The 59,689-nt window shown below is 43.2% G+C and overlaps 16 protein-coding genes across 16 annotated transcripts; 8 read left to right on the top strand and 8 right to left on the bottom strand.

The window, feature by feature from the left end:
* Positions 1-9,248: 9,248 nt before the first annotated feature.
* On the top strand, positions 9,249-10,878 carry F4822DRAFT_437534 (uncharacterized protein; the record flags this gene model as incomplete). The annotated part of the gene is made up of 2 exons (XM_051462423.1): positions 9,249-9,630; positions 9,689-10,878. 2 exons carry the CDS (start codon positions 9,249-9,251, stop codon positions 10,876-10,878), a joined length of 1,572 nt encoding a protein of 523 aa, XP_051314989.1.
* Positions 10,879-12,289: 1,411 nt separating this feature from the next.
* On the bottom strand, positions 12,290-14,904 carry F4822DRAFT_405352 (putative MFS transporter). The gene is made up of 6 exons (XM_051458286.1): positions 14,382-14,904; positions 14,063-14,316; positions 13,689-13,866; positions 13,100-13,631; positions 12,894-13,006; positions 12,290-12,788 (listed from the first exon to the last, which is right to left on the bottom strand). Exons 1-6 carry the CDS (start codon positions 14,636-14,638, stop codon positions 12,575-12,577), a joined length of 1,548 nt encoding a protein of 515 aa, XP_051314988.1. The 5' UTR covers positions 14,639-14,904; the 3' UTR covers positions 12,290-12,574.
* A 5,966-nt stretch (positions 14,905-20,870) lies between these two features.
* F4822DRAFT_429825 (uncharacterized protein) lies at positions 20,871-21,272 on the top strand (the record flags this gene model as incomplete). The annotated part of the gene is made up of 1 exon (XM_051461167.1): positions 20,871-21,272. One exon carries the CDS (start codon positions 20,871-20,873, stop codon positions 21,270-21,272), a length of 402 nt encoding a protein of 133 aa, XP_051314987.1.
* Positions 21,273-21,612: 340 nt separating this feature from the next.
* F4822DRAFT_405347 (PNK3P-domain-containing protein) lies at positions 21,613-23,911 on the top strand. Its single transcript, XM_051458285.1, has 6 exons — positions 21,613-21,804; positions 21,893-22,071; positions 22,148-22,260; positions 22,367-23,052; positions 23,159-23,301; positions 23,417-23,911. Exons 1-6 carry the CDS (start codon positions 21,627-21,629, stop codon positions 23,582-23,584), a joined length of 1,467 nt encoding a protein of 488 aa, XP_051314986.1. The 5' UTR covers positions 21,613-21,626; the 3' UTR covers positions 23,585-23,911.
* On the bottom strand, positions 23,832-25,548 carry F4822DRAFT_272887 (uncharacterized protein). The gene is made up of 2 exons (XM_051454742.1): positions 24,898-25,548; positions 23,832-24,783 (listed from the first exon to the last, which is right to left on the bottom strand). Exons 1-2 carry the CDS (start codon positions 24,983-24,985, stop codon positions 24,467-24,469), a joined length of 405 nt encoding a protein of 134 aa, XP_051314985.1. The 5' UTR covers positions 24,986-25,548; the 3' UTR covers positions 23,832-24,466.
* Positions 25,549-26,972: 1,424 nt separating this feature from the next.
* On the bottom strand, positions 26,973-29,912 carry F4822DRAFT_405345 (glycoside hydrolase family 55 protein). Its single transcript, XM_051458284.1, has one exon. It carries the CDS (start codon positions 29,768-29,770, stop codon positions 27,092-27,094), a length of 2,679 nt encoding a protein of 892 aa, XP_051314984.1. The 5' UTR covers positions 29,771-29,912; the 3' UTR covers positions 26,973-27,091.
* Positions 29,913-30,117: 205 nt separating this feature from the next.
* On the top strand, positions 30,118-31,335 carry F4822DRAFT_429821 (S-adenosyl-L-methionine-dependent methyltransferase; the record flags this gene model as incomplete). Its single annotated transcript, XM_051461166.1, has 1 exon — positions 30,118-31,335. The coding sequence occupies one exon, from the start codon at positions 30,118-30,120 to the stop codon at positions 31,333-31,335; it is 1,218 nt and encodes a 405-aa protein (XP_051314983.1).
* On the bottom strand, positions 31,282-32,346 carry F4822DRAFT_405343 (uncharacterized protein). Its single transcript, XM_051458283.1, has 2 exons — positions 32,033-32,346; positions 31,282-31,972 (listed from the first exon to the last, which is right to left on the bottom strand). The coding sequence occupies exons 1-2, from the start codon at positions 32,154-32,156 to the stop codon at positions 31,488-31,490; spliced, it is 609 nt and encodes a 202-aa protein (XP_051314982.1). The 5' UTR covers positions 32,157-32,346; the 3' UTR covers positions 31,282-31,487.
* A 200-nt stretch (positions 32,347-32,546) lies between these two features.
* Positions 32,547-34,185, top strand: F4822DRAFT_272794 (uncharacterized protein). The gene has a single exon (XM_051454739.1). The coding sequence runs from the start codon at positions 32,724-32,726 to the stop codon at positions 33,891-33,893; it is 1,170 nt and encodes a 389-aa protein (XP_051314981.1). The 5' UTR covers positions 32,547-32,723; the 3' UTR covers positions 33,894-34,185.
* Positions 34,094-35,656, bottom strand: F4822DRAFT_272833 (uncharacterized protein). Its single transcript, XM_051454740.1, has 3 exons — positions 35,147-35,656; positions 34,508-35,071; positions 34,094-34,447 (listed from the first exon to the last, which is right to left on the bottom strand). Exons 1-3 carry the CDS (start codon positions 35,264-35,266, stop codon positions 34,295-34,297), a joined length of 837 nt encoding a protein of 278 aa, XP_051314980.1. The 5' UTR covers positions 35,267-35,656; the 3' UTR covers positions 34,094-34,294.
* Positions 35,657-36,113: 457 nt separating this feature from the next.
* Positions 36,114-37,636, top strand: F4822DRAFT_443895 (uncharacterized protein; the record flags this gene model as incomplete). The annotated part of the gene is made up of 2 exons (XM_051463150.1): positions 36,114-36,277; positions 36,328-37,636. The coding sequence occupies 2 exons, from the start codon at positions 36,114-36,116 to the stop codon at positions 37,130-37,132; spliced, it is 969 nt and encodes a 322-aa protein (XP_051314979.1). The 3' UTR covers positions 37,133-37,636.
* On the bottom strand, positions 37,291-39,514 carry F4822DRAFT_405338 (autophagy-related protein 27). Its single transcript, XM_051458282.1, has 3 exons — positions 38,764-39,514; positions 38,074-38,683; positions 37,291-38,010 (listed from the first exon to the last, which is right to left on the bottom strand). Exons 1-3 carry the CDS (start codon positions 39,035-39,037, stop codon positions 37,815-37,817), a joined length of 1,080 nt encoding a protein of 359 aa, XP_051314978.1. The 5' UTR covers positions 39,038-39,514; the 3' UTR covers positions 37,291-37,814.
* Positions 39,515-39,663: 149 nt separating this feature from the next.
* Positions 39,664-43,573, bottom strand: F4822DRAFT_405337 (Spt20 family-domain-containing protein). The gene is made up of 2 exons (XM_051458281.1): positions 42,875-43,573; positions 39,664-42,820 (listed from the first exon to the last, which is right to left on the bottom strand). Exons 1-2 carry the CDS (start codon positions 43,227-43,229, stop codon positions 40,257-40,259), a joined length of 2,919 nt encoding a protein of 972 aa, XP_051314977.1. The 5' UTR covers positions 43,230-43,573; the 3' UTR covers positions 39,664-40,256.
* A 162-nt stretch (positions 43,574-43,735) lies between these two features.
* F4822DRAFT_405336 (uncharacterized protein) lies at positions 43,736-46,044 on the bottom strand. The gene is made up of 3 exons (XM_051458280.1): positions 44,831-46,044; positions 44,573-44,769; positions 43,736-44,516 (listed from the first exon to the last, which is right to left on the bottom strand). Exons 1-3 carry the CDS (start codon positions 45,476-45,478, stop codon positions 44,099-44,101), a joined length of 1,263 nt encoding a protein of 420 aa, XP_051314976.1. The 5' UTR covers positions 45,479-46,044; the 3' UTR covers positions 43,736-44,098.
* Positions 46,045-46,217: 173 nt separating this feature from the next.
* Positions 46,218-48,467, top strand: F4822DRAFT_272692 (uncharacterized protein). Its single transcript, XM_051454737.1, has 3 exons — positions 46,218-46,594; positions 46,760-48,115; positions 48,211-48,467. Exons 1-3 carry the CDS (start codon positions 46,414-46,416, stop codon positions 48,327-48,329), a joined length of 1,656 nt encoding a protein of 551 aa, XP_051314975.1. The 5' UTR covers positions 46,218-46,413; the 3' UTR covers positions 48,330-48,467.
* An 8,199-nt stretch (positions 48,468-56,666) lies between these two features.
* F4822DRAFT_272599 (uncharacterized protein) lies at positions 56,667-58,320 on the top strand. The gene is made up of 2 exons (XM_051454736.1): positions 56,667-57,635; positions 57,689-58,320. Exons 1-2 carry the CDS (start codon positions 56,782-56,784, stop codon positions 57,927-57,929), a joined length of 1,095 nt encoding a protein of 364 aa, XP_051314974.1. The 5' UTR covers positions 56,667-56,781; the 3' UTR covers positions 57,930-58,320.
* The last annotated feature ends 1,369 nt before the right edge of the window (positions 58,321-59,689 follow it).

The raw sequence follows: 59,689 nt of genomic DNA, 5'->3' as shown, positions 1-59,689 counted from the left end.
ACGTTAAGAAACTACCGCCAAACCCATGCGATTAACCTCCTCGAGGCAAGAATGCGTCCCCGGTAGGCAAAGCAATTAGAGACTAAATCATACGCGATAGTAGTTCCCTCGTTCCTATATTGTTCTAGCTTCAGTTCTTCCAACTCATCACACTTAAGCGCCGAGAATTTCTTGTATCTATCGAATCCCGATGGCTGTAATATGCCCTAACATCCCGATAGGTCGTCGAATTCAGAACGCTTACGAAGGGAAAGAGAGAATGTAACGATGACAACACGCAGGACCCCAGAAAAAAAATCAAATCCATATTTGGTTACACGTTATTCCGTACCTGCATATGTATATTGATTAATGACCACCGTACCTAGAAGTAGATAACTAGATCTACCATAGCTCGATCGACACGTAATGGCTGCTGAGTAGGGTCACATTCACCGCCTTAATCAAACAGCGCGATTGTTCTTTTTGCGCCACTTCCCTTACTGGTTGCGCACGCGGAGTTGGAACGGAATAGGAAAACAATCGAAAGAGAAAAAGGCCTCGTTGGGCATTCTCGCTCGCCTAAACACACGAGATTTAAACGCGTGGCATCTTTAGAAGAAGAGGATCTATTAGAGCTTACCGATTCCTTTCATATTGCTCAAAAATAACTCAGTAGTTACCAACCCTCACAGATACAAATTTCATCGGCCTATTATCGTCAGGCAACCTTTAGGGCTTAAGAGGCGTTCAATAGGCGTTACTAATGAACTTGGCACCCGTAGAATGACTATCTCATAGGTATCTAGGTACTTACGGACTACCGCACACGAATTCGATTAAGCCACTGAAGAGGTAGGACTACGTTAGGTACCTAGATAGGTATTGAGAACAGCATCCATAACCACCCCCCCACGCGATCGAATTAGCGAATGGCGTCACCCGTTCGGCCCGCTCGATGTTGATCATCTAAATTCTTACACAGCCCCAATGTGATAGGATACGAAGATATCTTAAGTACCTAGGTACACAGAAGGTAGGAAATTTTTGTTGAAGAATCTAGATTCGGCGAGCAAGATAATGGAAGGGCCGGGACTGTGAAAATCAAGAAGTCTTTCACCACTAGGTACTCAACTTACATACAAGACTAATGCAGATAGTTAAGTCCGTGAGCTGCAATAAACCACCTGACAATTACTTACATATGTACTTGTCGGCGATATGCAACGTGCACTTTCTTATAACACTTCAATTTTAACATATTCAGCGACTAGAAATGCATGTATGCGGCTTTTCTAGATCTTAGGTACCTAGATGTGTAAAAGTTTCCAAAGAAAACTTTTCTTAACCCTTCTAAATAAGGTAAGACTTCGCGGTATCTCTCGTCAGCTGGATGTGATGTGATTTGGCTTTGGTACCTTGCAGCCAGAACCAAATCACTGGAGCGGAGGGGTTTCTTCGCATTCCCGCCCACACCGACCATGATGAATAAATATGAGATTGACCAACGAGAAAATTGATAAGGAAAAAAAGGCAAAAAATAAAATTAAAGTATGTAGTGATAAGTATAGGTCTTACTGGTAATAATTCATAGGATTGTACGTCATACAAAGTATCTACTGTGCTTAAGTGCTTATACAATTTCCTCAGTAACTTATTCATATATCATCCTTCTATTTGAGGCTTAGGTGAGGAATTCCTGATGGATGTAGTCTAAGGATTTAAAATCTGCCGTAGTTTCTAAAGAATAAAGGAAGGAATCAGAAAAAAAGGAAGAGAAGAGCCGAAGAACCAATCAAAAACTGATCGCATAAAGCGAATTGGGAGCTGCCACACCACGCGAGTCCCATGCGTCTTACGTCTAGAATCCTCTTTCATCAACCTTTTTTTTTTTTGTTATTATGGTGACATCGTCCCTTGCATTAGGGTATTTTAATTGTGGATTATGGACTGAAAAGATTTTTTTTTTTTTCTTTTCTTTTTTTTTTTGGTAGCTACTGATTCCTCGGTTCGGGCTAAATTGGGGAAAGCTAAGGAATTGACGGAACATCTGAAGTCGTAGGGTTAGCTTGTGATGATATTAGGAAGTTATCTAGGTACTTTTCCACCTGTAGCGGGCTGTAAATGGGTACATTGGTAGGTAATCTTTCAACGCCGAGATCTATTCACACGTTAGTCTCGACAATGCCTTCTAGGTAAAGTAATGATAAGCAAACAATGATCATCATAAACTTATTCCACAATAAAGTGTAATTCCCCTCTAACCCCTCGTATTGGCACCTGTCAATGCGTTTTCCGTTGGATTGGTACAATGTGGGACAGCAACTCGTGGCACGCCAGCACCCAAGCTAGATATTTCCTAGAACCAACATGTGCATTGCATTGGTCAAAAATCAATCTATGGGCCTACGAAGCCTTCATTTAAGGTATGTGTCTGAAGGATTCTCCTACATACAATATACGCCACATATCTTAGCCACCTCCAAAAAGGACGAATAGAAAAATCTAGATGTGGAGTTGAAATTTGATTGCCTAGCAACCTAGATGTTTCTAAAAAGTTGAAGGTGAACTAACATCTATGTAGGTAGGCTTGGATAATCTTTTCTCGTAGAATTAGGGCCGAGATGAGGAAAAGCTTGTGAAGGTCTATTAAAATTGTAGAATTGTGTTATATGTTATGTAGTATAGAATTTCGACTCGGGAAGGTTCCCGGTTCTCCAAAGACATTACTATATGAATACCTACCTAGGTACGTATATACGTCAAAATGACGGTACCTACGGCGTGATTCGAATAGATTCGGAGAAGTATGAGCATCTACTCCGACTGGATGGTCAGCAATAGACACACGAGATAAACTCAAGAGATAAGGTTCAACGTATGATGATGAGATGAGGATTAAAAAGTTGACCCTAAAAAAGCCGCTGACGTGACTTCAACCGGGAAGAGTAATCTTGCCGGTTTGTTTCCCGTAGCTAACTATTGTACGTAACGACATTGATAACGCCTTACAAAGATAACTATACTTGGTGTTTGTTCTTAGATATTCCCGTCGGGTATGAATTGAATTGCTTGTATATTTGTGACAGCCGATGATAATAATACCTGCCTTGGGTTCCTAGGTAAACATGTCTTGGTGCTGTATACTTAGGTATTTACTGCAGGGCGGGTTTTGGAACACTACGATTAATGAATGGGTTTAGCATGTTTATCCAAGCTACCTAGGTACAGTTACAAAAGTAGTGAGCGCTATATATTTCGGTACGTTAAGCGAAGAGATGGATAGAATAATCATAGTTCAGGATAAAAACGATGCCATATTGAAATGATGTCTTTGTATTTGTATAAGGAATGATGTTGTAGTATTGACGACGTCATGTTGATCCAATACCGGCGCATTGGCTCGGAATTGAAATGATAGAGGATGATCTCTAACCCCTCAAAAAATCCACAGCGTGGATGATGATAGAAGTTCACTTCATGCTACTTTGAAGAGGAACCTTACCCAGCTATCGGGCATTTAAGGCCATGTCATTAATGCGGAGTTTCGCATGTAATTATAAACCGAAAAGCGTGTATCATAGCCTATCTATTCAGCCATCCAGCCAACCCGCTCACCTAGCAGCCAAGGTATTCCTTAAATGTACCTAGGTAGCTACAGTATTACATGCAGAAGAAAAAATTAAATGAAAGAAGCTTCTACATACTAGGCACATCAAACTCAGGGGTCTTGCATGTGTTCGGATGTGTTGTAACTCGGCAATGTTTAGGATACAAAAGAGCAACTTAAGGATCAATCAACGTCACTAAACTTGAAGTACAACTAGGTAATTCCTTTGTAATCGATCTGTAGTTATCTCAACAATTTTATAATCTCATTATTATGACAGTTGTGAGACAACGTCAGCAACTCCAGAAAACTACCTAATGAACCGGTAAGATGTCTTACGAAGTCGCACACGATGAATTCATGCTCTTATTTACTTGGGTACGTAGAAAAGCAAGGTAAGCTCTGGGGTAGACTACATGATTGCCGTATAAGGAAACTAACTCACCTTGTAGCTCGGATGGTCCATGGCTGCGGTAAGATCTACCAGGAATCGAGCTCGGACCAAAATGTTGGAATTGATTGAACAATTTAAGTGGCTGATTGGTTACAACCAACCCCACAGGTCCTAGCAATGGACAAGGGAAATTTTTTTTCTCCCTACGATTTTCTTTGTGCTGAGGGTTTTTCATGTTTTCATATCTAAGTACCTACCCAGGTAGGTACCTAAGGACCTAGCCACAATATGCTGGTATACCATCTAGATCATCTATCCCAACAAATCTCTCGACAAAGCCACCTACGAGAGATTTTAAGGTATAATATCATCTTGAGGATTCAGATTCGTCATGGGATATGAATGTACTAATATCAACATTGATAATGCCGTTGCTTCGTCAAATAAGCACATAATAGGACCCTACATTTGAACAGACTAATGCAAGGTACGAACAACCAACATATTGCAAGGCAGTAGTGTAGACGATCGACATTGTTCCCTGATGCTTGTAGAGAAATTCTTTGGAAGACATTGGTTTCATATCCGGAGATTTTCTCTTGACTTGTTAAAGACCAGCAATGATTCTAAAGACTAATGTTGACTCTGGCATCATTCCGTTGTCGGATAATTCTATCTCGATCCACCCGCATGTTTAGGTGTTTTTCGAGGGTTTAAAAAATGCATCACTACGGGGGATTGTACGAAACTTGTCGTAGTACAGTTATCGGCTTCCCAATTAGCGTATGATTTTTCTAGTTTCTTTTCTCATTAGATACATTTTACTAATTCCGTCATGTAAAACGGGATATGCCGTGGTTTCGTCGGCTAGGGCCATATTGGTCGACATGATTTTCTAGACGGCGTCTTTTTTCTGTGGGCGACATGAGAAGTTTAACAATGACAAGTTAGAGTTGTGTCACCTTTGACAAAACTAAATCCTATTCCTCCAATGAGAACCTGTATTAGAAAAATCAAATAAGTAACTCAGGACGAATACGACATGAGTTTGCGAAACCTACCTGACTTAAAGGCAGGTTTACCCGCAGCCTCTACCTAGGTCATTCTGAAAATAAGCGAGCTAGATTTGGTGTGCATCGTTATACCTTCGTTCATCTAGTTAAGGCGTTGGGGCCAAATAAATTTGAGGACTGCATTCCGTACGCGTTGAAAATCTCCCACGGTAGCTAGGCTGTTGAGTAGGGGATTGCGCGGAACTTGATACTACCTCCGGAAGTCATAGATTTTACATACATAATAGAATGAACATTTAAACCAGCTCCAAATGTGATAGGTGACTTGTCATGCTGTAAAAGATCTAATTGGTAGTACGCGGTTTACATATATGCCTAATCGTTTGAATATGCTCAAGTACTTAGGTACTTATCTTAGGTAGCAACATACCTACGTAGGTCACGTAGCTAGGTTATAAGGGAGGCCGGGAAAGACCGCCATGTACCAGTAGAATCAACATGCGGTGACAGAGCTCACCGCGTCAACTTGCTAATGATAGAGACCTTTTTTCGAATGACAACATACAGGGAGGATATCGACAGTTGACGGAACGGGACGGGATGGTCTAAAAGACATGAGTTTGAAGTACAACATGCAGTCGGTAAAAAAAAGAGTGCTGCAAAACTAACGTATCTGCCCATCTGACCGAGGCAGGGTGCATTGCTTAATGCGGGAAGCCAGTAGAGAAAACTTCTGGAGCGATACAGAACCCACACACGGGTCTATCATTTGAATTGCTAATGATATTCTCTGCACATGTATCTTTAATATGTATAGAAGGTCAGGTGTTGAAATTTGTATGATGCTATTTGAGAACCATTTGACTGTTGACTACAGCTGCACGTCTGGCACTTGTCAAGGCTTTACTTATCCCTACGAAGGCATCTACCTTGGCGCTTAAGTTAGGTACCAGGCGGAGTTTGTGTTGTACATATGATGGAAATGGAATTCATTTACTTATAGGGTTCAGTTACATAATAAACGTACAAATTTACGTTGTATTTTATTCGTCATTATCCTGCCTACTACGTAAATCATGTAGTCACCATATGGATGCATGATAACATCGTCAATTTGATTTTATTTCGCTCAAGCAATTATAGTACAATATTGAGCTTTGATGTTGACTTGTTTTTATCACATCATGTCACGTTTCGTCCAAGAACAAAACAACGCGATATTCATCCCAATTAAGCGCGTTTCTCCTCGGTAGTTGGAGACCTAAGTAGTAGATCCGTTCCTCGATGTCACCTAAGCTGCTAGGATACTTGTTCCAAAAACGAAACAAACTAATGTAAGCTAGATAGATAGTTGTTCACCGAGTCCAGACTTGTCATAATAACCGAGGCGCGATGTTGAAAAATCACTAAAGATGAATCTGAGACTGAAGACTGTTTGAATTTCATGATAAACCCCCTATTACTGTGCACGGATTGCATCTTTTTATAGGTAACACCATACGTAACACTTCTTAATTGTAATGGCTGGTAATATGGTACGAGGAGTGCTTACTTTGAATTTGGGGTGTTGGATATGTACTTGGATACTTTAGGTTAGGTGTGTATCAAAACCACGAGCTTTGACCGATGGCTTACCGACTTGTCGGGAGGGGGCATCTAACGATTCTAGGAAGTACAGAAAGCGGTCTCATGTCTTCGTTCCATTTTGTATCTACAACCAACGTACCTAGGTAGTCGATGGTTCTTTTAAATATTTAATAAATATTGTATTTTTAAGAGTCTGATGGCCTATTTGAGCTCATTGCTAAATTGTGTATATAGGTACCTTAGGTAGGTAGATAGATATTTTTATATACCTAAAGTACCTAGATACATATGATATCTTATTTAAAATATTAGATCGTAAACACAGTATTAATATTACGTAGTACTAGTATGTTTCTACCATTATTAGCATACCACAAATCAATCTTGTTACTAATGAACACGTACGCACTGTGCTTATGCTCTTACTTATTCTCCGTATTTAATCCCCACTGTCAGCATGGCCTACTGCCTTTTTAGTCTAATTCGACGGCTCGTAAGGGTGGTAATCCCGATGGAGGTTAAGTTAGAATCCTTGTTCTACCTAGCTTAGCTAGTACATACCTAGGTACGTAGCCACCAGGAATCAAAGCCGGGACCGTTAGTACCTAAGAAGAAAGTCGGAGAGATGGAATTTTTTTTCTCTTCTCACTCACTACATTCGCTGTAAGTGGATCATAATCATATGTCTTTTACATATATAAGTACTTACCTAGGTAGGTAGGTATAAATTATTTCATAATTGCATTAAGTAGCTTTTATACAAGACTAGTCATCTATCTGAATATTGTAGATAGATGTATAAATATATAATGCTTTAAATATATAATAATGCTAAGCTCGATAAGTTAATTGCATCTTTTCTTAACAGATGAAAAAAGTATGTAGAACAAGAGATTGAATACTTAAGTATATATTTTTTCGGTTGAACATGGCGATTGGATCATAAATCGGCATTTTCATACGTACATGTATACCTACCTAGGTACCCAGGTATGTAGGCAGAGGTCACAACCCCGCCTCCCCCAACCTCTCCCCAAGCTTTGTGCTTCACATTTTATCGTAGGCGCATAGGGTACATAGGTAGGTAGGCTCTATATACGTACCTATGTAAGGTCTTGCTATTGTTTATTTGGTTTCGTTTAAAGCCTCTGCAGTTTTGTAAATATGTACATATATACATAATGAATGTCCATGGTAACTCGCTATCCTCTAACTGGTGGAGAACATAGAAGTAGACTTCCGATGGAGTTGTCGGTTGTCAAGGCTCAAAGAAACCGCTCGACAGGAATCACTTAGTGGTGGATCCCTTATGCATGACTGTGTTCATCCTCTGTTGAAATTTATGGCCGCCGAGAAAGAGGGCCCATCTACTCTTAATCCACAGGCCAATGCCCACCAAAGTGGTCCCAGTAGCTTGCTGGAAGCTCTCCCCGGACCCCTGCCGCTGTTAGCTTAGCCCCCCGTAAGCAGCCCAAGCGGTTCAGGTGTCATCCCAGTTGGTCGGGCTCCTAAGCAAGCTAAGCCTACAAGGATCAGAAAGGGGAAAGTTCACGATTTTGCGGATGTCAAAGAGTTTCCAGGGCGGCAGGTCGGTAGGGCCGTCATCAGTCCTGATTCCTGGAGCCGGTGGAGCCGCCCAGTGCACCAAAATCGAACGGAACAAGGTCTAGCAAAGCCACCCGCTCACATCCCGTCGATTTTTTTTTTCTTTACCAGTCAAGGAGGTATTGTACTCTCCTGTAATTTTTTTTCCCCAACCTCAACCTAGAAAAAAAGAAAAAGGATCTCTTACCTCTTTCTATCTCACATATGTACACTTTTTTTCTCTCCCTCTTTTCTAATCTTACCACCCTCGCACAATACGACCGTGGGCTTCTAAGGGCCCGCCAATAGAATACAAGTAACTTTCGTCAAACCTGAGATTCTGGGGAATAACGGTCGACTCGGACTCGCACACGATAGTATTTGCTTGCAACTCTTGGATTGTCTGGACTCATTGGCATATGTCGTACGGTCTCGCAAATTCTTATCGGTTTTTGTCAAGGTGCAGAGAAGGACGACCTTTTGGGGAGGCCAGGGAGAAAGATTGTTGTGTCAAGATTTACAAGATACTACCTAATTGATTGGTAAAGCGGTATACTTTCGAGAGACGGCACCGCAGCCTGACTACGACCCCACGAAATTTCAACTACCCCAAGCTACAAGTGCCCAGAACACGTGGACCAGTGTGACCACCCGAAGATTGATAGGGCAAAAGAGTCAGTCCACTGGTACACGTATATACCTATGAACCATTGGACATTTTTCGAAAGAGAAAATCGTCACGAGGTTTGACCACCGATATCTTTCAAGGTTATCTTATTAGGAGGTATCTTACTATCTATAAGACGCGAGAATCGGTTTATTAGAGCCGAAAAAAAACGAACTGTTTTGGTTTTTCTTCCTTTTTTCGGACGACAATCTATTTCCCAAGATAGCATTACAGGATCCTGGATGTATTTACCCTGACGTATCATTATTACCTACCTGCCTCACCCCACCAAACACAATACCGCGAATCGACTGATATTACCAACAACGATAACGCGACAGAAACTACCGCAAAGATAGTTTCGACGACATCAGCGATTGTGGATTTCGAAAGAGATACTCAACTATCGACATCATGTCTTTAAAATTACGGCCTCTCAAGTTGCCATTATTGGTGGAAGAGAGAAGAAGGAAAGAGGAGGAAGAAGCAGCGCAACGTGAAATGATGGAAGTTGAGGTGCCGTATAACTTCTACACAACTGACTCTTACTCGTCGGACGCGACGTCACCAGTAACACCAACATTTTCTACGCGTGGTCATCTACGTTACTCTAGTTCCATGTCGTCTTTCGATCTTGCAACAGTAGCGAGCGCTGAAAGTCCTTCGTCTCCGATACAAACAACCCAAAATTCCAATAAACGCGTGCTTCCTGACGTGAAGGAAGAACCTATTGAGTTTGACGATTCGGATTCGGACTCTGAATTTGATGATGCGTCCGAATTATACCAATGTCTATGTAAGTTATGCCTGCTCTTATTTCTAGCTTGTTGATCAATTCTAACAATTCCGTTTAGGTGATGAACCCTGTATACACAAGGACACCGATCTAGTACAAAGCACTTCGAACTTCTACACGCAGAGCCAGAGTACCGACTACGATGTTGGATTCTTTAGCGATGGCGATTTTAGCTTTAGCCTACGATCCTCGTCAAGAAAGCAAAGAGAAAGATCTGAGTCGTCATTTGCTGGGTTTTCATATCGTCTAGGTTCTCGATTCCCGGCCTTTACGAAATGGAAATCCTCGTCGAAGCCTTCTAGCATTATCAGCTCGCCTGTATCCGATTTTGGATTCGAGCGACCGATCTTATCAAGAGCAACTTCGAGTCGTTCTTCGTCAGTTTCAGCGCCCAGTCGGCATCGTCGTGATCGCTCGAACGAACCTCCTGTGCCACCTACGCCTGCCCTATCACGTTTTGGAAGTAGTGATAGTTTCATGCCTTTAGACGGAGCTATCGACGCCCAGAAGACAGGTGACGTTCTATTAGCTATAGAACATGAGCGAAAGCAAGCTGCGACGCCGCTTCTTCCGCCTTTGATGGCTTCAGCTTCCGAGCATATCTTATCGCAATCTTCACCGCTAGAATCACCAAGCGTTGCTGCTTCTGCTTCACCAATTGGAGAAGAATACTATGCGACAGGAATGCTATCTCCACCGCTCAGCGCAAAGGCCTCAAACTCTTCTCTTCGTCTTCTGCCTACACCTGTGGAGCTACCGCAACTTCCTGCACCAGACGCCTGGTCCGACCTTTTGGGGCATGCTAACTATACGATCGTACCGAAACCGTACAAACTGGAAACTGTTGATTTAGAATCTCTACGTCTGTTCCGAGCAGATTGGGAAACCGCACGAGTGAACTATACAAAACATCTCGCACGAACCGGCGAACACTACGGTCAGACCTCCAAGACTTACGCACTTACTGAAGCCAAATGGGCTGAAACGCAACGAAATTGGCGTAGCCTTCATGACGAACTCGCAGCGGCAGTTGTCGCTAGTGGTCAAGTAACAGTGTGCGAGAAGTTTGAGGAGGTTCTAACCACAGTTCCGAGAATGGACGCTGAGGGTAAATTTCCCGAACGTGGTGACGAAGACATTGTCGGACCGATGGTACGCGAAGCCACCATGATGTCTTTGGATAGTGTAGAACGAAAGGGGCCAAGCTTTTGGCGTCATCTTGTCGGCAAAGTTGGTCTAAGAAAATGAACCTCCGCTCCTTACCTCTACCACCTTCCTACCTACATAACACCAATATTGGCCACGGATCTCGAATGATTTTCAATATTACGACTTACCTAATGACGATTTTACGACTATTGAACGTCGCTTACGCTCGTTTCTAACATCTTTTTCTTACATCTTTACGTCTTGCAGCATAGAGAGATACCATTTGTCGTTTTTCATTTTTATTTATTTTGGATACCAATTAGAAGGACGACCGAATCCCGAGTACTACTACCTACTGGTACTATCAACGCCACTACCAACACCATCAAGCTTTCGCAACAGCTGCAGCGGCATTCACATGCATCGCATCGGTGTTGGTGTATCGCAATCGAAAATGTTTATTTGCTTAAACAACTTACACCATAATCTACCTGAGGATGTCTCGGCCCGAGACCGAGAAGCCCCCATGCACATATTTTCCTGCTTGTTGCATTTCTTTAGCGTCTTTCCAACCTACCTACATGTCTTAGCTGGTGTTCTCGCGGAATATCGGCGACCTACGTTATGCATGTGTACGTACGAGGTTAAGATCGACAAAGAGTGCCAATGATCGGGACAGAACATAGTTTTTTTTTTTCTAAATTTTTATTTGTACGCACTGTTCATACGCGGGATTCATACCCAATGTCTTGAAAGCGGAAAGTATACCGGTTGCATATCAGAAAAAGAAAAGTTCGGAATCACAGCATGGGTTTAGGGGAATAAGGAGTGATTTCGGAATTTTTTCGTCTTTTTATTCCAATTGGCAATCTTCAGTGTTTACCGGCATCATATCATATCATCGCATTGGCGCTTGGGTGGAAAAAAAAAAGTTGCAAAAGAAAGGACGGAAGAGGGTTCAACGATTTTTTGGAATGCCTCTTGTGTGCAATACTGTACTGTCTGTACATCATTTTGTCTGATTGTCGAAGGGTGGAGAACAGGGAGGGGTAGGAGTTCGATAATACTCCTATTGAGTACAACAGATTTGTCTGGTGAGCGGATGAGGGGATGATATTAACTTGCTGGGTCACTCTAAATCGATGACCGCAGCCTCCGGCCTCTTGAGAACAACTACAACCCAGACTGATAGTCTTTTAGTTGTTATCAAGGGGTGACGAGGAGACTTGTGTGAAGAGAAAAGAAACATGTACATGACCGGGTTTATTCCCTCCCTAGTTAGAATCAGTTATTAACTTGGGTCAACTAAAATAACATGGACATATATAAACACAGCTTTTCGATTTTCATACAATTGTGCATAACGAGTGATAGCAAGCTGTTTTAAGTCAACTTGATGTTTCTAATTGTATCTACCTGGGTATTTAGATACCTACCTAGGTACCGTGGGATGACGAAGTCCTAAGAATTTTGTTGACGAAGCCCCGTGTTTGTGGCGCTTTATGGAGGGGATTTTCAGCATTTAGCAGCATATATTGAATCTATCAAAGGTGTGAAGTCTGCAATGAGATAATAAATTGTTCCTGATCTTCACGCATAACCCCACGTACGACCGATGGCATAAACCATTGGAGGAAAGGCTGCATCTAAGTAAAGGTAATTGAAGATCCTGCCACACAGTTGATTGTAACATCAAACCCCACTCCTACTTTTTCAAGATTTCCCTCAGTGAACGGGACGGAGATTGATAGGTACACCATCTTCCTAAATCAGGTATAGAAACGATTGGCTCACACTACAGGATATATCTGAAGCCGACCGGAGTGGCTCCCTCCCGGTCTTCGGTTTGTCCCGGATGTTCTGATTCAAATACTTCGCGATTGGCCAATTTTTTATTCTGATGCTGCAACACCAATCTTGCGGTGACGGCAAGTAAAGCGACTAAGACCCCGACGGCTGCTGTAGCGCTCCCGCCTGCAAGGTATCGAGGTCCTTGGACGGATGGATACCTTAATTCGAATGAAATCACATTAGCGTCCAGTCCGATCATTTTTTTTTTCTTTTGCCATTCCACCAATTATGCTTGGGATGATGAAAAGGGTAATGATGCATACATGTAAGTACCATAAATATTGGCTGTGTTACCAACCATGTTACCGAAGGAAATACAAGCACTCCGTTTAACTAACGGTCGAGGAAAACTATTGGCTATCCAAGCCAAAAGGATCTATAATTTAAATATTGTTAGCCGCATCAACTCTTGTCTATGCTTGTAATTGCAGTGTGTAGAGTGTGTTAATCCCTAGGTCAAGAAGCTCACCTGATAGGCGGGAACAGCACCTAATGGTAACAGAAACAAGGCAAAGTAACGACCAGCCGTATTGAGAGTAGCTACTACCACAATATTTCCCACGACGGATACCATTATCAAGCATATGATATGAATACTCCGATCGGTGAATCGCCCCGACGTATACGTTACAAGTAGAGAGATTACCAGGGTAACTACCCAGACGGGGACGGTAAGTAGAAGCGTCTGAATGTTGCTGTACCCTAATGTCTCCACTATAGTAGGGAAGAAGTATTGAAATGTTTGGGAAAGTAACGATGCATGTTGCAATAGCGTGAATAAGTATAACCGTGGATCTCTCAATGCCATCTTCACTCCTTCTTTAATAGAGGAGGCATTGGCTTCATCGGCTTCACCAGCTTCTTTTACAAGACGCCATTGCGCATAAGCACGTTCCTCTGGAGTAAGCCAATTTGTCGTCGCAGGATAATTTGGTAAGATAAATGCAGAACAGATGGCACTAAAGATAGTGATGCTACCTTCAATGATGAAGAGCCAGCGCCTGTTGATTTGATTAGACTTATCTATCCACGCATGAATACCTAGGTAGACATCTTACCACCCAGAGATGCCATGTGCACCACTTAGATTCCCGAGAACTCCTGCACCCAGTAAGCCACCAAATGCATTGGCAACTGAATGACCACAATAGAACCAGGCGATTCTAAGAGCTAGCTCGGACCGTGTATACCAGCTTGACATGAGTAATATAGCACCGGGGAAGAATGGCGCTTCCGCTAGAAGTAGGTATGTTAGCTTTCCAACCTCATTGAATAAGATGGACGCTCGTGCTTTCTTCCGTATGGTATGCCTCCTCTTTAATATATTTATCCCCTTTTCCATTGATTGGATGAAGCGTTGATGGGGCTCTACCAAGAGGTAGGGTGGCTAGAGTGGTTCACTTGAAAGCCGAAAAGGAATACTTATACATACCAAAACCAAGAAAAAATCTACATACCACCAAAGAAGTGAACGTATGTGTAGCTGCTTGTGCTGTAGATATCACTCCCCAGATAGTCATGACCACACCAAGATAGATCGAAGGTTGTACTCGAGTTAATAAAAGATTAGAAGGAAGTTGCATAATGATATATCCAACGAACAATATGCTTGTAGCTAAGTTGAAATCTGTTCCAGTCATATTTAGATCTTCTTCTAATGTCCCAAGTCGAGCTTGGGCGAGGTTGCTAATTCTCTAATTAGACATGCCAAGAATACCTGAGGTTTAGGAGATTCAACGCTTTAGACTTACTTTCGATCCAGAAAGTTGAGCATATACATCAATATCAGCATCGGTAGTAGATGGTAATCGATCTTTTTCAAAAGGGTTGCCGTAATTTGGTTATGCGATTCTATACTAGCTGCGGTGAATTGTCTGAACATCGCGATTTGTTCGTCATCGATTCCACGTGCTTTAGCTATATTAGCAATTGCTTCCTTTTGATTTTCTACCTCCTCGTTGGCCACTTTAACACCATCTCCAGTTTGATCAGCCATTGCGCTTATCATTTCGTATAGATCATCAGAGAGAAGATAGCTTTTCCCCTAGTGACTATTTTTCAAAGGATCACTTTCTAACTTCTTTGACTTCTTTAATACGTTCGCATGAGAATTAATGTCACATTTGATATTATCACTACCTAGGTATCTCATTGAATGCTTTCGGCATTTATTAAAAGTTCGGGGTATCTTTCCTCGGTAATGCAGATTATAATATGCAAATCATTCCGGGTCGAGCCGTGATGAGACTCTGCGAGAGGATCGGAGGCGAAGGCGGGGGAGTTGGAGGTAGAAAGATCTGGATTAAATGTTACCCTCAATCACGGCATTATTTCAAGCATTTTGGTTCAATAAAGTTGTAGCTTTTGTTACACTACATCAGGTGGCTTGGGAATGCCCTTCATATCATTGGTTCGAATAAGGTGGGAACCAGTAAGAGGACTCGATTGTATATCGTGTCTAGGTTCATCAGCTGCATGTCATCAAGATCATCACAGGTAGGGGGTAGCTATCGTACACATCACGGGGGGTTGATAAAATTAGTAGGTACTTGCGAAGCCTAGAACTTTCAAGATTTGGATATAACAAATTTATTTATTGAATGGTCTATTTCCGCGTCACGTTAGCATTGGTTAATATAGATCTCACTTTATCTCTAGGGTGTACGGGCATTTGCGATCGCCAGTATGTTTCGATCTTCGGTAGCGCAAGAGCGAAAGACGATCCCCGTATGAAAATCGAGTTCTACGGTCTAATGAAACTATTCTTTTGACGCACCTTACACCAAGGAACATCAATGGCTACGATGTTAAATAATCCTTGAATTGTTTCTAAGGAATTCCTCACTCTTCTTCCTTTTCTCGAGTAATTCTTACCATTCATACTGATTCGGGATCATCCTTACCGCTTCCAATTTGGGACTCATAATACTTGGGCGGGCACTTACCTAGTTATAGAGTCCCTAATGAACGTGCGATTAAGAAGTTATATGATTTTGGACACAATGCTTCCAACGGTAGTTTAACTATCTCTTGCAAGATACGCTCTTGAAAATGGCGTTTTCGTTCAAACTACACTAAAGCACCACCATGGTGACCCAATTGGAATTTGGCTGACGAGGAACCAAGGAGACGAATTGAGAGCTGATTGAGGAGTGAGATCTCTAGTTTTACCTTGGGGGCCAAATTTATAAGGCGTTCTTTTAGCTACACAGGACTATGTGTTCACGTAGACAGAGGCGTCCAATGTTACCAGCCGCACCCATTCGCAATAATACGGAGGTTGGTCCCGCCGTACTTATTGAATTGACCTACTTTTCCCAGGTTATGGTGTATGCAACAATAAAACCATTTCGCAAAATTATGGAAGCCCATCTCCATGAACTAGGATTTCAATAAGAAGCTTTAATAGAGGTATATGCTTCGCGAGAAACTAGGAAAACGATCACTACTCATTCATAGGTAGGTATCTACCTAGGTATTGGAGGCATTGCACTGTTGAATTAGAGGGGCTGAGGGGTAAACCTTAAAATGGAGGTTACACAGCGAGGATTACCTGGTTAGGTAAGTGGACCTAGAATTTCGCCATATCATTGGCTAGGAAGCTATGAGTTCTCACATGTACTTAGGTACCTCGATAGTAAAGTATATAAGATAGCAGCAATGTAGATAGCACAGCTGTTTAAGGGGGAGAATGATCTTTATTCGCTTTTTATTGCTTATCAATGCCGAAATGGTGATGTAGAATTATATAAATATTGGGTGCTGTTTATATATTTTCTTCTATTTCGTTTCTTTATCATCATCTTCAGGTCAAGGTATGGCACGCACTCTTCAATGGGGTACTAGGGAGACGAGAAAATAAATAGACATAAATTGATATTATCATGGACAGTTAGTGCTGCGATGAGTTTGGGGAAGGGGTGATTCGTGATTAATCTTTTGTGGTTGTCGGATGGAATACATAGATACATACCGAGGTAGGTATGTATCGATATGTTAACAGGAGATTTCGAACAGGCAACTATTGAGATAAAGATACCACTTAGGTATGAGGACAAGCTAGATAAGTGAAAATTAAAACATATCTACTTATGTAGGGTAGGTACTTGCCTATGTTATTGGACGGGTAGCCTAGGTGCCTGGTAGGTAGGGGTGATTTGGACCGCAAATCAAACGTATTTATTTATTATTTTTGGTAGTTGCGAGGGTGTGCCTTCCACTTCTAATACTTTATCCAAAAATTTACTTCCGTTGATTCAGGGCAGTTACCTAGGAAGCTACTAATTGTCCTGGTGGATCTCTGGTATAAATACCTGCCAACCATGCACTAAAATTAAAATTCCTTTCTTCTATATCAACAATCACTACAACCAGCCAAACATGGCGAAAGAAGAGTCCTCCGAGTAAGCTAACCCCTTATCTCCAACCATAAAACGATTACCTCCCGAATCCTTTACATTCACGGATACTAATAATTTGCTAGCGCGGAGTGGCAAGGCTCTGCCGCCAAAGATGAGCTCGACGATGTTGATGAACATGTTATTCGTGGCCCACCCAGATATGAGATGCCCAACGAAGTAAGTTGGTCCAACACTGTCCTTTCTATTTCTCTACCCATTGCCTCGAACTATGAGACGTCCCATAGGTATCGCCTCAATACTAATAGGGCCATCACATTAGGACAATCCTCTCATTCAAAAACTCGGGAAGAAACTGAATGACATCCACGAGGATGTCTCCGATTGTGTAACTTCAAACCATAAGGGTATAGACTAGATTGATGCGGCATTGGATGGGATACATAGCGTCCAAGAGACCCAAAGAAGTACTCTCAGGCATCTCGAAGATATCAAGGCCCTCCATAGGCAGCAACATCGACGCCTCAGACAGCTCGAACGATTTAAAGAGAACGACGAATCCGTACGCGATAAGGATCGAGCTTTATTCGAGAAGAACACAAGCAGCCTAAAGGCGGAAAACAACAGACTTGTGGAGGAATTGAGTCAGACCGAAGAGTACTTAAGCGAGGCAAACATGACCAGTAACCTAGGATGGTCCATTATTGGCTTCTTTTCTTTCTTGTATGTATTGAAGAGAGCTATTTTCGGTGTTTAGATAGATGGTCGCCCAGATCGCGTGTAATTGACTGGAGTTTCCAGTTGCTCATATGGAGGAGAATAGTATGGTCATGAAAGCTAAAATACGAGTTGAAACTTGCTTCCCGTACTCCATATTTTATATTATTGATTCAATGTTGAAGACAACTACGGCAACTGCTTTATGTTTAAATTTATTCTGAATAGAAACCACATAAGGGCTATTTAAAAAGTATAAGAATGAGTAAAAAATAAAAAAAACCTTGTTCGTCGAGGCTTAATGCCCATGTAAAATACATGTAGGACTATGTTTGGGATTGTTATATGTGACTTCCCAAGTACCAATGATCCGCAACTCCTTGTGAGCCCCCTCTTGCTTCTATCTCCCTCTGGTAGGATCGTCCTACACATTTTATTGGTTTGGGAGCTTTCTTTTCCCTCGTCATGAAGCGGAGAGAATTATACGCGTAAGGGAACCTGTCAAATCTACCCCCGTCAGCAAACGTTGCAATTTACTGGTAAGTCATGCTCTCGAAGTCCTATAATGCTAAACCCTCTGCGTCACCCATCCTAGCAATACGGTTCCCCATAAAGCTATGCGGCTCGTGGATCAACATGAGTGCATGTCACCATACACCTGGCCTAATAGGCCACACCAGCTGAAGAATTGACAACCAGGCTAGGGAAGGGCGCTCGGGAGACGCGCACCTATTATACACGATTCGATAATCTATTAACCCTAGCCCAGGCACTCCCCAAGACCCCAAACCACACCAGCCACCCGTGAGAAGAAGTGACTGTTGGGCCGCACCAGGCATAATTACCAAGTGACTTGCCAAGACGATGCCGAGAATCCAACCCAAATTCCGCCCCCGCCACGGAAGTGAGGATTAACCCACTTACTCCCTCTCTGATGCCCTTTCCTAAAGTAGGAACGTTTATTGACCCGTCTTGTCTCTAGCATCAGAGATGCCCCCTTATCGGAGAAGGAGAGTTCCCAGGTAGGTATGTTGTAATGAAAACTCGGTGGTGACAAACAGAGGGTTGGAAAGCAAGAAAGACGAAATCGGGGGGACTTACTGTTGAATATAACGGGCCTCAAAGACCTAGGCCATCTTGTGAGTATATTGCTTCTATAATCGGATTCTGATTCTGGCTAAGCGTAGAAGATCGTATAATGTAAGGTCGAATCGATGTAAGTTGTTGGTTTGAAAAAATCTGCTTAAATCTAACCCCGTCAGCAATCATTGAAATCACTGGTAAGACATGCTCTCGAGATTCTATAATGCTAGATCCCTCCTATGCCACTCATCTTAGCAATACGGTGCCCCGTAAAGTACCTGCATTACCATGGTTCATTCGACGTTCGGCACGGCCGCCCCGACGATGTTTCCACTACCGTTTGACACAGAAGGGATACGATGTCAACTACATTGCAGGAACGGCGTGCGGGAGGGCACGCCGTGATTATCTAGCTTAACCTGCAACATAGGCGCTCCCCAAGACCTGATTTGCACCAGCCATTGTGAGTTGATGACTGTCGGGCCGCACCAGGACTAACCCAGTGACTTGCTGGGATGTTGCCGAGAATCCAACCCAATCTACTCCCTCTCTGACACCCCTGCCCCCAAGTAGGGAGGTTTGTTGACCCATCTTGTCTCTAGCGTCAGAGATGCCCCCCAAAGTTGTCACCCGAAGTAGGAAAAGGAGCTCTCACAGATAAAGATAGGTTTTAATGAAAACTCGGTAGTGGCATAAAAGGGTCATAAAGCAAGAAAAACGAAATCGGGGGACTTACTTGAAGGTTAGATAGGTCTAGGTCATATGGTGCGTGGTTAGAAATCGGATACCTTCGCGCGCCTGTGTGATAAATCATATCAACATGGAGGGGCGCGCGGCTTCGTGTCGGTCGGAAGAGGATGGGAAGGAAGGGGATACGAGGTATAATAAAGTGAAGTATCTAGTAACCTAGGCAGATAGCAAGAAGGTGGGTTGAATGTTGAAAGAGGATTTATTGGTGGGAAAAGGTTGAAGGGTGGAAGGAAATGTAAAGAGGAAAGGGAATTTATTTTTGCTTGTATGTCTTTTATGTTTAGAGGGGGGACGTGGGGCAGAAAAATATAAGTAGTGAGGTAGAAACTTTGGAAAACAAAAAAAGATAATTTAGAAGGAAATATTATCAGGAGGGAATGATGTAGAAGGGAAAAGAAATGATATGGGAAGAAAAAAGAGAAAAGATAAACGAGGACCAAGGGTTAGAAGGGGTTTTTGATTAGAAGGAAAAATAATTTGTGCTGTCTGTGTGGAAGGTGGACAGGAAAGCAGAGTCGGAAGGGGAAATAAAAAGAGAATACCTAGGTACCTAGGTATGGGAAGGAGTCATCAATTTGTGCGTTTTGGCTCGAGAAAAATTTCAAAGGAGGAAAAAACGTGCTTCCAGCTACCACTATTGGGTATTCTGTTCTGTAAGATATCAACAAGGCCGCACACTTGAACGTTGGAAGGTACGTAGGCAAAAGGTTAGGTGCCTTTTTCAGTACCTAGGTAGGTACATGTGTAATAATATAGAAACGTGCCTACTAGTACGCCAATATAGAACCTCCTTTAGGTAGTAATTGCTTTTAGGTACCTAGGGTTGATAGGCAACCAGCAACTACCTAGTATCTAGGTGGTCAGAGCCCTGTATCTCTGGTTACCTACCTAGGTACTCTACAACGACTTATAGCAAACTTGGATCACTACCTTAAGCACTCGTTCCGTTGTTGTTCATTCAAAATTCAGAGCATCAACAGCAACGCTCTAGGACCTCAGAAGCGCACTTGAAGTGTATTGTTTCCTCTCCCTTCTTTGATTCCTATTGCCTCAAGTCACCTTAAGCCATGAGTATCTAGGACTCATCATTCTGGCGTGTATATACGAAATCTTCCCGTAAGTAATGTTCGAATGAAATTACCTCCTCCCTCTATTATTTCCACGATACCCCTATCTAAGGGCCCTTGAGTATTTCGCTTGTAGACTTTTTTTTACTAATCGAATCTTCTTCATCTATAGTGGTGATTCCTACTTAGCGGCGACTAAGGAAGTTGTGTACCATTACGACTATCTCTTTCTACCGGCGTCAAAAGATAGTTCAACCTTAAAGATATGGATATCGTGGAAGAAGCTATGGATTTGCTACGACATCTAGTAGATAAAATCGGGCTTATCGAGGCTAGAATTGGAGCGATCGAAGCCAGATTTGTGGAGATGGAGACCGCGACGAAGCAGACTTGCCGGACTGTGAAACGGCTACAGCGCCTCAGAGAAAAGGAGCATCGTGCTACCATAGAGAATCAGGCCTCCATGGAGAAGAAGCGAACCTCTTTGGAGGACATTTTGGCACCTGCAGACGTTGATATTGGCGACATCGATAAAGCGATACGAAGATTGGAAGCGGAGCTTAGGGCTCAGAATCTGGACTTTGTACTCTGGGTTATCATTTTCGTTGCTCTTGGAGTCTCTGTCGTGTTCTACTTGAGATGGATTACGCTATCAACCCGTAGCTAACTCCTCGACTCTCACCCACCAGATACGTACAAGTTAGTCGGAACTTTGATGCGTTAGAAACGTCTGGATGGCCGTAAAATCATGTTTCTGGTTGGAATCATGCTCTATATTGGTACATCTATGTATCAGGGAGTGGATGTGAAGTAGAAAAAGGGGTATGTACCTAGGTACTTAGATACTTGCTTATGCAGATGTATGCAGAATCGTCCCGTGATCTCGCGCCTCCCTCGTTTAAATCGATCTACCCCGCATATTGAATAGTCGCGTCTTTTTACTTAATCTGATAAGATAACTGATAGATAGTCTAGGTACGTACCCAACTGTCGCGTATAACTTAGGATGTCATTCAATGCGATGCCTCCAAACTTCTTACACATATTTCATTCAAGATCCAAATTGATAACTTTGATACATATTCAACGAATCTCGTACAGAATGGCGTCATCATCTCCGAATACTAGTAAACGGAAAGCATTAGAGAAATCAATCTCACCGCCACCTTTAAAACGCAAAGCTCAAAGTACCATATCAAGTTCGTGTGTAACCTATCCACCATCGAAATAATGTCGCCATAGAATTTAGAGACTAATCAAATTGTCATTGGCGTTATAATTGAGTAGAAGGCGCAGTAGCTAGTTTCTTTACCCCGACATCCCAGAAACCGAAAGAACGTACAATCTGGACCGAGCGTGCTCCCGATGATGATACCCCTCCTACTTTACTTGTCGGACGTTACGAACCCGAAAAGATGGAAGAGTCAGATCGTAGAAAAAGGAGGAAAATAGCTGCGTTCGACCTGGTATGTCTCGTTATCGGTTGATTCGCCGAAAAAAGAACGTCTATAGTACTGGAAATTTATGGTTAATAATTTTCAGGATTCGACTCTTATCACTACAGCTTCAGGAAAGAGGTTTGGAGATGATCCGGGGGATTGGAAATGGTGGGATTCCAGTGTACCATCTCGCCTACGAGAATTATATGCGAAGGAGTAAGCATTGCATGCCGCTTTGATATATCATCCCGCCCTCGTTATTACGTACTCTATCTACACAATCTGTCTACGGTCATATCAATAACGCTTACACGTTCTATAGCTATCGCATAATAATCCTTAGCAACCAAGGGGGATTAACAATACACCCAGATCCGAAATCCAAAGGTCCAAAGACCGTCAATAAGAATAAGGTCAACAACTTCAAACAAAAATGCGGGGCCATACTTGCGCAGCTCAACTTGCCTACTACGATATATGCTGCTACGGGTCGAGATATCTTTCGTAAGCCGCGAACCGGTATGTGGATGGAAGTCTGTCAAGACTATGATATCCCCGAAGATGAGATCGATCTTGCCGATAGTATCTTTGTGGGTGATGCTGGTGGCAGGACAGCACAATTGAAAAACACCCAGACAGGTGCGGCAGCGGTCGCTAAGGATTTTAGTTGTTCAGATCGTAATTTCTCACACAACGTCGGGATCCCATATAAGACACCAGAAGAATTCTTCCTCGGTGAACCTCCTCGCGAGTTTGCGAGGGATTTCGACTTGACTTCTTATCCCCTTTCCGAATCAAATGATAATGGCGAGATTTTACTCGAAAAGACGCATAAACAAGACATTATCCTATTTTGTGGTCCACCAGGTGCCGGCAAAAGTACATTTTACTGGAGACATCTAAAACCATTGAATTATGAGCGTGTGAATCAAGACACACTGAAGAGCAGGGCCAAATGTTTCAAAACGGCAGCAGAGCTTCTTGGCGAAGGCAATTCAATAGTCATTGGTAAGTGGTCTGTTGGATGTAACCGCCTCCTAGCTATTACTTCTCACCCATCTATATTTCTGTGCTACTTAGTAATTTGAGAGTTCTATGCTAATAGATGAATAAGACAACACGAATCCCGATGCGGATGGTAGAAAGGAATGGGTAGATTTTGCAAAGAAACATAATGTACCCATCCGTTGTATCTGGTTTAAAGTACCCAAGGCGTTATGCGAGCATAACGATATTGTACGTGCTCTCAATAAGCCAGTAAGTAATGTTCTATTTGTTTAGCCCCTTGACGTAGCCTCGAGTCTTAAGATAGACCACTCAACCTTGAAACATGTCCAAATATCTGAAGCCATTTGACGACTAACCATTATAGATGAACCCGGAAGCACGCGCCGCACTACCCGGTCTTGCCTTTAACGGTTACTTCTCTCGTTTCAAGGAACCAAAAGTTAAGGAAGGATTCGAAGATATTGTCGAGGTCGAATTCAAGTTTCGCGGAACCAAGGAAGAATATGCTATTTGGGGTCGTTACTGGAGCTAAATTTTTATACCCAATACCCCTTTTCTGCTTTATGTCTCACTTAACCAGGTAGCTTAACTAGAGATCTGCCAATGGCGAAAGCGGCAGATACGCGAGCTGGTTGTAGATCTGTGAGAGTGCTTCTGCATAGTAGCAGTGTGCCTAATACATTATAAATACCATCGAACCACATTCATATATCAGCGCAGATTAAATACCTCAATAAGGGATGAATTTACCATGGAAGTCATTCACGTTCATATCTTAGAAAAAGTCAAGTTTATGGATCGATTTTATTGATATGTGTATGTATATGTAGGTATCTAGTAATAACATCATACAGAGTTGAAGAAAACTAGACAGTCTTCCCCTTATTCGATCAAAGGGACGTCCGATCTATCGTAAATTGTAACCTCTCTTCATAAGCTTCTCTTCATTCCTTTGTCCGAATAATCAAACCAAAAGCGCCGAACTCATGCTGAACCTTTTCTGGTGACCAAGCAAAAAATAAGGTCTTTTGACGCTCCGATGCAGGGAATAAATTGCAGTAGAGCCGCCTTCTCACCTCCACGATGAGCCATATTATGTACTAGATCTGTAGTGTATAGGACCATGTCGAGGTGTTTGATTGGGTCGATGTAGTTGATTCATCGACTTGTTTTACCTCCTCTTTCGCCCATGGGGAATTGACGGATAGACTTTCTTATGTCCGACTCTCTCGTATCTTTGTCCAAGTAGCTCATCAACAACCGCCAATCAACTCAAAATCATTATCAGCAGTAAATCATTCGACCTGCCTATTCTCGTCGTTCTACATCGTTATCGAATCCGCGGCACGTTATACGTCACACGTTCATGACACAGGTACAATCACACTCCGTACCCGATGGCGCAATAACGCGCTCAACCGAATAATGCAGCGCCACCTGTTTCGACAGCTTCGATTTCGGCAGCAGTGAGGGGTATACGACGAAATCGCTCGGGAAGTTGGTTACGGTCGAAGTAAACACCCTTAGGAGGTTCGACGGAACCAAGTTGGGAAGCAGAACGAGATCCGACACCGTTGGTAGCACCGATCGTCTTGCGCAGAGGACCGTGTTGTTGAGCGTGATCGCGGTAAGAAGAGAAGGATGCGTGAGAATTTCCGTTACCTCCGAAGTTAGACGGAAGTGCGCCGCTAGGAGAAGCTGGGTGAGGTTGAGGAGTATGGTCTACATGTTCTACATGTGAAATTCCATTGTTAGTAAAAAAAAAAGATTGACCTTCACATGAGGAGAATATGGGAATACCGAGGTTGTTGTCGGTAACAAAATAGAAAGAAAAAAAAAACGTACCAGGAACAGATCGTTTGCCGATGAATCGGATCAAAGGAGTTCTTTCGGCATGAGCAGCCGCTTGTCGCAAAACTCGAGTCGCATACATTGTAATTGAATATGAGTTGAATACGTAAGGCGCGTATTAATTGTATAAAATGAATATGAAAGAGGAATGTAGAGAATTGTTTTAATTCTCTTCTCGGTTTTATAATTAGGTGGTGGTGGTAGTAGTGGTGGTAAGGTAATAAAGCTCGGACTTTGGTTGGGGCAAACACAATGGTTGGTAGTGATAAGCAAGTACTATAGGTACTTGAGTTTAATAGTGAAGAGGTTGATTTTCTCTCTCTCTCTCCCGCGACTAAGATACGAAAGTTATGTGCCTAATACAAATAGTAACAATATTATTAATCAAACAAGAAGTAGTGGCCTAAATCGCACCAAAGTTTAAAAAGAAAAAAAAGAAAGGAGGAAGGCAGTAAATCTTGATATTTCCGTGTTCCAAGGTCGAACTTAAATTGTGGGATAAAGAAGACCGGCGCGAACTTTACCTTACATTAGCACGAAAGCAACTTGCGCCGATGGTGGAATCCACGCCGCCAAATGCCAAATGGGGGAAAATGGGGGAGAACAAGGTACCTACGTAGTAGATGATCAGTGGTTATTTAGAGCCCTTGTAGGTCTTGTAGGCCTAGATAGGAGCAAGGTTGGTACCTAGAACTTACCTGGATAAGTTCAATATGTGCCTACTATCGTACCACTTTTGAAGCTATCGGTATCCACCGATCTTCCTTTGGCCAAGATAATTACTGCGATTTTCGGACTTTTAGTTTTTTTCTTCTTTCTTTTGGTGCCCAAATCCCAATTACCAATGAATTTTCGACTTTCCTTTTTTGTAGTTTCCGTGATCTCTCGGCGAGATCTTTCCATGCATATTACTACTACTTATGCTGCATATCCCACGCGCTCGTGACAAAGGTTTCTATTACGATATAACTAATTTATTTAACTCATTGTAATTTCGAAATAGGTAATTTTGAAATAGGAATATGAATCCATCATGACCCTGATTGAAGTATTAAATTCAATTTATCTCTCATCTGAATATGTGGTATAGAAACGTCACCTAGGTGAGTCGATTCCTACAAGATCAAGATTGTTTGGACCACTTGGATTTGAACAGTTCGCATGCTTGTCTGGGATGGCACAGATCTCATCTATGTATAACCCCTCTGTATATTTTTATCATTATAGGTATTACCTGTATTACCTAGGTCAGATCTGTGACGTAAATAGTGACACGAACAATGGTCTCGATTCTTGGATAATTTTCACTCGATGCTAGCAAAACAACAAAAACGATACCTAGGTAAAGCCCAGTACGCGATGTAAATCCTAACAACGTCCGAAATCTATACTTCATACTGTATGGTGTTGAGCCTCTACATACCTAGGTACTAGGTAGCGTACCATAATACCACGGTCCATATCCATGCAAAGCACATGCATCATCCCACCAATCTTACATGGTTGAGAGCCTCCTGGGGCTGGACTACTAGGCTACTGAAATTCTGGGTAACTCCGGGGCTGCGGGGTTACGCTTTGATGTCTCGGGGGGTTTTCATGAGGTTGGATCGAATGTCAGCAAATGTATTATTCTTTACACTAAGTTGACCAACGAGAGATGTTGTAGAAGTCGAAAATAATAACCCGAAGTAATCCTATTCAACAATATTACATGTATCTTAGGGTTTCACATACATCATACCATCATACGATCTTATATACCATGTAATTTGATTCGAACGGATTACTCGGGGAAAGATGTTACATATTCTACACCCTTTATGAAGTGGTTGACGAAATAGGTGTATCACATCAAAAACTCTCCGGTATGTCCCTAGAACAGACCATTCATCCCATGCCTTGATGTGATGGAATTAGCTTAAGACCGATACGGTTGCCTACCTAGGAATCTAACAGCTCTAGTTGTCTTCCTAGGTGCCTATAATATCGAATCTTGATTGGTGAACCATGCCTAGGTATACCCACGATCAAATTGTGGCAACTAACTCCTTAACGTAGACACATTTTAATTTGTACAAAACCAAGACAACCAATCAATTTAAATCTATACTAGATATCATCTAAAGAAACCCCTTGGAAACCCCTTGGAAACCCCTCATTTTTTTTTATTATTAAGCCTATTATTTGTCTAGCTATTAATCACGCCTTGTTGCTGCCTCCCAAATTCATTTATTGTCTGACGCATTGCGGACTCGGGGTTATTAGCATAGACACGACCACCGTTTCCGTTAATAATATGAGTGATTTCACTTCCGGGCATACCGGTAAGCCAAACAGTTGTCATGTGGTGTAATTTTACTCCACCGACTTCGGGCACTTCAATAGCATTCTCCAGTTTCGTAGGAGAATCACGAAAGTAGGAATAAATACCCAATCCCCAAGCTTCATGAATTGTTACGTTGTCAGCAACTTTATAAGAGGCGAATCCATTAGCCCTTCCGTTCTTACTCATCCAAGATTCTTGATTAGGTGGATCGTATGGAATTTCGGATTGATAGAAATAAAGTCGACCACCATTTCCATTCCATAACGTTTGGTATTCTTGATGGTGTTCATTGAACAATCCATAAATCGTTACGTTGTCGCCATTAACCACTACACCATTCTTCGTAGGGTTAACAGTCCACGCTGCACCATCGCCATGGTCAGCACGCCATAACCATAGCTGGTCACCAATTACATTATGACTATTGATGGCGATTCCGATATCGTTTCTAGTATGACCAGCAGTTCGTACTGTTAGATCATAAAGAAACGTGGGGTTTGATGCATGATCGATTGAACTATTCGGAGGACCGACTTCAACAAGTGAGGGTGAATTAATCTGACTTGCATCAAGTATAAGTCCCGCGATCGTGACACCATCTACGTCAGCCACAGTCAAAACCGATTGGCCACTGATAGGTACAAGTGAAGGCATCCCTAGACCTAGAATGATCGTATCGGCGCGAGAAATACGTAATGCATTGTCAAGTTGGAAGATGCCTGGTGTGAAAAGGATATGTTTCCCAGAGTCTAATGCCGAGTTTATACTAGTCGCAGTCGCAGTAGATGGTGGAGCTATATAGAACTGATCGATGGGAATGGATTTGCCAGATGTCGCACCATTGGTCCAACTGGGTCCTTGTGCATTCGTCTGCAAAGCAGGTACGAATACTTCATATTGGCCTTGGCTTGTAATGTAAAGGTAAGGTTTCTCTCGAATGACTGGAGTCCTATCCACAGTGGTATAAGCAGATGCTGGGAAATTATCTTGACCGGGGGCATTGAAGTCGCCAACAAATACCATATTCCATACAGCATTGGCCCAACTACCATATTTATTGTTGCGGGATAACCATTGCTGCTGTGAACCAGGAAGTACTTGTTGATCAATAATCGAATCAGCCATGAAACCTCCCGAAGCCCATCCTCCAGCTCCAGTACTTGGATCTACCTGGAATAACCAAAGACCACCCGAACTTCGGATATGCATACGTCGTAATGGTGCAGCTTGTGATACAGCTATCGTAGTTGTATTGTTGGTTTCCGCCGAGGCATTGATGGAGAAGTTCTCAAATGCTCTCCAAAAGTTACAGGTCGCATTTCGATTTGGCATCCAATACGCTGGAACATTAACGCCACCTTCAATTAAGACATCATCCGGGTTCTGACCCAATCCTGCTACATGCGTATAGAAGCCAACATCGAAGAGTACATTGTAGGTACCAGGTTTGAAGAGTAAGGCGTATCGTTCAGTTCCAAATTCATTAGCTTCCATTTGTCTAAAAATGGTTGTTGCTTTAGCTTGGATATCAACCATCGGCATTTGAGGATTGAAGATATAAACATTTGGTCCAAAGATAGTGGCGTTAGCTGTTGAAATGGAGTTATTGTTAGTATTGTTGACCATACTTGGTGTTATTGGCCTTGGAAGCCGAGGGGGTGGTGGTCTTGATCGTTCCAAGTCTGGGGATTGAGGAGGTGGCTTTGGAAGTTGAGGAGGAATTGGTTCATTCCAATATTTCTCCGTCACTAGTCTGAGGTTTTCCGTAGAGAACTCTCGAATTCCTCTATTTTCAACCCTCGCTCGAGTTCTTATCGCTTTTTCTACTTGATTCGTTCGCGGATTTAAACCATCATGTTGATATGATTCCTTCTTCACGAGACAACCTTCAATAGCCCACTTTGGTACTGCTTCTTCGTAGATTACTCCCTTCTCCTGTCGCATCATTTCAATTAATTCCGCATTTGTCTTCCCATGCAATTGATTTTGACTGAATAATGTTCTTGCAAATGCGTTAACACTATTTCTGACTGCATCACCGCGACATCGCCATAAAATGCAATTTAATGCCTCTTCAACAGTTGGAACGGCAAAGAATCGTGCATCGAAATGTGCGGTGTTACGTGGAACATCTTCCCCTATAGGCGCAATCGCCATGTCCTTGCTCAACGCGGCCGTCAGGTGTACATTGAATCGCACACTACAATTACTTGCAGCTAGGGATGCCAATTTTTGCAAACGCTCGTTAAAAAGCTGAACACCATCCGGAAACACCAAAGTAATTTCATCGGATTGTGTATATGCGATAGTAGCGCGAGGGAAGTAATCTAGTAAGTCGGAACATGTTGCTACCATAGCATCATGAATTCGCTGATCGAAAGGCCGTTGAAAATGTGATTGCGCCGTGAAACGAGAAAAGTTATGCCCATCTAAACGTAAGACAACGGGGGATGAAGTGGGCAGCGCGAAATCAAATTGTGCTTCATATTGTTTCATGCGACCGGCAAGAGAAGTTTTCTGAATATCAGTATCAGAGGCCATTTTATTCAGTTTGAGGCTCAGAATTGTAGTTGAAAGATACTGTTAGGTACGATTGAAAGCTTTAGGTATAAATCGGTGATGTCAATTTCGCGGTCAGCTTCGGTTTCGGTTCTCTCCGATGGGTTCCACCAAAGTCCGGATCGGTTTTTATACCATCTATTTCGTTTTCAATCCTACGGGAATGACTGGAGAATGATAGGGAATGGAATTTATCGAGTATTTGATTAGATAATTAATTCTAATTTGGGTTTCTTACTATGATAGTTGAAAGATCCACCGATTATCTGAGCAACTAGCTACTTCAACTTTCACCTTTTCATCACACTTACATCCGAAATCGAGAAATCATGGAATCGGGCAAAGGAAAACCGAACCGTAAAAAGACACCACTTAATAATCCAATCGAAGTTGCGACTACAATATGGTTTCAATCCAACGTATATCCACAGCAGCCACAGTTGCATCTGTATGAACTTACCACCCAGATCCCCAGAAGATGGACTGTATATGAGCCGATGGTATTACTTCCGACGGGCTCTTTCGATGGTATTATATGGAAACAGATTTTTCTAAATTTGTCAGATGATCAAGTGGGCGCACTTTGGACTCAAATCTTGGCGGAAATTTCGAAAAGAACTGGAGGGGTAAAGTTAACTCACCTAGCTGTCAATGAAGGAATTCCTGCGACTCATCACTCCGATTTATCGGACGAGCGTACCCAGGGTGATAGCGATATATCAGAGGAGCGAAAGCCCGAGGAGAATATACTACGCAGCCCAACTGGTCTTCGGATGCTTCAAGGGGACTTTGGCTCTGCTTCTATCGATAATACAGCGCCAGACTTCGAGCAAGCTTTCTGGGTATCTACAAGACAGAATGGTGTCTTTCAAACATGGACGCCACGGTGGACTATGTTTAGTCGAGGGAATATCAAAGAAAAAGCGCGACTACTTGATTTTCACGACAATAGAACGATATCATTGGATGATGCATGGGCGATTGATTTATATGCAGGGATTGGTTACTTCACCTTCTCATATGCAAAGTTAGGCATGCGAGTTTTGTGTTGGGAATTGAACCCTTGGAGTGTTGAAGGTTTGCGCAGAGGTGCCAAACGAAATGGATGGTCGGTAAAGGTTGTGAAGGATGAATACGATCTTGCGCTGCCGATGAAAAAGTTAGTGAGTGGTGGAGAGCAAATCATAGTGTTTCTCGAAGACAACAAACATGCCGTGAGAAGGATTAAGGAACTTGAAGATCTAAATATCCTACATGTTAATTGTGGTCTATTACCTAGTAGTGATGCGTCTTGGAAGGACGTTTGGGATATTGCTGCTTCGAACAAAAGCGAAGAGGCATGGCTTCATCTACATGAAAATGTAGGGGTGGCGGATATTGAAAAACGGAAAGAGGAAATCGAACAGTATTTTGAAGGACTGATGCGCGAGGATGGAGGTCATAAAACAGCCCATGTAGAACATACGGAACTGGTCAAGACCTTTGCACCAGGGGTTCGGCATTGCGTATTCGATCTGCATATTAATAAATCTACTAGTATAACATAATACTATACAACACGTATATTCGATATTCCATTTCATAAGTCGTGTATACCTTCATCTGACACATCAACCAACACACGTTACGCCGCCATGCTCACATGCTACACCAACCAATCCAGAACTGTAGGGGTATCGTTATATCGTCATATCAACTCTTAACCACTTCTTCTAAACTTGCTTGGAATATTATCTTCAACAATAGCCATCTTATTAAGTTTCTCAAGTCTTTCTTCTTCGTCCTCTAGCATTTCGTGTTTCTTGAAATGTTCAATATCCTCAGGGTGGGTTAACTCTTCTAGAGGGGTATTCTCGTCATGATATTTCTCCCAATGGTGGATTTCGTACTCGTATTCATCGTCGCCATGGTGTCCGGGACCTACACCTAGATCTGGTAACGTCTTTCCGGAATCGATAAAAGCAACAAATTCGTCACGTGTTACGAATCCGTCACCGTTGGTGTCGAGTAGTCGTAGTAATTCGTGTTCGATTTCGTCGCGACGAGATTGTGGGACGTTCTTGTTGGATTCATCCATTAATCCATATGTGCGTAGTATCTCTTCGGCTTCCCAATGTCCGTCGGCGTCGTAGTCGTGTAGAACGAAGAAGGATGAGGCGTCGAAGTCGCTAATATGATGTTCCTCTACATATAACATTAGTACTAAGGATAGATAACCTCCTGTGTAAGAAAAGAATATCTTACCTGCCATATGTTTTGTCATCCAGTTGGCATTTTCATCAACCATAGGCTTTTGCGCTCCTCCGTGATCTCCATGGCCTAAGACTCGGCAAATGAGACCGGCCGTAACTAGTATGGTATTGCGCATTTTGGTCTAATCTTTCGGGATTGACGGATGTTGTTACGTGGTAAATTTAAGTAAATGCCGAGTCCGAAGACGAAGGCTATAAAAACCTTGGATGGGACGGAAATCACGGAGCGGAAAGTATAAGTCGTTGTTTCGTTTCGATAAGGACAACAAGACAAGGAAAGGAAAGAAGCTAGGCATATGCAAGCTGGGGAAGCTGCATTCTTAGATCTGGACTTCAAGATAAGCTAAAGCGGATGCAGGTGGATAAGGGAAATAACCAGTGATATCATTAATCCCGGTTAAGATCCTGCAGGGAAATTACAGGGGTTAACTCCACTAAGTTTAGCTTATCCGGGTCCTATTTGGGTCATCTTCAGGGGTTACCTTAGTGATCATCTAAGCTCTAAGCTTCTAAGCTTTGTTCATCATTCCTAAATTTCCATTTCTTGAATCAACAATTACGGCAACTACCGAACGAATCGCATCTCTAATTCGCATCACTTGACGATACTCAAGTAAAGCTACTTCTTACGTATAGCCTCGTCGTGTGGATCTTGTTTTGGTCATTGAGGGGCCTACGCAAACATGAGTCGCACGTTGGAACCTACACTTCTATCTTTGTTACCGACTTATTCTAAAGACCTACCGCAACCTCTACTCGAGCTCGCATCCTCGTTACTTACACAATCTCGACATTCCGCCGGAACACTTAAAGCTGAAGAAGAAGTAGCTCGTGCATATGCGTGTGCTCATATCGCTTGCGAACGTCTAAAGATAACCCTCGATCTTCCACCGATTCAACCAAGACCTCCCGTGCCTCCCCGAATCTACAAGAGACTATACACACATCTTGATCATGTATTACCTGCGAATAGTGTAGGAAGATCAGGAAGAGTACGGACCCCTAGCTCGAAGCTACGCGAATCTGGAATATTTGGTAGTGGTCAACGAATTCCATCTCGAGGAACACCCAACAAGGAAGAATCATTAGCCAAGTTTAAATCTCCTGCGACTAAAAGAGATGAGACACCCATAAAATCTACGGGAAAACCTCCACTTCCAGCAAAGAAAAAAGCAGGAGGTAACACAAGCGCATTACCAGCATGGATTCGTCCTACTATCCAATTCATGTGTAAGGAGTTGGATGATGAACGTATCGGGAGGACTGTCTTAGCTGGTATGCAAACCATCGCGACCCCACACGGGAAGCGAACAAAAGATGAATGGGTAAACCAGAATTTAACACCATTACTCGCGGCCGTATATTTTCTCGTTTCATCACAATTATACGTATTAGAGCAAGGAAAAGAATTAGACGATCCGCAATATATACGAATGCGAAAATCAATTCTCAAGGTATTTGCGCGAGCGCAAGAGAATGTCAACGTGACAGGAATGGATGAAGATGAATTATGGATTGGTTGGGCGGACATAAAATCAAAAGATGTTGATGGTGCAGTCAGCAAAGTCGTCGAGAACGAATGGCAGAAAGAGGAATGGTTTGCTGGTATTAAACATATGGTGAAAACGAATGATACCGAGGTTAATGAAAATGTGGAAATGGAGAATGGTGACGAGAGACCTTTTAGCGAGAAACTTCACTTGCAAAGAGGTGATACCATGCTTCAAAGCAAATGGGATATGACGGACCAAAAGAGAGAAGAATATCAAGCTTGGAAGCATGAGATGCTGAGTCGAATTGAGGAGATTGAACGATCTCGTGGATCCGCGATGGAAATAGATGCTCCAGCATGATCGGTCCGAAATAAATTGTGCAGGATTTGTGATCGAGGTCTTCGGGCTGGGTAGTCTGGATGCATTCACGTAGGGGCATCTGGACCGGAGCGACTAGAGCCTATGCGGCATAATTTTGGCCAAACCTGTAGCAAACATACAGGATTGGTAGTTCTCAATTAGGTGCCTATCCGATATCTCGCGGGTGTATGCCAATGAATGCCGGGAACCTATCCGGGTACTTGCTCGCTAGCATGTATAAATACGTTAATAAATCTTCCCCGCGCTCGATCATCCAGGTATACAATTCTTCGATGGACGAACTCTGCAATCACACGATCGGATGCCATTTCATCGTTGTACTGATATTTATTAATATGGTTACACTGTTTTCATATACGAAGCCTAGCTTGCGATCGAAATCAAGCTCCTTTCCTTGTGGCGTCACCATGTCCGATCGTATCCTGAACCGTCCCACCTACCGACCCTTTATCGGTGAATTGACGTCCTACCAAGCCCTCCTTCGAGAATGGCCCTCCTACTTTATGAGCCGTGCTGCCAATAGCTCCTTCAGACTACATAATTGTTACACGTCAGCAAGATAGTCATGATTCATGAAGGAATATTTTACGTACCGAGAACTCGTGCCCAACTGACCCCTGAGAATCAAACGCCGAAACTCTCGTGGCTGAATTCTCATCCTCGCCGGATCGAGGACCGAGATAGTTCTCAGTTGCAGGGAGTTGATCGAATTTGGAGTTTCGCGCCGTATTTCCTGTAATACCACCACTATTCTTCAGGCCGGAGTCATCACTACTCGCTCGTTGTCCGATACTACCGGGATCTCCTCCTCCAGTACCCCTTTTTAATGCACCAGGAACATCAGGTGCATTGTCAGTGGCAGACTTCATTGCACCAAGAATGCTGCTCTCTTTGTTATCGTGGTTCTTGCGACCTGGCATCATAGATTCAAGAAAACCGCCTGTTTTCATCCCATCACGATGACTTTGTAGGCCCTCTTGAGACTCGTCGTAGTCTCGATGTCCTCTCATCATTGTCTCTTCAACACCTCCATGTCTTCCGTCATGTGTGAAGTCACCCAGGTGACCTGAGCCTTGTTGCTGTCTCTTAGCATCTCCTGGTTTCAGGGCTTCTTTGAGAGAACCAAGAAAAGATTTGTCCTGATTTTGATCGGGAATCTAATATTATGAGAGCTGTCAGCAGTGGCTATTAACTTTAACCATACATATCATATTTCTCAGGAGAAAACGTACGTATCCGGCTGCGGTTCCTTTAGGGTCGGGGTCATCCGATGGATCGATATTGTGTTGCGCACTCTTAGCCCCATAGTTGAGGCCTCGAATTGGGTTTCCGCCCGTACCTCCAGTCGACATGGTTATTGTTTAATATGAACAATTTATTATTGAACATATGGAAAAGAAAAACTCGATGAATTGGATCAAAATGCCATTTCTATCAATCGATATATATGCCTCCTCTCAACTGGAGGCGGAGGTGCTCCTATCACGTCATAGTGATGCGCCCAATACCACTGAGATATCATCATATCACCGTTAACGATCGAAGGCCCTAAAATGATGTAAAACAATTCACAAGGCTCCATATTTGCTCGGCGAGGAGAAAGTATATTTATGAGAATGATCAACGTTTGATCGAGATTCCGTACCCAATAGGATGAGAGTAGCACTCGAACCCCGAAGGAACATTCCGGCCAGCCCTACGCGATTCTCCAACCCCATACTCTAGCTAATAATTCGGAATTAGAGCTTAGGTGTAATCATATACTGACCCCTGAAGATCAACGCGATGTTAAGACGAGATATGATTGGTCCACCATACCTCTAGCATCACCGAATACGATACCACGCATTGGCAAAGATATTCACCACTTCTACCACCCATCATTTATAAGGTTATTGGCTTGTTTGGAAGCACCATTTAATCAGTCAAGATAGACCTCTTCACTATATGATTGGTCTGGCGTGGTCTTCCACCCTGACCTGCAGAGCGTCCACCCTATTCCACCCTATTCACAGCGCTGCCTGGAATATGTACACCTCAAGTATCCTGCCTAAAGTCTGACCCGTTGGCTTCGGGCGAGCCCGTGCTTGGGCACAAGAGGTCGTGAATTCCCATCTCTCGGGTTTAGTATGTCAAACCCAAATCATCCAATTGAAGAACGACGTTTTTATCTTTTCTGAGCTCGAAAACTTTACAACCATGAACGCAAACCAGCAGGTACTTGATAATGACTTGGGCAACAATGCCTCCAAGAACGCCCCAAATGACGGACCCGCTATCGATTGGACCTCTAGCAGCCAGCACCATACCACACATGCGCCAGCAGCTGCATGCCCTTCGCTTCCACAGCTAAGTGGAGGAGGGTAGGTTTTTTTTTTTTTACAAAATTTGCTTACCCGTGAGACGAAATTAGGGTATTGGGCTCTCTTACTGTTTGTGTCCAATGCCATTGCGCATTTCCGAACAACGCGCAGCTGAACAAGCACGCCAAGGACACTTCCCACAAATCATATGAATGTACCTGCGGCGCCAGGTTTGGCCGATCTGATGCCCTTGTCCGACACATCAATGCGAAATCCGGTGGTGCATCTAAGTACACATGCGAGTACTGCGGCCCCCGTAAGGGCTTCTACCGCCCTGACCACCTAAATCAGCATATGAGGCTTTGTCACGCCGCCAACGCCGAAGACCAGCTGCTTGTCCGGAATGCTGGTGCTAATTATTCTGATGCCGGCGATCTCTCTATTGCTACCGGTTCCGTTGCTGTTGCCGGTGTTGGAGACCAGCTACTCGGGCAACTGACTGGAATTGATCAATCTAACGTTATCACTTCTGCTGTCCATGTCGGTGCACTTAATAACGACCGGGACTACGCTCAGTGGAATCAGGTTCCCTCCGTTCCATGGACCGTCCCAGAGACCTTTCAGGGGGAACCCATCGGCTACGTTCCAGAGAACAACTTTCTCGATCCCCAGAATATGATGGTTTTTCCCATGGCCTATGGCTATGATACTAAGCCCCAATTTCCGAACACCATGCCAGTTGGGTATGAAGCCCTTCCGGATGATATGCTTGTCGAATTTGGCCAGATTTCGGACGTTGTGCCTTTGGACGATGGACAGCTTCTTATTGACGTGGAGTTGCTGAACAACGGCCAGTTCGATGGGCATGCTGGTCCTTCCCAAACCCATGGACAGGATGGCTCTGCCCAGTTCTAGATTCGAAGTATTCTGGTACTATGCTGGCGAACAAGCCTTTGATTGTTAGCTGAGACTAGTGGAAGGCGGCTATATGTATGGGTTTATTATGGAGTGGGTTGATTTACTTAGACGATCACGTTCTTTTGGTTACGAGATAGGTTGGAATATGATACCAACGTCCATTCTTTGCTTCTAGAGACCCTAATCTACGTGAACATCAATTATCCAGACCTTCTCCCTTTCCCCTTGACTAGAGGAGCTCCTAATGTTAGGTTATAGTATACTATATCGGTATCTGTCCGCAAGCCTAGATCTCATTTATCAACGTGGAGTTCCGATCAAGTGAATTCCGGCGTCGGCCTGGCTCACCACAAGTGATCATAGAATGAAAAACCATATGCACTGACTTAACGGAATAGCACAGGGCTGAGTCTGCGACTAGTCAGAGCTAGTGACGTCCATGGTCGCACGAATACAGCCTAGTATACTAAAATAGCCTTCGTACGACATGGAATGTAGAAACTGTATTAATCCTCTCCAATCCCCTACCTATGATACAAGGAACCGCAATACACTTTGGTCATAGACCAACCCAAATCACCATCAAACGCCGAGGGGCTAGACTCCTCCACCAAGACATCAAATCGATCTTGTGAAAGCAAGCCAAGCATGACCCTTTTCTGTAATATACTCCCCACGATTAAACAGCACTGTAACCTCCACGACTTCCGCTTCCTTGTACTGTGTTAAGTACTCTCCTAGTCCAATCCTTAAGTAGGTAGGGAATATCGCGAATGGTGTCGCCGTGTGGGATAAGATCCCAACCTCGAGCTCCGTATCGGTTATAGTTGAGCCAAGAACCAAAGATGAGGTATGCCGCGGTGCCAAGGAAGACGCTGCGTATTATGATTAGTATGTGACATGGCTAAGCATTTGATCTCCATAGAACAAGCACTTACAGAATAACGAGCCAAGTGAAAAATCCCCAGTGTGGACTTGGCTTTTCATCGGGGCCGTCATCAGATCCATTATCATCTCTCTTCTCGCAAGCATATTTGGATAACCAGGTTAAACGTAGCACATCTACTTCTGGGTCCTCTTCTGAAGGTGCGTAGCTTCTAAATATCAAGCTAGGATCATTCTTAATACCTAGTTGAACCTCCTTAGGTGTCTCGCCATCGTCGCCGTCATTGCCGTCATTGCCGTCACCTCCATCGTCTCCGTTATCCCCGTCATCATCGGCTCGGAATAGTAAAGGGTTCGTGGCTCGAGCCATAAGGGGATCATCACTGGATTCGTATTTATCATCCGTGGGATCGTACTCGCCTTCGGTTCCATTTCGATCTTTATCGCAGAGGAATTCTATAATAGCTTTCTGGTCTCGTTTATGGCCGCTATCTGTTCGATCGATGCCACCCTTCAATACGACGAGTAATCCTTGTTTACCCGTATCCGAGTTGTCAAGTCGCGTTATTTCGGAATCTAAAGGATGACCTCCGTGATTCTCTAGATCACCGGCGATGGGAATAGCTTTTTCGAAGGTATCACCTAAACGTTTGATGGCGCAAACTGTACACGCGACAGTGATGAGTATGGTTACCTAGTTCAGAAAAGGGGTACTAATTTGCGAGACGAGAATAATGACATACCTCGAGAGCCGTTAGGACACTGTTCATCCTTCTTTACGTCACCTTTCTTCTTAAGAGGGCGACAAATATCGACGGTATAGGTTGTATTGTGTGAAGTTTCGCCTATGATGCGACTTGTTACGACAGAGTGTGGACCACCCAACTTCTCGAGATTAAATGGTTGGCCTTTAGCAACAACATTATTGCACCTGAACATCGCATCTGTAGGTAAGGGAGCGAGGAGAAGAGAAAGTAGTAGTGCAGCATCTGCTGTCGATATTGTTGAGAATTTCATGTTGACGGAGAAGGATTCGATTTGGTTCGCTGACGCGATCGGGTTCGTCGGGAGTAAATGAATATGGAAGTCGGGTGTCGCGGATGAAAATCGCAGGTTTTACTCCAGAAAGTAGGCAGGCAGGTTTTTAGAAAGTGAAATGGAACGACGAGGTATTCGAAGCTTGGTTGAATAGTTGGGTAGTGATTAATGAATGAATGAATGGACTGAATAGAATGGTGTTGAAATCTCGAAGCCTTCAAGAACCTGACAAATAAGAATGCATACGGTTATAACCAAAAGGGAAAAGTGATTGACAACAGGACAAGAATGAAGGGTTAGTTGTCAATCTAACCTAACATCAGATGAAGAAGTCTCGAAAGTAAAAAGAGGCAAGAAGATGAAAAGGTAACTAGGCTTGTGACGATATCACAACTCATGTGCCTCGATGATGATTGATAAACTAAAGATGCAAGTTAGTGTGTACTTGGCTTAAATTGAAGCTTTCACATTCTACCTAGGTACCTAGGTAGGCCGCTAAATCGTCATAGTTTACAGGGATCCAAGTACCGATGATTATGTAATTAAACCTTATGTAATCCTTGTCATACTCTAAACGTTGTACCTCGGTACCTTAAATGTGTTACACGAGTAGACACACACATACTTTGGTACCTTTCTTATACAACATTCACATAGATACCTAGGTAAAAACGACGATAGTAAAATAAACGCATTTCGGTAAATAATTATGTAATATACATAAAGCAGACTGATGATAATATAATTCACATTCGAGTAAACAAGTACTCAAGAATGTGAATAAGGTCAGTCAGCTATATTGAAAGGCAACGCACAATATCTCTCATTCCCCTTTGAAGGATGATTTCCCACTCGTTACGTGTATGCTTTGATACCCTCGACGCCATAATAAATCAGCGAAATGGGTATAATGGAAAAGAAATAAAACTCGAACCACCCAGTTCAATCAAAGGGAACACACCATCATAATGGTATGGATTCAGAGACCTCATACGCCGGATTCCTTAACACCGTCATATCAAGTCCTAACGAGGAACAATAGAATTCTCAACTCTCAGCTCCCGTACCATGATCCCTCCATTGGTCCATTCATGGAAGGGTTCCATTTCTCCTAATTGAAGAAACCCCTATTGCCGAAGACTAGATATGATACGTCTTCAGCACCTCATGAAAAAATTAACTCCCCTGAAAGCTGTTTTTACATGCCCTGTTGCATCATCCCGTTCATCCCGTTCATGCCATTTTGCATCCCTTGTTGCATTCCATTCGGCATACCATTAGGCATACCATTTTGCATACCCCCTTGCATATTTTGCGTCATCTGTCGTCGTTGCAAAATCTCTCGATGTACTGATTCTTGTGCTTTCTTCAAACAGGTCTGTTTAAACTGCTCGTGTGTCTCGTGCGGTATATTTGGTACACCACCATATCGATCGGCAAGTTGAGCAATATGTTGACGGTAAAAATTCGTTTGCCTCTGTCGTACTTGCGCTGCTAACGCGTTAGATGGATTCCCTGGATGTTGACCCTGTTGTTGCTGTTGCATTTGCAGTTGCATCTGTTGTTGCATAGCAGCTATCTGAGCTGGGTTCATACTGTTGTTGGTATTTTGGAAATTTTGATGACCCATTTGTTGCTGCTGATTAGGCATCTGTCCTTGCATCTGCTGCTGCTGTTGCATATTGTTGAGCTGTTGCTGATATCGTTGTGCCATCTGCTGTTGCTGAGCAGGGCTCATCATTCCAGGGTTTTGCATATTCATCATTTGTTGACGCATGAAATGCTGTTGTAGCATCTGGTTTGGCATTTGTCCATTTTGTCCGTTCATCATATTGGCATTCTGTAAAGCAAGCTGCTGTTGCTGTTGGGCAATTCTTTGACGTTGCTGCTGTGCGATCTGCGCAGCCAAGAGCTGGCTTTGCATATTAGGTTGGTTCATAGCCTGATTGCCCATCATCATTGGATGATTCATATGGGAGTTTTGAGCAATCATATTTGGTGGAGGACTGGCTTGACTCATCCTAGGCGTAGCCATAGGACGGTTGATTGGAGTACCGTGTTGCATCTGCGGTGTTGCACTCGGCATACGAGGCGTATTCGACGGATGACTCTGTTGACTACCTCTTGCAGACATACTAACTGTCATGGGTACGGCCATACCATGATTCTGCACTACAGAGCCTGACCTTGGAGGACTTGCTCCCATACCAGAATTTGTCTGTTGCATAGGTGCATTTCCAACCATAGGACTTGACATATTCTGTGGTGTATTTTGTCGAACAACAGGTGATGAAACGGGTGCTTGCGAAACTTGTTGTGGGAATCTGTGAGGAGCTTGAGCAGCCATGGTCATTCCGCTCTGAGCTGGATGACCATGCGAAGATGGTGGCATTTGGTTCATCTGTGCGTTCTGTGGGGATTGAGCAGCTTGCGCTTGGGCCTGTGCCTGTGCCTGTGCCTGTGCCTGTGCCTGAGCTTGAGCCTGTTGTTGTTGAGCTAATGCGCGACGCTGAGCTTCCTGCTGTTGTTGCTGTTGCTGCTGCTGTCGGAGTTGAGCTTGGCGTTGTGCTTCTTCGCGACGAACCTTCTCTTGTTCGGCTTGCTGTCGTGCGGCCTGTTCTTGCTTTTGAGCTTGTAACTTACGCTCGGCTTCAGCTTGTTGAATCTTCTCCCGTTCTTTCTTGGCCGCATGCTCTCTCTTAATATCCGCAAGCACCTTGAACCGTTCGAATCGAGGTTCAAATGCAGTGGTGCCAGATTGTCCATTACCATCGCCGCTATCCGTACTAGCTTGTGCGCCACCAGTATTGGTAGAACGACGCTCGTCGAAAGTAAGCATATATTTCTCTTGCTCCGCGGCCAATGCTTCGTCGGCAGCTCTTTCGGCGACGGTACGTTTTCGGGTTTTCGGTTTCGGTGGTAGTTCGGAATGTGCAGAATCGGACATCTTTTCTAGAAGCGCGATAGCCTCTTCCTTGTTCTTTGCGACCTTCAGATTTAACGGGGCGGCAGTCGCGAGTAGAATCTGTGCCTCCGCGGCATATATGTTGGCTCCATCTAATTCCATTTTCTCTAATTTTTGTTTCTTAGCTGGAGGTGGCATATTGGCCGTTGTCGGAGTAGGAGGTATAGCAGACGCTGGTGTAGGAGGAATGCCATTAGCATCGCCAAACTTTGCATCCCCAGCACCACCCGGTGTAGATGCCTTGATCATTAAATCCGCATGTAAGCTTTGTGGGGTTGGATGAAGAACAACTGTGAAGACCTTGGCTTTCGGAGGTATCTTGCTTTTCTGACCCTCACCTGGAGCAGGTGGTGCAGGCATATTCTCTTTGTCAACAGCATCATTTCCAGTAGGCTTCTCGTCCGTTCCTGATAATCCATTTTCGACGCTTTCCTTAGGAAAAGGTACATATGGGGAGGGAGTAATATAGGGATTATAATTATGAATCGAGGATGGTTTTTCGGAACTAGACTTGGATGTCGGACGCGCAACATCTTTCAATTGCGCAGGTGTCTTATGATCGTGTAATTGTACAATAAGACAACCTTCATAAAAAATTACACCAGCATCGTTCAAATCAGGCAATATATCGTGAGGTATCGTTCGAGTTCTGACATGATCGAGGAATAATTTCATCGGTGATTTATATGGAAAAATACTATCTTGTTGGTCGAATCGGAAGTGGGTGGGATGAAGATGTACGATGAGAGATGGAGGCTGTCCGGCGTATTTCTTTAGAATATAAGAATCCGTAACCACTATTTTCACGTTAGCATATTGCGCAACAGATGACAACAAGTTGGATTGCGCACCATCTGGACGCGGCTCGAATGATTGGTGAATAGTCGTATCAGGTGCTAATGTAGCTGATCGTAGAGAATTATTGTTTCTTTGGTTACGCCCCGGACCAGCATTAGATGTGTCGCGTCGTGATCGGGAAATACTAGGTCGATGTGCATTGCCATTAACACCATTAGTGGTTGAATTCGCCGATTGTTGTTGTTGCTGTTGTTTAGCTACAGCAGGTGGAGGACGTTTAGCCGACATATTTGGAGAAGGAGATGATTGTGATGAAGATACGCCATTTGTTTGAAGATTCGGAGGTGGCGGACGTTTAATCTTAGGAGTAGGAGGAAGAGGGACGGCGGTAGCGACGACGGGAGCCATGGCTTCAAATTCAGGGCTCTGCGCACTAATAAGCGACTAGGCGACGCTCAATAGATTGCGACTAGAGACTGAATATATCGCCAAAGTTCCCGTTTGGTGTGAACATGGATCGCGAATGTCTTGTGCTTTGTTGGAGGTTATAGTATCGGAATTACACCAAGTAATAGGCGCGTATTAATTGAATGGGTAAATTATAAGAAACCCTTTTATATTGTAGTACCGAGACACATTGAGAATGTATCTGGATTGGATACGCGACGATGTAAAGACGATGAAATTGGTGGAAGAGATTGTTGGACGAAGAAATAAAGATGATTAAATGATGAAATGAATGTATGTAGTTGATAATCTTTGTGTGGGGTCAATTAGTTCGACGGAAAGAGTATTAACTTCAAGTTTAGCATAAACTCCGCTAAATTCAAGTTCAGCCTCATCAGCCGCTTAACACATAGTATGCATAATTCCATTTTAGCACATGGCAAACATAAGCTATGTACAAGTTTTATGCTTCATGCCACGATATCTATACATAAATGTCGAGGTACATATGTACTTAGAGATCAATGTACAGAAGAACGACGCTGTCCGTAGAAAAGCAGGAGGTATCTAGAGCATAGTAATGATTTGATAGGTACCCTCGAGACAACGATGATATGATGATATGATAAAGTACTAAACCATCGATATTTCATGTTATATACACTCATCTCTTTATTACCACATTCCAACCCAAGGGTAAATCATATATCTGCCGTTATCAAACAACATAACCTAACATCCAAACTTATTTCAATAAAAGAAACGTGAAAAGACCACCAGTTCATACGTGCTACTCATTTCACCATTCCCAAGGAGGATTCTTCAAGATATCACTCCTTACCTTGAATCCTACGAGCCCAATCATCGCCAACCCTTAAACTATCAACTACCACAACACCTCTTCCGCGTCCAACACGTTCTTCTCGTTGCCACCAAAGATCTTCTTTCTTTTTCTTCTCTGGCTTCTCAGCTTCTGATTCGCTATCGGCAAGTCCACCGTGACCACCATCAGCTCCAACCACAAGAATTACATCGTACTTAAGCCATGTTTGTAGTTGAGTGACAACATTTCCATCATCACCAGCAAGTGATTCTTGAAGATAAATGATCTCAGGTTGCAAATGACGGAGTATATGAACATGACCGTTAGGCGAAGTGAATGGAAGAACCATAGTCTCCTTTTCTACCAAACCTATCGCCTGCGAGTATACAGCGTTGAAAGGTGTATTAGCCGTGTTAGAGTTCAGCCTAGATTCGAGTCAGCATTCTTAATAACGGGCCAGCAACGAAGCGGTTTGACATACAATGGACTCTTAGATTCCTCTCCTGGAGTCTGGGGTTGTTCGTTCCCGATATTTGAAAAAGATGAGCTCAAAGAAGCTGGAGGTAGGTTGTTAGACGATGCTTCAAGAGCAGAATCTTTAAGTCCAGGAGCATAAATCAAAATAAATAATTTGATTTTGGAAAAATCGGTGTTTCGAGGTATATGCGAAAGAACAGACTGCGACCGAGTAAGTCAGTATAATTAGCTACCGGGGTAATTAGATGTTATGGGTTCGTACGGCATGTTCGTGAAACCCTTCCGAATCGAATTCATCCATGTTCGTATCGGCCGAAACAACAATCGCGACAGTCTTTCGTCGTTTATTGGAATCTTTAGGTTGAGAGGACGGGGACTTTTCTTTTCGAGCTTCGGCTTCTTCCGACCATGTTTCATGGTCAGCATAAGCATTCTTATCATCTTCTCGAATAGCAGCTAGCGCACTACCAACGGCTGCACCAACTCCTGCCATGCCTGCTGCCACTGTCTTACTCGCGTTGGAGAGGAACTGTTGCGGACTAGGAGTACGTCGCAAAGCACCAGATACTTGCGATCCCCATCCCGCGGAGACGCCGGTTGCTTCTGGGTGTATATCGCCAACACCATAGCTTACATCCTCGGTTCGATAGGAAGGATTACCGTCAGCTCCCGGCGGCCGCGAATCTCTACCGGTCGCGCCGTAAGGTGGGTTTTCGCCATAATCGGCATTTTCATAATCGAGATGTTCGGTAGGTTCGGGATCGCTTTCTTCTTCGTTCTCGCGACTTCGTTGACTCCAAGCCCAAGCGGCGACACCAACCGTCGCAACTGTAATAGTAACGACGAGGGGAACCCAGTGGCTCCAAACGCCCCTTCGGCGAGATCTCGTAGAATCGTACGACGACGACATTTATTCAAGTAGGATCATCGCAAGTCGCAAGCTGTGCCTAGTAAAGGCGTCGCACGAGGGCGGTGGAGTCGGACAGTGCTATGTTAATGCAAATCACGACTGCAAGCAATCCGGCCGCGATCGAAAGAATTTTGGTAAGGGTTACGTAGGTAGATAACTCGATAGATAGACAGATAGATAGGTACCTAAGGTAGCAAGCGATAGGGAAAATAGGAACGAAAGTTGTTACAATCGTGGAAAATAGCGGGCTGGGAAAGTGGTAGAAAGTGGTAACCGGCTAACCAAATCAGAATGAACGGGGCTGGGCTACGTGTAAAAGCTCCGTACCGAGCAATATAACGTATGTACCTAGCAATAATAATAATAAAAAAGTACCCAGGTAGGTGCGGTCAACAATTCTAAGCCAAAGGTTAAACAAAACTGTCCGATTACGAATGGGAAGTTGTTGTACGGAGCAAAGTAGTGAGGTGGCTGGGTAGCTACTGTGCTACTTTCCAAGGTTCTCCGCCGAGGTGCCGAACCCCTGCAAGAACAATTGGCGGACCTAGGTTAAGGTTAGTTTGATGTTTTTATTGGTTGGAGGGGAAACACCACACCGAGAAATTCTAAAGGGGGTTTCCGTAACTTTTATTTGATGTTCACCGTTAAGACTCCACTCTTTTTATCGATAATCATTTTGTATGTCTTCCCGCTGAAATTCAATATCGCAGCCTCTACTATGACTCAATCTTCTCAATCAACGAAACGATTAATATATATCTCACCAAGTACATCGTCTCTTTAAATCAAATTAAATAACACTGAGTTATTTTTATTATTCTCCGATTGTGGGATTCTACAAATATAAATATTGAATTAAATAACTAACATTCTCACAGAACACATCTCATTAACCCCTCCATCAAAGCTTCGACCTAAGAACGGAACCCTTCAAGATGCCCCACGCGGTATCCTTACCCGCGACAGGCCTGCAAGCCTTGATTTTGTGTGGTCCTGGATCTTCATTTCCGACTTTCACATCAAATCCAGATGAGAATCCTAAGGCTTTATTACCTATTGCGAATAGACCGATGGTTTGGTATCCCATCGATTTTTGTTATCGTACAGGGATCACAAGTAAGTACTTATCGTCCTCTCGTCGTCATCGCCATCGATGACAATATCTCGGTCTCTATGAGTGATCATACAAGCTTCTGTCATGGATCATGATTATCTTGAACCGTCCAGTCACGATCATGACAAGTTGCACACTGCAGATGTACCTATGCTAACCTATCCTAGACATCACTCTCATCTGCCCTCCTTCGGCTGCTGATGCCATCACCACAGCGCTTAACACAAATCCTTTCCTTACTGGTCTACCTCATCCTCGTCCAGATCTTGTAGCGCCACATGGTCTAGACCAGAATACGGGTACCGCAGAGATATTGCGATTACCCGAAATTCGAGAGCTCGTCACATCCGACTTCATAGTTCTACCATGCGATCTAGTCTGTGAATTGGGAGGTGATAAACTCTTACAAGCATGGATAGTTAAGGCCGCCAGTCTACCAGATCTCTTAGGCGATGGCGAACCTCCATATGGCAACGGCGGTCTAGGAGTATGGTACGAGACAAAAACGGAGACTCCTATCAAGGGTGAAGAAACCGATTTCATCATAACTGCGCCAATGTCGAAACCAGCAGTGCCTACATCCAAAGACTCGCTCCTGTCACATCTTTCCTACCTAACTTACTCTATGCCAAAAGATTCGCTTAATGATCTTGTAGATCAAAAGAGCAGTTTCCCCATACGACATGGTTTATTGCGCAGTCATCCCAAGTTAAGAATGTTGACGACACATCGAGATGCGCATATCTACATCTTACCAAAATGGATTCTAGACTTCGTTCAGGAAAACGAGCGTTTAGAAACAATTGGAGAAGACGTTATTGGCTGGTGGGCGAAGGCGAATTGGGAGACGGGTCTTTTCGAGAAGTTAGGTATGAAAAAGGTCATTGAAGGTCGCAAAGAAGAATCAGAAGCAGAAAAGTCGACACGCGGTGGTATCACTCAACCGAATGACAGCCCTCTACAATCACCATTCACCACACGAGAACCTTATGAAACCTCACCTCCTGGGGGATTTCAAAAGAGAAGAGATGACAGACTATTAATCAAACCAAAGGAGACTACCGTACCACCTATTTTAGCATACATTCATCCCAATCGTACGGATGCTCCTTTACTACGTCGTGTAGACACAGCCCAGCTTCTACTTTCTATATCATTACAATTAGCAAAGCTTCCTTCGGTTGAGGAGTCTGGCATCGAGACGGCATCTCCATTTGCTCATTCCAAGAAGGTTGCATATCCCGAAGGTGTTAAGCCACGAACCACTATCACGAGACAAGATTGTTTAATTGCCGATAATGTCATGGTGGAAGAGAAGACCTCAATAAAAGAAAGTGTCATTGGAGCCAACTGCCAGATTAAGGAGGGCGCAAAGTTATTCCAATGTCTCTTGATGGATGGCGTGGTAGTTGGCAAAGGTTGTAAATTGACTCGTTGCATCCTAGGAAAAAGGAGCGAGGTCGGAGAAGGATCGACACTCACGGACTGTGAAGTACAGGAAAACTTGTTGGTAGAACCAAGAAGTAAGTTTAATCCATCTCAACCCAACGACCCTAATTCCCATTCAGCCCCCATGATATCACGAAGCGGTGTGATGTATGTACTAACAACGCCACAGCCGAGGACAAAGACAGCAAACTTATGAGCTCATCCGGACTCGAAGCCAGTGAGCAAGAAATGCAAGACGCATTAGAAGATTTTGATGAGGGTGACGGAGATAATACCATGATAGGTTAAGTTGCCCTTTTGTGGGTAAATTAAGAAACACCCTACTATCCAGGTCGTCGGTATCAGTACAACCAAAATTCCTCTCTAGCAACGATTAGATCTCTAGCTCAGGGTCATCCATTCAAAGCTAAATGCTTTCATAGCCACGATCAGAATAGAGAGAAAATGGAGGGGAATGAACATGTTAGTCTATATCTAGATGTAGCTGCAGGTACCTACATAACGACACATGTACATGTTATGCGAATGAATTGGAACGAGCTATCTCCTGTAAAGTTTTTAATATGGATGTTCACATGTCTATTCAAAATGTGATCTATCACATCCATCACTATTCTTACTTTTTTCCCTTTCTCCCAGAGGATTCCCGTTCTCCAATTCAGAAAATTAATATTGATCCTCGCGATATAGAACTTTTTCTAATGCCTTCTAAGTCCCATAAAAATAAGGCTTCCTTGAATCCCTACATAAATGAACGCGTTTCAATTTTCGAGGCTACATTAACATGCAGTTAGGTATGGTTAAATGCTACCCTCCCCTGAGGCTAGATGGGCTATAAGCGACTATTATGAGGGGTTATTTAATCCACGATGCCTAGGTGCTTTCGGCACAACGCCCATCGAAATGCAAGTTAGTCCGAGAGAATAATACCTCAACGGATCTCAGCCCAATATGTATTCCACATGTATCTTTTAGTCATGCTGTGAAACATTATGTCAGGATACCAGCTACGATACTCATCTTAGTTTTGTTTCCGACTTTTGGGTGGTTCCAATGGTACGTGCGTACTTCTACTTCTAGGCGCTTAAACCCTCTATACATGCGAACAGGGATCCCGTTGCGAAAGTTCATACCAATTGATTGGTGGATGAACAGGATCAAAGCTTAGCCATGAGCTGTGTTGTACAAGTCAAAGGGGATCTGCATTACTACTCCTAAGTAGTCTCGGATTTACACAAGATCTTGCTCTCGTACGACAGGGAACTGCAGGGAACTCCATGTGGTAATGATATGGACCCTGACAACGCCTTTGGAATAACTGTAACGTTTACTTGGGCCTGAAAAGTTCAACTCAGGATTTACGAACCGAGATGCCAGTACGAACAAAGAATGATAGTTGAGGGGAAATCGTGCCTAGGTACGTATCTTTCCTTTTCTAGTATTGGATCATACTCACTTTAGCCACCGCATCCAGTTATCGAGACTACCAAAAAGAAAAATCGGGCTTGCTAACACGATGGAAATAGAAATGACTATCGATCCCGAATAAGCCACCGAACGCCTTTCGGATACGGCCTTTAAATGCTTGAGAGTTATGATAAATCATTCCGGAACAGTGGACTACCGTAGATGTCTGCAGCCACATGGGAAAATAAGTATTTATAGTGCAAGATCTAGCAGGCATACTAGCAATGATCTCCGAGATCCCGCATCAAGAAACCCGAGGCAATCGTCGGCGAAAAACACCAAAAACATCAGTGGCTGCCTGAGGAATAACGCTACGGGTATAGATCTTGTGACGAACCTATGCCACAGAGAGGTATAGTCGTTGCTGGATTGGCTAATCCGGGGTGTCTTGATTTGAAGGTAACAGTATCAATAGTAGGTCAAGTGATCAAATAGGTTCTGTTCGTCAGAGAGGCTTGGAGTCCTCTCACTATACTCGAAAGAATAGTCTTAGATTGATAACTAAAGAGCTATGGAAAGAGCGACTGGATACATAGGGAATCTCTGGTAGTTTATATAGTTTAATATCCTCCTCTTTTATCCCTTTCTGCTCTGACTTGCTCTGTCCTGCTCTGTCCTGCTCTGTTCTGTTCTGTTCTGTTCTGTTACCCTACAAGAGCAGAAATTCCCCACCCGGGGTTTTGCCGTGATTGGCCCTTCTCCGTTCATTGTAATGCAAGGGTTGGTTTGTGACAGATCTTCGTCTGGTTCAATCCTAGCGTATGGCATGAAACTCCGAATTTTCTGTTAAAGAGTCAAAATGCAAGCCAAAATGTATCAAGCCGGAGCGAAGGCGTCTGGGTACTTTCAATGCAATGATTGCTACCAACCTAGGTAGGTACGTGCGAATAAATATTAGCCCACTACATACTCCCCCAAAATACCCAAGTACCCGATGATTTGGATAGAATACTCGACACTCCGAGCTCCTAAACCAGTATTATGAGAGGATTAAAACGTAAATGTAGGCAGAGGTGTGAGTAAACCATTTATCTTCGGTGATATCCTCATATGTCAGAATGGTTGTACTAGGTATATATATTAGGTATATAACCACTCGGCGAGCTCGCGAATCATTTTCGGTGTAGAGGGGCTTGGTTCTCTAGCAGTTGCGTCTACAAACGTAGCATTGCAGAAGTTGATAATTGATTTATCTCAAAAATTGTTACCCGACAGCCTGAATACTTATTGAAATTGATAAATTCGACCTTACAAGAACCTCCACGTTTTCAACAAATAGAGATGCCGTCCAATGAGTTACTCAGGTACAAAGCGCATTGCCGCTATTCGGTGGATCGAGCCGGTCCGTGCTATGCCACCCATCTTCAGCTTTCGAACCTTTCAAATGCAGGTTACCTCATGAAGAATTATGCGGATTGCGTAATACATGCAGTCGATAGTCTCCTCCACGATAAGTAAGCTTAATTCAGACGTAGAATCTGCATGGGACTCGTCACTTGAGTTAATCAAAATTTTAACCAATGATTTCTCTATCAATTGTCTTCTCCTAGGTATTTCTCATCGCTGTGGAACTAATTTTGCACGTTCGCATAGTGGAGAACAGAGCTACCTCGCAGCAACGTAATGTTCACGATAAGGTCTTGTCCATTCAGGAAGTCATGTTCATAAAGAAGGGAATGGGGAAGAATTTGACAAGTATCTATCAATCGAATAGCCCTAGAGAGTCTCATAACTCGACAAGATGGTAATTAACGCCACATAGGGGTAAAAATAACCAGATGTGACCCCTCTGCCTCCCCCTTTTCACGATAAGAATCGACTTGCCCCCTAAACCCCACCAATCTAAATAGTTCCTATGTAGGTACCTCAGGCAGGTAACTAGGTATATTAATATCACTTCATCAAACGAGGGCAGATTACTCACTCACTAAAGGTCGTATCATCTTCTATCTTCTACATTGCATGTAGGACAAATTTCAGCGACGTACGTTTCCTCCGGCAAGTAGCCTCCTTTGTGTGGATCTGGCTCATTCGAATCGGAATGCCCACATGTCTCTATATCTCCCGGTTTACAAACAACCTCCTCTATGGATTTGACGTGATTTTCCGGGCAGCCGTACAGCTTTTTTATTCTTCGACACATTGTAGTTTGATACTAAGGATTTTGTCGGCTTTTTGTTTTGTAGAAGTTATCGGAGGATGAAAGTGATGGAATCTACGGAATAAAACTTAACTTTGAACGACATCTCAACACCTTTTATAATCCTATGAAACGTCGAATACTCTTCTTCTAATACCAAGATGATGAACACATAGTTGCATGTTCATCTTGTAATATCTCACTTTTTGCCAACTAGATGACTGCATCTCATTACATCTCGGGGCTTACAAGTTCTTATTGACCTTGTCTACCTATGAATCGAGATGCATATACACTATTAGAAGCATACGACCGTATCAGGATTGGTAAGTTTATGCACGATACATCTTACAGAAATAAACAGTTCGTACAAACTATGACTATAATTGGTTTGAATAATCTGGGGTCGTTCCCGAGAAATTTGATTATGGAGAGTACTTAACTAAGTAATTTTAATAAAATCTTAGACTTCGTAGTCCTTCTACTTTGCCGGCTAGATATTTAGGTAGGATGGGTGCGGCTACGTTCTTCCACCTCTATTATTCATAAGACCATTACTAACTACCTAGATAGATCGTGTCGCCCTTGATACGAAAGTGCCATTGGACTAAACAGAAGAGTATTACCTAACGACACTACATATTAACCTGCGCGTATAAGAAGCCTTTTTGCGTGCGATCCGTTTATTCTTGTTAAGAGTCCAGACTGCTTACCTCCACATTAGTTAACACGCCTAAGGAAAATAGTATCCGATTCTTGCAGACCTAGTGAGACGAAGTACTGTTCATTCAGGTACACTGAGCATAATGAAACGTTTCGTAAAATTAATCATCTTCGTTGATTCTCGAATATGTATGTCGTCTTTCTGGCAACTCTCTAGAGTATCACTTTAGTGTACCTAGGTAAGGTTGCGCCATCGCTACCATACCCGTTAAGCCTCCATCGCCTTATGTCCTGACCTCCTGAAAACCATGTAGACGACAGTCTCATGGGCTTCTATCATTACCTGCCTATATAGGTATCTATGCTTATGTGATGCTCTTCAGATTATGGTTAAGGTGTATACCTATTTTAATGCTAAGTTAATGCGCACTTTAACATCCCATGGTTATAGAGATAGAGATGAATTTGAACTCATACAAGGCAATCAACCCCCCAATAGGTGACGTGCTAATATCCTATTGCCCTTTAATATGAAATAGCACGTTACGTTGCTATTCAAACATCCACATGGTTCATTGACCTCATTAGAAAATATCTCATGTTAAGTGGCGTTGACAAATACCTAGGGTTAATAATAACCAATGCGGTATAGAATGTTGAAGTTCCTTGTCTTTCTGTCGATCCAACAGTAGTTCTAACTTCTGTACTACATTAAATCCTCGTGTCCTAAGTGCGGAGGCTTCATTGTCATTGAGATTCGGGCCCGGGTGTAATGCTAAATGCGGAAACATGTGGATTAGGCGACGTTATCAATCTCTGGACCGAGGGTATCGGCGATTAAAATGTTAAGGCTATCAACCTATAATTAGCTGTCTATGTGGCAGTAATGTTTGCTTAGTTTAATGCTCGAACGGAGATGTACTTGAAACGGAAATGGAAAACCGGGTTGGTTATACATACGAGTAACAGTTGTCGGATAAAGAAACCAGGTATTCGGTCCCGATAACCAACATTTGGGCATGGATTTGGAGCTTGTTTGGAGATTGATTGTCAAAGAGCCGCGCGGCCGCGCCTACAATAGCGAATGAATTACCATCCTTAATATCCAAATATCCAGATATGTATAGCTAACTTGTAGGAAAAAAACGTATGTTCGTATAAACTCCAAACACACTTGATAGTAGGTGATAATACTCTAGTGACTTATAAGATAAAACAGGGGGTGGTGTTGAATTTGACAACGATCACGATCTAGGGAGAAAAAATAATACTGTATGCTCAATTACAAACGGGAAAATACCTAAAATAGGCTAGGTCTGCTACAACAGACTGATACCACCGAGAAAGTTTGGTGTAAGTGTATGTGTTCGAGAGATAGAAACAAAGAAAATCAAGACGATGTCTAAGCCTCTGCCATCTACAGTTATGAGGGGTCCGGTAGGTAGGTAGTGTCGCAGAAGCCACACGAGTTACTGTTGGACAAGGAATTCCCCAGGGTATGATACTACCAAGGTACCTAGGTATTCGCTGGGGATAGGAATTAGAAATCTGACATGTCGCAGGTTCTACGGTAGCGTACCGTGCCCAGCTACGCCGCCTAGCACGTAACTTATCCTATTTGGGTACCCCTGGAAATCAATTGCTGTAAAGCATCCCAACCTGTCAAAGAAACGTCCAGTCACAAGAATTATTACAAATAATTTTAATTATGCCGAGGTAGAACATAAAATGTGCTTTATGTTGGCGAGCTATTTTATTTTGCTTATGGAAATATGAAAATATTAATGGCTGAACCGTTGGCATTGGCATTTTTATTCTCATCTGTTATTCACAAATTGTACCTAACTTAGTCGTGATGGTAAGCAATTAGGTATTCATAGGGTTACAGCCGATTCTATCAAACCTAGCCGACCCGAACAACTTCTCGGCTCGGTAAGTATGAAAGTATCGATAGGTTTCGGCTTCTCAGTCATGTCGTCAGCATTGGCGTTTCCACGGTTCCTTCTTTTTAAGACACCTATTAGAATGATACATGGCTTACGCCCCATAAGTCACTGTTACAGTGATCACTTTCTGAATAACCTTGTCAGGTAGTTCTGGGATGAACTCTTGAAATGTTCCCAACATCTTCTTTTCTTTCATTCTTTCATTCTATTCCTTCCAATAAATATAATAGATCTAATCAGTTAAGTCATCTAGAATATCGGTAAATTTTATGATCAAGGATCCCTCCTCGGCATCTCGATTTACCTTAGGTAGCGATGTATGTAGATCAGTGGAGATCTTCCGGAGTTACGATCTCTAGGCTTAACTTCAAATCCTACCTATGTTAAGGTACCCACCTAGATAATTGGAGTATAGACTAAAATTGAATACAACACGCGGATATCGGATATTCTACACTGCCTAGTGATATCTACTTTTCTAGTCTCTTGGGCAACATGTAGATCGCATGAAAAAGTCTAAGAATATCAAGGTATCGAATTCGCTCAATAAAGCAAATGATTATTATGTACTCCCTTGATGGTTAAATGAGTTGGATAGACAGGAGTACCCTTAAAATCCCATGAATCAATCCCATTCTGAGCTTCAGATAACCATCCCCTTCTTATGTGGCTGACTACAGGAACGTTAGCGTACCTGATTTACCCTGTGGTTATGTGCATATATGTACCCCATGTCTCGAGGATGTTTGGGAAAATCTGTTCAAGGACGCCTACTATTGTTTGTTGGGTTATCATAGATTTTTTTGCATCCAATGGGAAATGGCATTCTTTGAGACATCCATCGAGGGCGAACCTGTTCCTGTTATGAGCCGAACCACGTTTGCCCCTGCGTTAATACCCCTTGCTCTTCTGCCGAGAAGGGTTCATAGGGCAAAGCTTCAGGGCGGACGCCACAGCTCAATTGGCCATCTGTAGGAACTTCGAATCGGCGAGACTCACCACTTAGAGTTCCAAAGCACACCCACACAGAATGGAAAAGACACGATTTTCAGGGCTGTCAGGAACCAAAGCTAAACGATTAGTTCATTCAGGAACAGGGTGCGCCAAGATCCCTTCGTTGACCTAAGCAGAAGCAGTATATCCGATCGCTTTCTACTTTAGTATTTACCTAGGTAAGTACTAGTGTAGTGGTCTTTCGCGGACTGTTGCTATCTGGGCGTGTATGCTCACTTACTTACCTACCTGGGTACTTGGAACATATCATACAATGACCAAGTCTTTCGCGTCTACCTAGGTAACTATGGCGACGGACGGATGGGTAATTAGCAAACTCTTCAACTATTATGATTTTTGACATCATCTGCGCCGGCTCCACGGCTTTCTCCCCACGGGTCGTCCGTTTCTTTGCATCTATGCTTGCTGATCAATAAGTTCGACAGCAATATGCCTTAAGGTACCTTCATTACTTAGGTACGGTAGACATGCCTTTTAACCAATGTTTAATGTCTATTGTTCAATGGTCGTAGGCTTGTCAGAGACGCCATGTCTCTGAATCGACCGTGTCTTACGAATGACGAACCGAAGTTGAATGGCATAATGCGGGGCGGTTAGGCATACTTCATTCCTAGGTCTCATTCCATATGGTAAAGATGGCTCTACACTAGAGAAAGTTGGTGGATAGATTGGCGAAGCTCTCTAACACGCTTGTCTTTCAAACATCGTTGCGTTGTCGTACGTGCCATTTTAAGCTATGTATGCTCATGCGAGATTGATAACGCCTCTGACTATTCCAAAAAAGGGTCAGTTGACCGCTTTGGTGCTTGCTACACTGCCGTCTTTTTTATGTTTGTTGCGCTTTTGTTTTCTAATTTTACTTCGCGAGGGGCCCAGCTGAGCACCCAAGATCCAGCCAGGAGTGGCCGGCATCTCATGCGTGTTGGTTGCTCATTACAAGGATTCAACGACCCGAATTCCCGGGCCCTAATGTAATGCTCGAAGTTGTCAACCCAACTAAGGAGGGGGGGGTCTTGCGACAAAATGCAAGCAATGGGAAATAAAATGGAGCCCATCTTCAAGTTGATGGTAGTGGCTTGAAGACAACTACGTACTATATGTCTATCTTTCCCCCAATGTACCGTGCGCTTTCTAGATAGACGCCTCTCTGCCACTACGCGTTTCTCATTCCTGTCCACACTCCATCGTTACCTGCCATCCCATACCCTGGCGGGGAGTTGTCTAGTATATTGGCCGAGCTATCCTAACTAAGTATTTGCTTTGCGACCTAGCGTCTAGCTAAAGGGATATCTCTCTCTAATTGGAACAATACTTAACCTTTGTCACCCCTATATCTATTTATCTATCCCCTCATTCCTATCCGTGAAATTCTTCTCTTCCCATTACATCCACCATCGAGTTTAAGTGCCGGTTGTGAATTCTTACTACTGGACATTAACGAACTCCCTTTGGATCCCGAGCTTCCTCACATCCCCACGAATCTCTCTCTCCTTCAGATACTCACTCGATAATGGACATGCACATGGACTTGAAAGTTGGCTTTGGTGAAGATTTTGCTCTCGGAAATCAGGGTCTACCTTGTGCTTCATCGACTGGTAGCTTTTCTTCGGCATCGACTTCTGGTTCTATACCCGAACCATTCACACCAACATCTGGTCGATCGACTCCTGGACTTCGTTCTATCTCGATGGAGCACGAACAAATTACTTATCCTCCACCTGGAGGCTATGAATTAACTCCGCCATCCTCGGCTTTTGGCGGTTATTTCCCATCCGAAGCTAAAGCCGATTTTCATCGATACATGGATTATAATAGTGCCTCGCCGAGTCCAAGCCGAAAGTCCAGTATGCAATCCCAAGCTGTGGACTATGAATATGCTCCGATGGTCCCTACCACATTTCCTTCCTTGTCAGCTCAGAATCACCCTCTTGAACCGGCTCATCATCAAACTATGGGACATTACTCCTTTGCGGATTATATCCCATCACCACAATATCCAGTCTCTACGCCTGGTTATCATATGAACAGTGCTCCCGCTTGCGATACATCAGCAATGTGGGAATGGACGAGAGAAAGTCCTGTATCATTCTTCGGAAGAGGACATCCCTCCGCATCTCCTTCTCCTTCCCATGCTCTCTCTTCTCGCGATCGAAATGGCTTGACACCTCCCTACCTTGCTAGTCATGGAAAGAGACGAGTCAACGTGGATAAAGTGCAGCAAAAGAGTTCAGCACCTCACAGGGCCCAACAACGTTCTGGAGTTCGAATCGAAAGAATCGCCGCTGCTACTTTCAAATGTAACTACCCGGATTGCCAAAAGGGTCCATTCAAGAGACAGGAACACTTGAAAAGACATAAGAACACGTAAGAGACCGAATTCATATGCTAATCCCAACCATAACTCATAAGCCAAATAGTAAGCATGCAGAAAACCCGATTTCTATTATTACATCTTGCCCATTCTGCGGTAAGCCATTCAACCGCAAGGACAATTACCGCCAACACTTGAAACTTCACACTTTAAAGAATCGACCAACTCGTCGTACCGACTACTTTCCCGAAGCTCAATCATTACTAGATGAAGAAATCAACAAGACCAAGCAAAGGAGTCAACTCAAAAAGAAAGGCGACTCCCTCAAGGATGAGGACGACTTCTAGAAATTTGAAAACTACTATTCATTCGATTCCCACCCGGCAACACGGGATATCTCGACAACTTAGTCACGACATTGGCGAGTAGGCTTCAAGATCACATCAATATTTCTTTTGGTTTTGGTTGGATCGGGAAAAAATAAGGGTATGGCGTTTACATAGGGAGTTTTGGTCTTTGGGGATTGTCTCTTTTTTTTTTTATGTTCTATTTATTTACTCGCATTATCAGAGGCGTCTTGGAATAAGTATAGCGGGCAACCGGGCCTTGGGAATCAACATTGATATCATCAATTTCCTTTTTTTATTTCATTTTCTTGTAAACGCATTCGACAGATTGCGACGCTATAAGCACAGAATTTGGCTTCTATATTGGACTGGCTGGTTTACGGGACATACATTTTGTATAGTATTAGTTTTTAACATCTTTTACGAGAAGTGAAAAAGGAAGTAGCATGGAATATCACTTTTGACTCGTGTATTCTACCATTTCCCTCCATGATTCTTCCGTCTCTTAAATTGGCCACTACGGTCACTTAATTTTTTCTCACAAGAGACATTATTACGAAATAAATACTTTACGAAATCCGAGACCATATCCAAACCCCACGTAATCTAATTAATTCTAAGTAAATTGGTAGGTATCATGTCTTACTTCGAATAGTTAGTTGTTGTCTGATATATCTGGCCGAGACAGTAAACGGTCGACTTTATGTAAGTACCTAGGTAAACTTATGATTTCTAGGTATTCCTTGGATATATATAAGGATTATTCTATCATGGACATCTTTTGAATTGAACATAAGAAAGTTTTAACGATTATTAGGATGTCTTCTAGCCATAAGGTTGATAGATCGTACTACCTATTCGTTTGATTCACCAAGAAAACCCTCACGATGTTTATTTTACACTATCTAACTACCTAGGTAGGTACCTACTAGACCCTATGTGGATACCTATTAGATAATTTAGACCTAGGTAGGCATTATATACGGTACATGGTGGTTTGTTGGTGGGGATACATGATACCTATTTTGTCCCCTATTTTGACCCTCCCATGTTAGGCATCTCAACTAAAACCATAGGTCTCGTCAAAATTTGAATCACGACGAAACATGTGACAATTTTATAATGCGCAGGATAACAACCATGATTATCGATTATGCGGAATAGCTGCATGTCATTGATTCGCGTAGATGGTGAATCACACCCAGCGCTTGGACATATGTACGATTGGCCACGAGGGTATGTTATGTTACCGCCACCAACTGCATAATAATGAAGGTGCCCATAGGATATATTTAAGGGTATGGTAGCACCACACCGAAGTTGTTACGAAAATCCAACCAACACATACGTACCTACTTCTATATTTCTTTGTTGTACAATTCATCGTAGTTAGTAGCGACTTATCGTAACCATTAAACGAAGCGCCAAAGTATTTCATATCTGTTTCACGAGACCGGAATATACTTACACAGACGATTCACATAAATCCAAATGAAGAAGGACTTGACGAATAGACGAAAGAAGAAAAGAGCTCGTACTTCGGGGTCTTCCGTGGAGAGAAAATATAGCGGACATTAGCGCCATCCTAAGTAAAACAACGGAAATGAACTCCTCCCGAGAAGGGTGGGCGGAAAATGTTGGTCATAGCCCGATCATTTGATGATTGCTGTGCAGTTGAAAAGCAGGGACTCTATCCGTCTTCTGATATTGCAGCCTCCTAGAGGAACGATATGCTAAAAGTATGAAAGAATACATACCTC

The sequence above is a fragment of the Hypoxylon trugodes genome, assembly GCF_022578975.1.
Source record: "Hypoxylon trugodes strain CBS 135444 unplaced genomic scaffold F4822scaffold_5, whole genome shotgun sequence".
Classification (NCBI taxonomy): Eukaryota; Fungi; Ascomycota; class Sordariomycetes; order Xylariales; family Hypoxylaceae; genus Hypoxylon; species Hypoxylon trugodes.
The sequence above is the reverse complement of the archived record's forward strand: the minus strand, read 5'-3'. Positions and strand labels throughout refer to the sequence as shown.

What these genes read in the sequence shown, in the direction of transcription:
- F4822DRAFT_405352 (XM_051458286.1), bottom strand. Translation starts at nt 14,638, where the DNA reads ATGATAAGCGCAATGGCTGATCAAACTGGAGATGGTGTTAAAGTGGCC. An exon ending in TAGATTTTTTCTTGGTTTTG is followed by an intron (nt 13,867 to 14,062) that starts GTATGTATAAGT and finishes ACCTACTTCTAG; the next exon opens with CGGAAGCGCCATTCTTCCCC. An exon ending in GTGCTGTTCCCGCCTATCAG is followed by an intron (nt 13,007 to 13,099) that starts GTGAGCTTCTTG and finishes TTTAAATTATAG; the next exon opens with ATCCTTTTGGCTTGGATAGC.
- F4822DRAFT_405347 (XM_051458285.1), top strand. Translation starts at nt 21,627, where the DNA reads ATGCCTCCAAACTTCTTACACATATTTCATTCAAGATCCAAATTGATA. An exon ending in AGCTCAAAGTACCATATCAA is followed by an intron (nt 21,805 to 21,892) that starts GTTCGTGTGTAA and finishes ATAATTGAGTAG; the next exon opens with AAGGCGCAGTAGCTAGTTTC. An exon ending in TACGTGCTCTCAATAAGCCA is followed by an intron (nt 23,302 to 23,416) that starts GTAAGTAATGTT and finishes TAACCATTATAG; the next exon opens with ATGAACCCGGAAGCACGCGC.
- F4822DRAFT_272887 (XM_051454742.1), bottom strand. Translation starts at nt 24,985, where the DNA reads ATGTATGCGACTCGAGTTTTGCGACAAGCGGCTGCTCATGCCGAAAGA. An exon ending in CGGCAAACGATCTGTTCCTG is followed by an intron (nt 24,784 to 24,897) that starts GTACGTTTTTTT and finishes TTTCACATGTAG; the next exon opens with AACATGTAGACCATACTCCT.
- F4822DRAFT_405345 (XM_051458284.1), bottom strand. Translation starts at nt 29,770, where the DNA reads ATGGCCTCTGATACTGATATTCAGAAAACTTCTCTTGCCGGTCGCATG.
- F4822DRAFT_405343 (XM_051458283.1), bottom strand. Translation starts at nt 32,156, where the DNA reads ATGCGCAATACCATACTAGTTACGGCCGGTCTCATTTGCCGAGTCTTA. An exon ending in GATGACAAAACATATGGCAG is followed by an intron (nt 31,973 to 32,032) that starts GTAAGATATTCT and finishes TGTTATATGTAG; the next exon opens with AGGAACATCATATTAGCGAC.
- F4822DRAFT_272794 (XM_051454739.1), top strand. Translation starts at nt 32,724, where the DNA reads ATGAGTCGCACGTTGGAACCTACACTTCTATCTTTGTTACCGACTTAT.
- F4822DRAFT_272833 (XM_051454740.1), bottom strand. Translation starts at nt 35,266, where the DNA reads ATGTCGACTGGAGGTACGGGCGGAAACCCAATTCGAGGCCTCAACTAT. An exon ending in AAGGAACCGCAGCCGGATAC is followed by an intron (nt 35,072 to 35,146) that starts GTACGTTTTCTC and finishes TCATAATATTAG; the next exon opens with ATTCCCGATCAAAATCAGGA. An exon ending in CAGTTGGGCACGAGTTCTCG is followed by an intron (nt 34,448 to 34,507) that starts GTACGTAAAATA and finishes ACAATTATGTAG; the next exon opens with TCTGAAGGAGCTATTGGCAG.
- F4822DRAFT_405338 (XM_051458282.1), bottom strand. Translation starts at nt 39,037, where the DNA reads ATGAAATTCTCAACAATATCGACAGCAGATGCTGCACTACTACTTTCT. An exon ending in GTGTCCTAACGGCTCTCGAG is followed by an intron (nt 38,684 to 38,763) that starts GTATGTCATTAT and finishes TCGCGTGTACAG; the next exon opens with TTTGCGCCATCAAACGTTTA. An exon ending in TTCACTTGGCTCGTTATTCT is followed by an intron (nt 38,011 to 38,073) that starts GTAAGTGCTTGT and finishes CATAATACGCAG; the next exon opens with CGTCTTCCTTGGCACCGCGG.
- F4822DRAFT_405337 (XM_051458281.1), bottom strand. Translation starts at nt 43,229, where the DNA reads ATGGCTCCCGTCGTCGCTACCGCCGTCCCTCTTCCTCCTACTCCTAAG. An exon ending in ATTCGAGCCGCGTCCAGATG is followed by an intron (nt 42,821 to 42,874) that starts GTGCGCAATCCA and finishes ACGTGAAAATAG; the next exon opens with TGGTTACGGATTCTTATATT.
- F4822DRAFT_405336 (XM_051458280.1), bottom strand. Translation starts at nt 45,478, where the DNA reads ATGTCGTCGTCGTACGATTCTACGAGATCTCGCCGAAGGGGCGTTTGG. An exon ending in AAGGGTTTCACGAACATGCC is followed by an intron (nt 44,770 to 44,830) that starts GTACGAACCCAT and finishes ACTCGGTCGCAG; the next exon opens with TCTGTTCTTTCGCATATACC. An exon ending in GAGGAATCTAAGAGTCCATT is followed by an intron (nt 44,517 to 44,572) that starts GTATGTCAAACC and finishes ACTCGAATCTAG; the next exon opens with GCTGAACTCTAACACGGCTA.
- F4822DRAFT_272692 (XM_051454737.1), top strand. Translation starts at nt 46,414, where the DNA reads ATGCCCCACGCGGTATCCTTACCCGCGACAGGCCTGCAAGCCTTGATT. An exon ending in TTATCGTACAGGGATCACAA is followed by an intron (nt 46,595 to 46,759) that starts GTAAGTACTTAT and finishes AACCTATCCTAG; the next exon opens with ACATCACTCTCATCTGCCCT. An exon ending in CTTGTTGGTAGAACCAAGAA is followed by an intron (nt 48,116 to 48,210) that starts GTAAGTTTAATC and finishes ACAACGCCACAG; the next exon opens with CCGAGGACAAAGACAGCAAA.
- F4822DRAFT_272599 (XM_051454736.1), top strand. Translation starts at nt 56,782, where the DNA reads ATGGACATGCACATGGACTTGAAAGTTGGCTTTGGTGAAGATTTTGCT. An exon ending in TTGAAAAGACATAAGAACAC is followed by an intron (nt 57,636 to 57,688) that starts GTAAGAGACCGA and finishes TAAGCCAAATAG; the next exon opens with TAAGCATGCAGAAAACCCGA.